At 38.9% G+C, this 72,089-nt stretch overlaps 1 protein-coding gene across 1 annotated transcript; it reads left to right on the forward strand.

Annotated features, from left to right (window-relative positions):
• Positions 1-14,589: 14,589 nt before the first annotated feature.
• Positions 14,590-53,155, forward strand: BPNT2 (3'(2'), 5'-bisphosphate nucleotidase 2). Its single transcript, XM_004435722.2, has 5 exons — positions 14,590-15,203; positions 33,153-33,315; positions 34,649-34,744; positions 44,756-44,917; positions 46,953-53,155. The coding sequence occupies exons 1-5, from the start codon at positions 14,817-14,819 to the stop codon at positions 47,222-47,224; spliced, it is 1,080 nt and encodes a 359-aa protein (XP_004435779.1). The 5' UTR covers positions 14,590-14,816; the 3' UTR covers positions 47,225-53,155.
• The last annotated feature ends 18,934 nt before the right edge of the window (positions 53,156-72,089 follow it).

The raw sequence follows: 72,089 nt of genomic DNA on the forward strand, positions 1-72,089 counted from the left end.
ATTGTGAGGAAATAGACTCCTATATACCTTGGTGGGTAGAATGCAAAACGGCCCAACTCCAGTGGAGAAGAATTTATCAGTATCTGGAAAAATTATACATGCATTTACTCTTTGACACAATTCCAATTTTAGAAATCTATCTTAAGACACTTAAATAGAAATATGAAAAGATATATGTACTGTGTTTTTTTGTTAGGAGACTGTTTGTAAAATATTGGAAACAATCTTAATATCCATCCTCAGGGAACTGGGTGAAGAAATTATGGTATGTTCACCCCATCACAGAATGGAGTATTTCTCAAAGGATTGAGGAGGACTATGCTGTGAAGTAATCTCCAAGATATACTTCTAAATGAAAAGGCAAGATGCACAGCCGTGTGTATAGTATGCTTCCTTTTATCTAAGAAATGGAATACATTTTGGCTTATATTTTTAAAAATCGATTTTTAAAAACTAATATAAATTGTTACTTGTTTGTAGGCTGATTGAATCAGAGATGGGACTTACGCGTCTTAACTCTTCCTTGTTTTATATTTTTAGCTTTGGAACCATGTGAATGTAAATAGAAAATTAAATAAAAATGGGGGAAAATTCCTAAAAATTGAAAACAAAAATAAACAAATGCCCCTAACTGTATATCAGATTGGTAGTTTAATGACACAGGGAAAAATTATATATATGATTTTTTTTTTTGTGAGGAAGATCAGCCCTGAGCTAACATCTGTCGCCAATCCTCCTCTTGTTGCTGAGGAAGATTGGCCCTGGGCTAACATCTGTGCCCATCTTCCTCTACTCTAAATGGGACGCCACCACAGCATGGCTTGACAAGCAGTGCATCAGCATGCGCCCAGGATCCGAACCTGCAAACCCCAGGCCGCTGAAGCAGAGCGTGCACACTTAACGACTGCGCCACTGGGCGGGCCCTATATGTGACTTTAAAACACAGTAATTTGACGATACAGTCCTAGTGGGATATATTCTAAGAACAAAAAGAACTGCAAAGAAATCTTAAACTGTGTTCAGCATTCCTACTGTTAGTGGTAATAAGACACTCAGGTTCTTTTATCATCTTTCTGCCATACTTAAGGTATTGGTTTTCATCCTCATGTTTGTCCCGCAGCGACCTCTTCTTCAGTAACATTGGCCAGAATTGGGTTATATGGCCACACTCTAGCTTTACAGAAGCCTGAAGCAATAGAGAACAGTATTATCTCAACTATTTAGATGAATCATGAAGCACCACTTGGGGCTAGACACATCTGTTATCTCCCACAAAAATTGGGGTCTGTTAACAAGGAAGAAGGAGAGAATGTGCTGGAGAGAGGTAATTTAGTGTCGGCCACTGGGGGGAAAGGGTGAGGGAAGAGGGTCAGATGAATGCTTCCGAGGCCATTGAGGTGGCTGCCTGAGGGGCGCTGGAGGGAAAAACACACAGGCAGACCATTCATGGGGCAAATTAACCAAAGCAGAGATTTTACTTCTAATCTCTACCACTCCTTTCAAGAGTAGGATTGTTATCTCTCTCTCTGAAGCATTCTCTGAAGATTTTTTAGTGTCCCTAACTAGACAAGAAAGGTTAAGTACCTTGCCCAAGATCATATAGCCCAGTAAGTGGTAGAACCTGGATTCCAACCCACACAGCCCAGCGACAGAACCAAGCTCTTAATTACTCTACTAGAGACTGGTTTTACTGACTCCAAGAATAAGTACCTGGGATCCATTTTGCAACAGCAGCGAACAACTAACAGGCAAGCACTGTGTAAGTACTTTATACAGATAATCTCTCAATGCTAGAGAAAACTCCACCAGTATTACTTTGGGATTCCAGACGAGAATGTTGAAGTTCCCAGAGACTGAGCAATTTGTCAGGTTCTCAGGAGCAGTAATTAGCAGAGCTGGAATGTGTGCCTAATTCTGTCTGCCCCTAGCATCTCTCCATTTACCTGCCTTGGGAAACTATCTCTTCCTGGAAAGAAGTTTTAAAAAAAGCTTTTTATTTCTGAGACGTCCTTTTCAGTTCTTAAACTTACATTGTATGTTTTTTGTCTCATTAAGTGGACAGAGAGATTTTAATAAAATATTTTAAAATATAAATTTCCTTCAGTAGATAATATACAAATTACAAGAAATCTTCTTAATGAAATATTAATGAAAATTGAGAGTTAAGAATTCTGAATCTCAGAATTGGTAGTCTAGATCATAACACACTTAAGCATTAAGAAGTCAGTAAGTTGTACTGGGAGTAAAAAGCCTACGGTGGGTCACGGGTGAAGGTATATGGTTCCTAGTACAGGTGCCAAGACGGAGATGTAGGAATCTACAGGGCATGACGGGATCTGAGTGTCCAAAGTGTAATACCACAGAACTTCCCAAGGCCAGCTCTTGTAGTAGTAGCCAAGAAGATACACGGAAGTAGCTTCCATCACTGATAACACAAGGGCTCCTGCATAAAGCAACTCTGGTCTCCTAGCCTGACAGTGGTAAGCTGTCCAGCAATGTGTTTTGTTTAAACCACACTCTGGACACCAGCTTCCCTTTCTGCATCAGTGACTCTGAAAGAAATAACTCTCTGGGTTTAGGAGTTCCCGATCTCTGGGCTCCTTCTCATTAGTGTTATCCTCTGAGGATTGTCCTTCCCACCTAAAGCCTGACAAGTACCAACATTGTTAGAAGCCAATTTACCAGAGCAAATATGGCATCAAGAAAATGTTCCTATGTTAAAAATACATTCTAAAAATAGGTGAAGCTATCTTAAAATTTTAGAAGTTTATTTATGAGAAATGCGTACATACCCCCAATAAGTAAAAAGATGATGACAGAGACCTTGAAACGGCATGTCTCTCAGCCATGAAGAAAACAAAACCATTTGCCACATAGGAGGTTTCTGTGCTAATTAGGTGTTTTATGTTAGTCATTATTATCCTCTCACCATTATTTTTCTTTTGTGTTTATTAGTCTTGTGATTAGTAGTGGACCATCCAGAAGAAAAAGGCCCTGAACTTCTGATATAATTTTAAAAAATCAAAATAATTTTACTTTTCCCTCCTCACCTGGACCTGTCCTGTTCACCTGGCCTCTTTTTTCCTTCACTATTTCATCTCACAGCCACGGGACATCATGTTTCTTTCATGGAGTTCTGGTGTTATAAATTAAGACTTAGTATGCCTCTAAAAAGTCTGCCATTGAGGAGAGATATTTAGATTCACTGAAGCAGTTATGGTTAAAAATTGCAAGACCAGGTCCATAAGGTAATAACAAACTTTGGTAAAGATTTCAATTAGGGGCCTGCCTGGCGGCGTAGTGGTTAAGTTCACGCGCTCCGCTTTGGCGGCCTGGGGTTCGAGATTTGGATCCTGGGTGTGGACCTGCGCACTACTTATCAAGCCATGCTGTGGCGGGTGCCCCACATATAAAGTAGAGGAAGATGGGCCCAGATGTTAGCCCAGGGCCAATCTTCCTCAGCAAAAAGAGGAGGATTGGCAACAGATGTTAGCTCAGGGCTAATCTTCCTCACATACACACACAAAAAGATTCCAATGAAATCCTGCCCGTCTTCAGTTACAAGTGTGTTAAATCAGCCTACTGGAAGTATCACTATGATAAATAGTGAGGCTCAAGCCATCAGTGGAACCCACTACCATAGATGTAACTCTCGCTTTCCTACCCATTTCAGTGTCCCTTTCTTCTTCTTTCTCCCTCAATTTTGCCTTTCTTCCTTTTCTCCATATAGTCTATGTATATATTTTATATACATGTATACATTTTATATAAATGTAAATAAAATTTAGTGTACATGTAAACTTATATATTTTAAAATTTAAAAATATGTTTGAAATATGTGCCTGCCACATATCTACTGGTATGTGGATGACCTAGAAAATGTATATCAAAAAAAGCACTTCTTGCATTTAATTTCTCTACTGCCCACCTTTCAGGCAGCCTCATGCCCAGACCCCTACAAGGAGAAGGCAGAGGCTCTGGTGGTCTTCATTCTCCTACCACTTGCTCTGGGCAGAGTGAAGAAAGGCAGTGGCACGCAGAGGGATTTATATGGTGGTGTCCTAATCTGGTACTGCTGCCCTCTGGGTTTTGAAAGCCCAAATTCTGGCTCTTTCTCTTCTGGGACACTTTTGTAGGTTTTCTGAAGCCTCCCAACCCCACTCGCCTGCTGGGGACCTTTGACCCACTTCCCTGGGTGTTCCCTGGTGGGGTGACATGCTCTCTAGGCCCTGCCTTGGAAGCCTCATCTCCCAGAGGCCCTCTGTCACAGTCACCTTGGCCTGGCAAGCCAGCCGGCCTCATGGACAGTATCATCTCAAGCTAGCCCTAGTCTGGCTACTTTCTGGGCAACCACTTTTTCTAGGGCAGTAAACGCTGCCCCTTGCCCTGCCTGACTCCATGAGCCCAGGCGGCTCCATCAGGCCCCTCTTGGCTTTGCTCTCCCAGGTAGCACCCATCAGCCTCTCACCTTTAAACTTTTCTGCCCCCTGTGCCCTCACACTCTAGGGCACAGGGGTTTTTTCTCCAAGTGGTTCCATCCAAACCCCTCTCATTTGCAAAATGAGAGGAGTTTCAATTCAAATTCAAAAATACCTGTTTGAGGTAGATATGGGGGGATGGTGGTGGTAACAACAGCATCCAGCAACTAGCTTTAAAGGAATCCTCTCATTCCTCTCCTCTGATCATGCTCCTGGTCTACGTGTAGGTGGAAGAAAGGGATTGGTCCACTTCCCTGGGGATCTTGACAGTAGGTCTGGGGAGGTAAGCTGGCAAGCATCTCTCTGGAGAACGTATGGGCTCTTCATTCCCATTGTTCTCAGCTTTTGAATCTCAGCCAAACCTCCAAGACAAGGAGAAAACTTACAGCTAACATCCTGTTGTACATGGGTAATGCAATTGGGCACTGCCCTCTTCTTTTTTTCCCAGGCACAAGGCATCATGTAATCAATCAACAATTATATCTGACCTGGTCTATGCCAGGTACTGAGGAAGTTATAAAGAAAGAGTAGATTATAAGCCTTTGAGATAATCATCCTGATAAATAAAACAAATGGCTTTAATTTAAAACACACTTAGTCAACAGTAGACCTGTGCCAGCTGGCACAGCCCAGTTAGGCTGGTCAGAGCAGGCACATGAAAACAGGGATGTGGGAGCTGCCTCTGAGGCCAAAGCACCTAGCGGGGAGTGGTGGGAAGTGATGTCATTCCTGGTCACCAAGTATTTCTCAACAACCCCAGGACTGTGGCCCAGAGGCAGAGGCAAGAGCCTTGGAAAGGGAGAGGGCATGAGGAAGGAAGCAGAGAGCAGCCTGCCCCGCCCTGCAGGATAACCTGGAGTGTGCAAATACAGGAAGTATTTCTGTATACTCCCTGTGTCAGCCAGTCCAGGGGCCGATGGGTCACAGCAGCCTGACCCAGAGTTCCCCAGGGCCTTCCTCAGCCAGAAACAGCCAAGGGAAACCCATGTGTACCAAGTGTCTGAGGAAAGTGGATGGAAAAGAAAAGTGTGGCCTTCGCAGTGTATGAGAAATGCAAGTAAAGAATGAGAATTTGAGGGAAATGATCTTTTGCTTGTTGGACTGTGTTTCTTTGATTGCATGAGACTAGATCATGTTGGTGGAGTGTTATGAATATTATGCATAAATAATTAGGAAGACAATGCAGTGATAAACTGAACAGTAAAGGTTAGGAGCACAATAGAAATTCAGAGAATGGACTGATGAGAGGAGGCTGGAGTGGGAAGAGGGCCAAATCCATGGGGCTCAGAGGACTGCTTAGACTTGGCTGGGCAAAGAAGGGCAGGAGAGTGTGTAGCAGAAGGGAAAACAGCTTCAGCGACCGAAAGAAACACCCATTGTTAAAACTCTCATACAGTTATTAAGGGAAAACAAAACACTGCTTTTCTTTTGTATCTTTGTTCTCTCTTTAGTCTCAGCCTCAGGAGCCCTTTCCTGAACATCGCAGCTTTGGCTGAAGTCTGCCTTAAGGACTCTAGTTAGGAAGCAAGCAGAGCACCTTTCTAAATTCTTTAGTGTGCATTTATCCCCTCCCTCTATTTGGCTGTAGCCTTGCTGTGATTGATGTGGGTAGGTGACTTCACTTTTAAATGTTGCCCTAGTTTTTTTTATCCAGGTCAACCTTTGAAGGACCTTAGGCCACAAATCCAGCTGGACTGGAAATTTATTTACCCTCATGATTTATATTTATTTGCCATGTGCGCCTTTGAAGGGAATATCAGTTCCCCCATTCCCTAATCATCTGCGCAATAGTTTGACTAGTGGAAGAGTTGTGTTTTCTCCCTCATTTATTTTGTGTTTATTTTTACCTTCACAAGTCAGTGGGGAGAGTGAGCTTGCAGATTGTGCTAGGCAGGAAGAGAAGACATTTCTTACCTTCTTAAAACATGACACTGGGACAGTCTTGTTGGAACATGCAGTTATAGCATGATGGTGGCAGAAATGCAGATGTCAACTCCATCCCTCCACCCCATTTTGTTTCCAAAGAGTTACATTAACATTACACCCAGGATCTGTTTCTTGACTTGGTTTGTTCTTCTTCCCTCCTTCCTTCTTTCTAAAAAATCAGTTTTTTGAGTTATAATTTATATACAATAAAATTCACCAATTTTAAGTATTTGATTTGCTGAATTTTGATAAAGGCATAGAGCCAGGTAACCACTCCCACAATAATATAGAACACTTCTGTCACTCCAGATGTTCCATCAGGGCCTCTTGCAGTCAACTCCCTCCTCCCAGCCCTGCCCCTGGCACACTTGGTCCCTCTCTTCAATATGAAGAGGGATGTGAGCGCTCTAAAATGAGCATGGTCACATAAATATCCCCTAGGGCTTCTTGTTCTTAATCTGCAACAACAGCACTGTTGGTCATTTCCTAATAGGTATCCTATAGAGTCAGAAATCATCAAAATCCATCTTCGTTTTGCCCACTTATTAGGAGATACCAGCTGGACTCAGCTTCATTGACTTGCTCCATGTGTATCAAATATATGTTTGCTCCATGTTTCCAAAGATATGTCACTATAACTGACATCTCTTCAGAGGCTGAAAGAGAGCAGTCTGAGCTTAGAGAGAAAGAGACGCACAATTGAAACTAACTGTAGTGAACTCTACCTCCTGCCTCTCTTCCTGTTACCTTTCAGCTAGATTTTGATAAGGCTTTGTGTTTGAGGGATTGTTAGCTTTATTATATTAACCTATGGAAATAGGAAGAGATAAGAAGTAATGAATGAGGCTCAGAGAGGAATCTGGGCAATGACAGTGTAAATGTGGCGGGGGGGACGGGGTAAACAAAGTGCATTATAAACCATTTGCTGAGCACGCATCAAGCATAGTACTGGCTTCCGTGATACCAAACCAGAATGAGCTGTGGGTCTTGCCCACAGGGAGCTCACAGTCCAGTACGTGAGGCAGCCAGGTAATCAGGCAGTGATGATATGATGGGATGCACGCAATGACAGAGGCAACACTGTTTGCTATGGGGACATATACAGAGAGCACGAAGACCACTCTTTGGTCAGGGAAGCCTCCTGGAGATTGATATCTGAGAACAGGCTTGAAAAACCTGCAGAATATAAAACCTGAGAATTTGTTTCTCAGGGTTGTTCATGTTAATAAATGATTCATAAAGTAGAAATAGGAGAATATTTAAAATTAAGTGGTATCACTCAAAAACACTCAAAAAGTGAGAAAAATTAAAAATGCAATCTGAATCAGATCGTATGCAAATCTAAAGTGACTGAAATGAATTTGACAAGAGAGAGAGAGAATGTGCCACATTGTGGAGCAGGCACTGTGGCAGGGGCTGAAAACCCAGGCTCTGCATTTGAGGGGCTAATGCTCGTGCTGCCTTGCCAAGGAGGGTTATGTTGCCCACATCTGGGCATTCGATGGAAATCATGTTGACTAGGAAGTAGGAGACCAGGGTTCTCACCTAGCTTTGTGGGAACTCAGTTTACTCACCTGAGTAAAGTGAGAGATGGAGCTAAAAGTCAAGAGATGGAGCTAAATCTCTCTCTAATGCTTTCACCTCCAGAATTTTTTATCTGATGCCCACGTGGCAGGTGTCTGTAACTTTGTCATTAGCTATAAGGATGTTAACATGTTACTTGAGGGACTAAAACAGATGGGCAATGATGGCTGTATCTGCCCTGGCCCTCTGCAAAAGAAAGCAACATCAGGCTATTCTTCAAGCAGCTATGGCTTTTGCCATGTGTACGGATGTCAAATGAAAGTAACCCTGCCACCTTGGCTGAAATGACTCGACCAGAGCCAAAGACGCTGACGTAGATGTATTTGAAAACTACAGCATGAAAGTAACTTTCCGTGAAACACTGCCAGCATGAGTGACCCAATCAGAGCTCTCTTCATGCACGGAAGGAAAAGTGTGTCACTGGAGCCGCTTTTGTTTTCTACATGACTATGAGTCATTCTTGAAGCACTTTATGATCTGCTGAACATTACAGTTTTAGAAGCACTGAGACAGAACAACTCTAATGTGCTGAATGCGCTCATGGGGTTCCTCATTACTGCAGATATTCTCATCACCTTCAGCAATTGGGGTGTGTCTTGTCTTTTCTAACCACAAAACCTCAAGGACTGGCAGAAGGCTCTCTCTGAATGAGGCTCCTGGGTGAAGACAGATGAGTAAGAAACTTAGTTCTGCTAAAAGAATATGGGCTTCTCGAAGACACCTTGAGGCGTAATACAGTATTAGTCAGTTGATACTACAGAAAAATATATTTTCTATTTGCTTTGGGACTAAGATGAAATAAAGTGGGAAAATTGGCTTTACAACTTAATTGATGATGTGGGAATTGTGACTGTCAAGAGCTGTGAAGGGTCTGAGATTTCACCCTTCTTGCAGCTAACAAGTTAGCCTGCCAGTTTCACGGATGCTGGCAGAAGACATGAGACTTGTGGCTCAGACACAAAGCATTTGTGGCATTCAGAGTGTCAGCGCTTGCACTTGTTTCTCAAGCCCCAATCTGCATAAGACGACACTAAGAGGGTCAAGACTCCTACATGCACAGTGGGTTGCATTACAGGAGAGGAACTTTGAGCTTAGGGACGCTGAATCTTTTATAATTGGCAGTAAGCCTGCCCGCCATTATCTTTATTATAGTGTACAGGAAACAAACTTACAGTTTTCTCTGGCAGGAGATACCATCTCTGTCATTCAAGGCCATCTGCTGTGCAAACATCCTTGAAAAGATAACATCCTTGAAAACAGAGTGAGTGCCCTGCTGCAAAGACAAGCAGACACCCAGAGACTCAGAGAACTGTCTCCCAACAGTGATGCATTAATAGAATCATGAAATCAATTTAGAGGGTTTGAAAACATAAAAGAATATTTCATGTAGTAATGGTAAGCATTGTTTAGTGAAGCTTTCTTTTGTTACATCTACATGTAAATTTTTTTTTTTTTACCTTTTCTCATTGCCAAAAAATTTGAGACACATTGGCTAAGATATTATTAAATATATTGAGTTCTTACATTCTAGGTAACGTGAGTTGGCTTGGATTATATGCAAATCTCTGCAATAGCAATGTGTATTATGTTGGGGTTCTTCTGTAACATAAATTATGAACACAATTCCATAGACTATATATTCTAATCATGATTGATGAACCCATTCAAATGCTATTTTTTGCAGACTAGAAAATTTTAGTACTACATTGTATTTTTTTTTAACTAAATGGAGTTTTAAGAAGATAGTTTAACCTCAGGTTTCAGGTAGATAGTGGGTAAAATATGTAATATGAGTTCAGATCACTTAGAGAATAAAATTTAATGTGGGGTAATTTATATTACTAACTGAGTTGATGCTCTGCCAAGCATTGGATTTAATGAACACACACACAAATTAACAAATATTTAACATCCGAACAGCTCCAAAGCAAATACTTATTTCAGCTGATGTGTACGCTTGTGAAATAAAAGTTTTAAACAGACAAAATGAATGTTGAGTCCTTAACGTATTTGTTAAATTCAATATTTAAAAAAATCCTTTACATGTTAGGCAAAATTTCATTAAAACTAGTTTTTAAAAGTCCAGTTTCATAAATATTTCCTGAGTTCATATATGCAAAGGATCCGAGTTAGGTCAGAGGATATAAAGATATGTAAAATACCTACCTGACTTCATGTTGTCCATATGGATTAGAGCGACTATAATTTCAAAGGGCAGCAACTATATCCCGTTTTCTATCGCATATACACACAACATTGCCTCTATTTAATAAGTAGTCACTATTACTGTTGCTACCAGGGCCACAGTAGAAGGTCATAATGCCAACATAAGTATTTTATATTAATTGAAAAAGTTGCACATTTAGTTGAGTATTTCTAAATCTTGGGGGAAAACAATATTAAGTATGGATATAGATCAGGTATTAGAAACAGACTGTCCACAATCTTAACTTACAAAAGCCATGTGCCAAGAACTGTGTGATCTGCCCAAGAGAGAATTTTAATGGCAGAACCAAACACCATATCACTGGATCTATTAAAAAACATAATTATTGTTTCTATAGGATTGAATCACTTAAGGGAAGAATATATAAATAATACTCTTCTTGGAAGTTTAATATTTTAAACATGAAGAAATGCTATCAGTTCACTGTTTTGTTTTGCTTTCTCAGGAACATAGTAAAAACACTTTTACCTAGGATCCAACAAGCCTGAATCTTTAATTTATTGTCCCCCTAAAGTGCACTGTTAAAAGAAAAAAGAAAAATATAAGGAAACTAACTGGCAGAGATGTATCACACACACACACATACACACACACACACAGTTTCTCAAAAGTAAATTTTTGGGGTCAGAAGTTATTCAGACAAACCCTCATCATTTAAGATGTTAATAATGTTTCATAAATGGGTATTATTTATTTCACACATAATGGACAGCCTAAGGAAAGGTGGTATTTGTAGGAAGGTAGCAACACCCAGACATTTAGGAGAAGTCCTTTGTCTGGTGTAGTCAAGACTGGAATGGGTCAGTTAATTGAGAAAATTCAATTAAAGTGGGGAATTAGGGGCTGGCCTGGTGGCATAGTGGTTAAGTTCGAGCGCTCTGCTTCTGCGGCTATCCTGGGGGTGGACCTATGCACCCCTCATCAAACCATGCTGAGGTAGGGTCCCAAACAGAGCAACTAGAAGGAGGTACAACCATGACATACAACTATCTACTGGGGCTTTGGGGAGAAAAAAGAAAAAAAGGGGAAAGATTGGCCACAGATGTTAGCTCAGGGCCAATCCTCCTCCTCCTCCTCAAAAAAAGTGGGGAATTATAGAAAAAACTAGATACCCTAAACACTTAAGACATGTAACTATATATTCATTTGTCTGTCTTTTAATATAAGGCGAGGGCTTTTCTTGGAGTATATTTATCAGTTGCAGTTTCAACTCTAGGAGTAATGCATTATCTCGGACGACCAGGTTGGTTTCTTTAAAGTCAAGCAATCTGAGGGGCCCTGGAAGGGCTGCCCCATGGCATAGCAGTTAAGTGCGCGTGCTCTGCTGCTGGCAGCCCGGAGTTCGGATCCTGGGCGCACACCGATGCACTGCTCGTCAGGCCATGCTGTGGCGGCGTCCCATATAACGCTGAGGAAGATGGGCACAGAGGTTAGCCCAGGGCCAGTCTTCCTCAGCAAAAAGAGGAGGATTGGCATGGATGTTAGCTCAGGGCTGATCTTCCCCACACACACACAAAATAACGTCAAGCAATCTGATTTCAGCATCTGTTTGAACTTTTATGATTCTTTTTCTTCACAATCAGCTACAGTTTTTGCTCCAATACTTAATTTTATGGCAATTTTTGTTTTTAGTGACTCACCTTTATCAAGTCATCCAAAGCTTTCAGCTTCACATTCATACTTATATTTGATTGTCTTACATAATATTTAATTTATATGCATTTATAATAATAACCACAATGACAAAATGGGTTGAAATAAACAAAACTAACTCTTAGGAAGTATATAAATTCTACTAGTAGGCGTGAAAGGGGACAGGTGCCTCAAGAAAACTTCACCTTATGAGATGTGAGCACACAGATGGTGGGGAGCGGGGTCTGGCAAGCCAGTTAAGTGGAAGGTGGTTAGAGAACTTTCTACTGTATGTCAATTCTTGTATTTATACAGAAGAAATATTAGGCAGTCCTCATCTTCTTCAACATCCAGAGAAAAAATTATTTTTGAAAGACCAGTTTCACAAACCTATTATTTTACATTTACTTTCATATAATTTTCATTAGTATGGATGCATTTTTTGAAGCTTCTAACAACTTGTTACTGAAAAAGCAAGTTTCTTTTATTCTTTCATTAAGTAGTAGATAATAACAACAATAAACAAACACATAGGGACAGAGATTGGATTGGTGGTTGCCGGGGGGAGGGGGCTGAAGGGGATGGTTCGGTACATGTGTGTGGTGATGGGTTGTAGTTGGTGTTTTGCTGGTGAACGTGATGTAATCTGTGCAGAAGTGGAGGTGTAGTGATGTACACCTGAAACTTTTACAATGTTGTAAACCAATGTTACTGCAATAAACAAAAAATTAAAAAAAGAAAAAAGCAAGTTTCTTTTAATCTAATTCCTATGAAGGTTCTAAGACAACATCACTGTCTCATATGTAATTGATAAATGTTTTCTTCTTGTCACAAAGTTTCTCTTAACAATTACCTGTTATCTTGTATCAGTACCTATCACCTATTATCAATTGTCACCTCTAGTGTACTAGAGCACCTCTTGGAACTATGCTCTTTAAATTCACTCTCGTTCTTTTCACATGCCTTTGCATCTTATCCCGCAATTCTTAAATCCCTTTCTTGAGGTATAAATGCTCCAGAGCCTTTAGTATCTCTCTCGGTGTCTCACTGATGCTTTGTATAGTGCCACAGTGAACATAGCCCGATGTTCCTTTCCAATATCCTTGGAAAGTATTACTCAGTTTATTTTACAAACCTCAGCCAGATGATGCTTTTAATATTTTCATAACCACTACCTGACTCATATCTTTTGTTGATTTCATAGTGCAGTTTGAAGCGGTTCTGTTGAGCTTAAGCCTTTATATTTCAACTCTGATCTTTATATTTATCCCTGAATTTGGTAACCATAATTCCTCTGTGACCCTCACTTTCAGATTTCTTTTGAAAGGAGCTTTGCTTAATTTCAAAGTTTTTCCCAAAAGCTGACAAGGGCAGTGCCCAGTTCCTTAAGATCTGGTGCTGTTAACACTCCAGGGACTGTTCTTTCATTGATTTGTATTTATACTTGATTTTGCGGTGTGATTATTTTTAAACTAGTTACAGATTGCTGGCAGGGAAAACCAAGCAATCAATAGTCTTTGTTTATTGTATCTGTATAACCATATGCAAATTCTACAGATGCCCTGAACTCTAAGGAAGTGGTTAAGGTCAGGCTGCCTCTAATAACTTGATTATCAATGGATGTTCAGAATCCATTCTGCATACTTGCATTTTTAAGGTCGTTAATATTAAAGCCCACTTAAAACCAATGACTTTTGGCTATGAACAGTAAAACAGGCTGCATTTTAAGTTGATTTTATATAAATATTCTAACATTTAAGAATGATACTGCACACCTTAATACTCACTTTTAAGATGGAAGATAAACTTATCAATACTTATAACACTTATTAAAATTTATTAAGTATTCACTATTATTGCTAAGATCAGTGGCATAGTAGAAAGTAGTTATTTCTGTTAATACTTCTGTAAGGACATTTGGAGGGCTAATATTGACTCAAAGATTACATATCCCAGATTGACTGACCATCCTGGGACAACCTTCCTATCAAATGGACTTTCTCAGGCAATTCCTCTTCCCGCTCAACCTCTGGGAAGAAGGTATGGGTAAAGTATCTTTGCAAGTGAGAGAAGCCTGGAGTGTTTTTTCATTATGAAAACCCAGGATCAAGGCCTGGTTTTCAGCTGCATAGAGGATGGTTTATTCTAGCAGGTAGAGGTAACGTGAGAAATCTATAAATACATACAGATATAAATGTATACACATTTAGATCACCACAGGAGATGCCAACAGAATAAAGAGCCAAGTAAAATTCCTCCGGTCACCGTCCACCTCCCGCTCTGCCTTGAAGAGCGCGGAGAGGCGATTTAAAGCTACAGGATCCGTTTACACAAGAGCTGGCAAAAAAAAGCATACAGATCTCACTTAAAATGTCTTGTATTTTCCTCCATTCGTCAACAATGTGAGAGTGACGGGAAGTCCAGACGATCACTATGGCTTTATTTCAGCCATACACTGTCGTTCGAAAGGAGATTTAATTTAAATTTTCGCAAAGCACTCAGTATCCTTCCCTGCGTGGAGAGTAGCTTCTCCACATCCAGGAGTGATCTGAGAACCCGACCCCAAGCACAGGTCCAGCACCTCCCGCAGCCCGAAGCCGGCCGCCCCGCCCCCAAGGCCGCCCGCCCCGAGGGAGGAGCCTTCCGGCCCCGCCCCTCGCGCCGCCCCCTTGCGTAACCCGGACACACACCGACGCTCCCCTTTCACCTCACGGCCGTTGGCCAACGTGGAAGTGAGCCCCGCCGGCCGGCCGAGCTGGGACCGCGCGGCCGGGGGGAGCTGGAGGCGCCGGACGGCGGCGGCGGGCTTGGCGGCGCGGCTCGGCCTTTCCGGGACAGGGCGATGGGGCGCGCGGGCGCCGGGGAGCGGGCGCCGGTGTAGTCCGCGCGGCGCCCGGCCCAGGAGCGCGCGGCGGCGGGCGCGGGGAGGCCTGTGAGGGCCGCTCCCCGAGCGCCCGGCCTCCGGCGCCATGGCCCCCATGGGCATCCGCCTGTCCCCGCTGGGGGTGGCCGTGTTCTGCTTGCTGGGGCTCGGCGTGCTCTACCACCTCTACTCGGGCTTCCTGGCCGGCCGCTTCAGCCTCTTCAGCCTGGGCGGCGAGCCGGGCGGCGGCCCGGCGGGGCCCGCGAGCGCGGCCGACGGGGGCACCGTGGACCTGCGCGAGATGCTGGCCGTGTCGGTGCTGGCGGCCGTCCGCGGCGGCGCGGAGGTGAGGCGCGTCCGCGAGAGCAACGTCCTCCACGAGAAGTCCAAGGGGAAGACGCGCGAGGGAGCCGAGGACAAGATGACCAGCGGGGACGTGCTGTCCAACCGCAAGATGTTCTACCTGCTCAAGACCGCCTTCCCTGCGGTGCAGGTGGGTGCCCGAGCGCCGGGCCGGGGCAGCGGACGGGCGGCAGCGCCCCCTCGGAGCTGGAGCCTGGGAGCCGTGGGACGCGGCCCAGCGCCCGACTCCCCCCAGCAGCCCCAGGTTGTGGGGCTCTGGTTCCGCTTTTACAGACCTGGAGATCGAGACGCAGAAGTTGGGGTGCTCGAGGTCATACAAAGAGTTCTTGGAAGAGCGGGTTGAGGTTGCGTGCAGTCTGACTCAGGGCCCTTGCCCTCTGGCCCCTCCCCGGGTGTGCGCGCACTTCGTGCCTGGGATCGGGAGCTCGGGGGTGTGCTTTGATCAAAAGGCTGAGCAAGTGAGCTTGCCTCCCTGCCTCAGGCCCTCCTGTAAAATGAAGGGGTTGGACTAGAACCCCCAAGGCCCTCTAGCTTTCTTTGATTTAATTACCGGGAGGGTCGTGACTGTAGAATACACGATTATGGCTGACCTGCTGGGAGCCAACTGAAGGCTAAGAACTGGAGAAGTCTTGCTGTAGAGCTGTAATTATGCAGGGCATTTGTGGGGGGGTTGCTTATGAACTACTTTAACTGTGGTGTTATCGGTATCCTATTAATGGCATATATTTTGAGGGCCCTTCTAGGAAGTGTTTGGAAGTATATTTCCCAGCAACTTCATTTCGGTCGTCTATCCCATATTTACTCCCGAAAATAAGGATTGAAGAACATTTGTCTTTTCTTTGGTTAGGTTTATGGGGAAGGAATTGACATTTTCTTAGGGAAATCTAGACATCTTGGATTTGTTATTAATACTTTTGAATTCATCACTTCAGTGGAGCTACTGTTGAATGAATAAAGCTTTTAAAAATGGATTACAGTTCCAGAGGATGAGCTCAACATAGTGTAACAATGCTTTATAAATGTATGTCTTAACACACCTAACAGTAGATTTTGGATCCTGGGAAGAAAAATTGTTTCCAGTGGAATTTTACTAATTAGATAAGCAGTGAAATCTAAACCCTGGCCTCTTTGGAAGGTATTTGACCTTTTACTGTTGTTCTTGGAAGAGTTAGGAGAGTATTGTCATTGTAGAATTACGGATCTTGTGTGACCTTCCCTCTAGTCTATCATATTGTTGTTTCGGTTTTCTTTCTTCCTCTTTGTTTCTTTCTGTCTTTTTTTCCTTTCCTTTTTAAAAAATTTTTTGCAGCAGGAAGGAACATTGGCTTTCATATCATAAGCTGCTGGATACCAGATGTAATTGACACAAGAATTCTCAAACAAAACACAGAATATTTCCACTTTTTCTTTTGCCCTACCCTGTTTTATCATCACAAATAATACCTTATATTTGCATCTAGATGTAAGATGTGCTTGTAAAATATCTTTCTCTCTTTTCTAAAACACACGTTTTTCCCTAAGAGTTTGTGGAAGAAATGGGAGTTTCATAGAAGTTGATGTATAATAGTGATAACAGTAATAAAAGTAACTATTTACTGAGTGTATTATGGATGTCCAGATGCTGGCCACACAGGACTTCATTTGATCCTCACAGCAACTTTAAGAAGTAAATTTTATTTATGCCCGCTTTACAGATGGGAAATCTGAGGCTCGTGAGACTTCACTCTACAGTTTATATCAACTGTCTCACTCTTCATTTGAGCTAGATCTTTAGGAGACTATTTAAAACAAAACTTAGAGTATGATTTCCTAGGGGAAACATAAAATTGTAGAAGCTTAAAAGCAATAATAGTCTAATATAGCAAGGGGAATTGAAGTTTTTTTTAAAAAAGGTAAAGACAAAAATATTCTTATATTGCAAACGTATCTATGTATGCCTGTGTGTTCACATGCAAACTCCTCCCCACCAAACCTTTAGCCTTGGGTAACTTCCACAGAACTCTGCATTTGTTGTCTCGCTTATTAGCAAACTCTAAGGGAATAGCTGCCAAGGGTAATGAGCTGCGTTTTATTAAACACAAAAGCTAAGCTTTCAGAATTGCAGATGTTGAAGTCTCTGCCTTTATATAAAATAACTTTTTGTTTCTTGTGACTGTTTGAGTGTTTGCATGTACATCTCTGGTGTTCAGTTGGATGGTGATTGGTGGAATAGAGGAGGTTATGTTCATTTATACAATGTCACAGTAGAACGGTATCATGTTGAGCTATCTCCTTTTGTCTCTATGTTGTCAGACTAGAGGCCTAACGTTGTAGCCATCTAAGTAGAGAGACAGTCCCAGAGTCTTTTCGTTCTTCCCTTCCCTCCCCCAGTACCCAGAAGTACAGTTTTAAAAGTCTAGTTGTTTTTGAAGCCTCACCTGAAATTTTTTGGTAAGGAGTTAAGTGAGATCCCACTCAGTTTACTTCCTTATGGAAAATTAGCGTTGAGAAGGCACAGATACTCTTTTCTTTTATGTTGGTGCCTGTGCAAATGGAGGGAAGTCTCTTTTCTCCCATGTCTTTTCTCTCTGGAGTCAGAGGCTTGAGCCCTCCTGTCTAACATTCACTCCTCAGTAAAAGGATATACCAGGGGTCATTCTGGGGTACTCAGCTGGGAACAGTTTTGTCCCCAGGGGACATTCGGCAATGCCTGGAGATTTTTGATTGTCACAGCTAGTGGTGAAATGCTATTGGCTCAAGTAGGTAGAGGGTAAACAACCCACAACGTACAGGACAGCCCTCCATAACAAAGAATTATCTGGCCTAATTTTTCAATTGGGGCCCAGGTTGAGAAACCCTATTCTAGAGAAGTGAGTGTTGTCCTAAGAAAACTCAAGTTTGGCCTAGGATGCCTGAATTTCCTTTTGTTTTCAGCCTTTCTCTAGGGAGAGTCCTCAGGCCAGCCATTCTTCCTAAACACATTAGCGATGCTTAATTTCATTGTGTGAAAGTAATAGTAACTGCAGCCATTTGTATGACACTGTCTCATTATATCGTTGTGGGTAATGGTAAAAATGAAGGCCGAAGATAGTTTTTTGGAGTGGATTTGCAGGCGCAGAACAGACAAACTTAGATTTATAGTTTTGATTTAAAGTACGCACTATTTGAGGGGCTCTTGTGCTCAACTTGATTTGTTCAAAGTTTTTGACAGTGATTTATTTGAAGATAAAGCATGATACTCCAAGCTAGTAGGAGCAGCTTGGGTCTGTGCCTCTCTTGACCTCTAGGATGGGAGTTAAACTCTTCTCTCTCAACAGGAGTACTCAACTGGAAAAGTTTGAGAAGTACTAATAAAGTGCAAAGAATGCGTGCGTTCACATCTTGCCCAGTCACCAGCCTAGGTGATCCTGGCCAGTCATTTAACTTCTTTGAGCTACAGTTTCCTCTTTTGTAAAATCAAGATAACTAGTAATTTGATAATTAGTGCAGACGTAAGCATTGCAGGCAGAGAAAAAAACAAGTTCAAAGGAGCAGGCCCAATAATAAACAAACATTTATTTAGTCCTCAGTAAGTGGGAAGCACTGAATTGAGCTTTTTATTGCCGTTATTAATTTACTCTTGACGAAAACGTAGACTCTTGACAAAAACGTAGGAGGTTAAATACTGTTGCCTCCATTTTGCAGATAAAGAAATTGAGGCTTGGAAAGGCTAAATAATTTGCCAAAGGTTACACAGCTAGGAAATAATCTAAGACTTGCAAAGATTCATTTCATGGTTTGATAATCATCTCAGGTCTGTCTAATTCTGTATATAAGGCAATGTAGCAGGTATAACTAAAGTGTACTCTTAAGTATAGTGTTTTGAATTGGAAGGGCTCAGGATAGATGCTTGGAGAATAGTTTGGAAGGGGTAGACCAGTTAGGAGGCTTTTTCAAGTGAGAGATGATACCTTTTGAGTTGGGATTATGTTTGTAGAGAAGATAGATGTGGAAGGATATGAGAGAATTTCTGGGGACATGTCAAAAATGACTCCTCTGTGGTTTTCACAGTTGGTGTTTTGCTGGTGGTATGAAGGGGAGTGGAGGATGACAAGTACAAGGAGGCGGATTATGAGTACGGTCTTAGACTTGTTAAATTAGAGGTGCCTTTGATAATGTCCAAGGGGACATGTTAAGGAGGTAGTTGAATATATGGGTCTGCAGCTCTGAAGAGTTGTGTCAACTGGAAATACAAATCTGGGAGTCATCAGTGTTGTGATATTAATTTAAACCAGTTGTGGCCAGGATTGCTTAGGGAGAGAATATAGTGTGACAGGGGAAGATCAGGGCTTAGGACCAAGGATAACAAAGACTAACAATAATAATGTAACAAGAATAATAACAGCCGACTTTTATTAAGTGCTTACTCTGTGCTAAGCACTGTAATAAGTTTGTTTCACGTTTTCTATTTCATTGATTCATCCATAGAACCCTGTAGGGAGATATATTTATCACCTGCTTTTACCAACAGGTAACTGCAGCTCAGAAAGATTAGGTGACTAGCCTAGGAAAGTCACATACTCAGTGAATTGAGAAGCTGGAATTTAACTCAGGCCGTCTGATAGTAGAATACATACTCTTAATAATGGTTCTGTATGTAGATTGTTGGCGAACTTTGTGAGAGCTTGCTTAGTGGCTTAATGGGAAGGACACAAAATTGAAAAAGGGTCGGAGGTAAAGAAATGGAGACAGTGAGTGAAGGCAAGTCTTTGAAGAAACGTGTAAGGAACTTGGCTAGGTTGTTATGTGGGACTAAGAGAAGGTTCTGCGGGGTTTTTTTTTTTTTTGATATGTTTGTTTTTAAGATACGAGACACTAGAGTACATTTAATTATTTATGGGGATACACTTGAGAGATAGTAGTTGATAGTAAAAGGCTTCTGAAAATTGGAAGGAGAATAAGACAGGTAGAGCAATGTTTATCCATTTAGAAAATAGTTATTGAATGCCAACTCTGTGAAAGACACAGTGTGAGGCATTGTATCCCAAAACTTATTAGGATGTAATGATTTATGGAGAAATGCAGTAAATGGTACCTTCTTAAGGCGTTAACCGAAAGCCTCTTTAACCCCAAAGCAAGTGAACTGTCATATGGCTAGCATTATAATCACCAGCACTTAACGAGGGTATCTTCTGAGAAATGCATCATTAGGCAATTTTGTCGTCATGTGAACATCATAGAGTGTACTTAGACAAACCTGGGTGGTATGACCTACTACAATGTAGGCTATGTGGTACCAATCTTATGGGACCACTTTCATATATGCAGTCATTTGTTGACCGAAATGTCGTTATGAGGTGCATGACTGTAATTGTGTTTTGAGGTCTTGAGTTCTTATTCTTCAATTTCCTGTTGAGGACTGGAATAGATAGGCAGTACCCATGAGGGAGGGAGAGTAGATTGAGTGGAAAAGGATTACGGGGAAGAAATGAAACTAAATTAGCAAAGAATAATGTTGTCAATCAAGAAGTATTTATTTAGCACCTACTGTGCCGGGTACTGGTTTAAGCAGTGGGGGTGGAGCCACAGTAATGAAGGAACTGTGTTCTTGAATTCGCAGAACTTAGGTTCTAGTGGGTCAAGATAGATAGTAAACGTAAAGAAATAAGTTGATTTCAGATACTGATAAGGGCTTTGAAAAAGAAAAAGTAAGATCATTTGGGAAGAGTGAGTGAGAGTTCCTGCTTTTGGCCATGGTAGTCAGGGAAGTCTTCTCTGAGGCACTGTCATTTGAGCAGAGAGCTGAATGATACGAAGCAGACCATCAGGGCTGGCCCGGTGGTGTGGTGGTTAAGTTTGTGCACCCCACTTTGGCAGCCTGGGGTTCGCGGGTTCGGATCCTGGGCGCAGACCTATACACGGCTCGTCAAGCCATGCTCTGGTGGCGTCCCAGGTACTAAAATAGAGGAAGATTGGCACAGATGTTAGCTCAGGGCCAATCTTCCTCACCGAAAAAAAAGAAAGAAGCAGACCATCTGCAGAGATTTGGGAAAAGTGTATATGAGCAGAAGAGTACAAGGGCAAGGGACCAGAAGACAAGTAAGTCTCGTGGGCATTGAATAAGGGTGAAGACAGAGAGAGTTTACTGGGGCCAGATCATCCAGGACTTACCTTGTAGATAACAGTAAGGGGTCTGGATTTTATCCCTGTGTAATGAGAAACCATTGGAAAGTTTTAAGCAGGAGTGACATGATCTGCTTTAGGAAGATGGCAGGTTACTGGGTTGAGAAGAGAAGCTCCATATAGGCAGTGATTTCATCTGTTTTGTTCATTATTATCTTCCAGTGTCCAAAACAGTTTAGAATATGTAGTCGTGAAATAGTTGTTGAATAAATGAATGAATCAGTGAAGGCACCATAGGAGACAAGAGCAATTGAAGGCTATTGTAGGAATCCAAATGAGAGACAGATTTTAGGTATGCGTAGTGACGTGTATTTAGAATTGGGAGGTAGAATTTCCGGGACCTACTGCCTGATTGAATGTGGAATGTGGAAAAGAATTGAGGAAGACTTAGTGGTTTTAACTTTAGCAACTGTTGGTAAGGCCATTTACAATGGTGGATAGTGGATTTATTAAACTTGTAGATGTGTTGTGGTAGGTAGCAGGTTACAGATGCAGTTGTGCAAAAGCAGATCAGGTAATTGTGGTGATGTTCTTGTTCTCTTGCTCGGTTTGTTTCTCCCTAACCTGACTCTCATGTTAGCTCATACTCATTTGAAAGGATATGGAGAAGCTGACTTGAATTCTAGGCAAAAATCTTAATCATAAGGTGCAGTCGTTTCTGCTTGTAAACTATAGGGATCAAGGCCCAGGATCTACTTTATATTTTCTGGGAGTCACATTTGTGTGTTTTAAGTTTATTCTGTGGTTTTTGCGTGGTGTTATTCTTACATTCATTCATCTAAGGTAGCATAGCATTGTTGTTAAGAATGTGGGGTCTAAAGCCAAAATACTTTAGAGTGATGTCTGCAAGATGCCAGAATAGGCGTTCTCTACTGTCATTCCCTCACAGAACATCAGTTTTGACAGTCACCCACGGAAGAGACTACCTTTGTGGGAATCTGGGAGTCCAGCAGAGAAATTCCAGCCTAGCATTGGGGCAAAAAAATCCAAGAATAGATGCATTGAAGAGAGTAGAGGAATATTTTCATTTTGCTTGCATCAATCTTCCCTCAAGGTGGTACAGCTTGGTGCCAGAAGAGACCCCCTCAGCCTGTGATTTCACCCACGGGAGCACGTGAGCGAGTGCCCGGCTTCCCAAGCTGTGCAGGACACTGCTCAAGAGGCCCACTTCTTTCTCACCTCATCTAGTTTACTGAGGTGATCATAAGGCTGAGGGGTTGGGAGAGGCTGTGGGAGCACAGCAACCAGGGCTCAGAACTCATCAAAGGGATGCTACTAAGCACCTCACAGACTCCGTCAGAAGCCCGCCCACAAGCTGCTGGGGACTCCTCTCCTGTATACCCTGCCCCACTGGCCCACGGGCACCCCCAACACTCCACACACCTCACTCACACCCACCCCACTGCACCCACCAACCTTGCCCTGATTTCAGTGTGTGCTTCTGCAGACCACGAGAGGGAGCCTTTACAGATGGCTAGCGGGCAAGTGGAGAAAGCCAGCACGACTGGAGGACTGGGAAAAGACTAACAGCCTTGAGAATTTCAGGGCACCGCCCTGGAGAAAACAAATGGGAGGCTCTCAGCACCTTGCCTGGCTTTGTGGGATTCAGATAAGGCATACAATTTTAAGAATTACCCTACAAGAGGGAACAAGAAGTGTGGAGAAGCCATGTCCATAGAAAAGATCTAAGAAAACTTCAGAATCCCTAGTCGAACTTGGTGGTGAAGGTAGCTCTCTCCCAAAGCCAGTCAGTAAATACTGGAGGAGGTGACTGCTTCTTCAGATGCAAAGACAACAGTGAAAGACTTGAAGGAACACAAAAAATCAAGGAAACACGTCACCACCAAAGGAACACGATAATTTTCTAGTAACCGACCCAAAAGAAATTGCCTGACAAAGAATTCAAAATAAGGGCATATCTCAGAGATATTGCAGGTTTGGTTCTAGTCCCCTGCAATAAAGCAAATATTGCAATAAAGCAAGTCACGTGAATTTTTCGGTTTCCCAGTGTGTATAAAAGTTACGTTTACACTATACTGTAGTCTCTTAAGTGCAGTAGCATTATGTCTAAAAAAGTACATACGTTAATTAAAAAATATTTTTTTGCTAAAAATGCTAACCACATTCTCAGCCTTCAGCAAATCATAATCTTTTTGCTGGTGGAGGGTCTTTGTTCAGTGTTATTGGCTGCTGACTGATCAGGGTGATGGTTGCTGAAGGTTAAGGTGGCTGTGTTGATTTCTTACAACAAGACAAAAATGAAGGTTGCTGCATCAATTGATTCTTTCACGAACAATTTCTTTGTAGCATGCAATACCATTTGATAGCATTTTACCTACAATAGAGCTTCCTTCAAAATTGGAGTCAATCCTGTCAAACCCTGCCACTGCTTTATTAATTAAGTTTATGTAAAATTCTAAATCCTTTGTTGTCATTTCAACAGTCTTCACAGCATCTTCACCAGGAGTAGATTCCATTTCGAGAAACCATTTACTTTGCTCATTCATAAGAAGCAACTGCTCATCTGTTAAAGTTTTATAGTGAGATTGCTGCAATTCAGTCACATCTTCAGGCTCTGCTTCTAATTTTAGTTGTCTTGCTATTTCTACCACATTTGCAGTTACTTCCTCCACCGAGGTCTTGAACCCCTCAAAGTTATCCATGAAGGCTGTAATCCACTTTTTCCAAACTCCTATTACTGTTAATATTTTGACCTCTTTCCATGAATCACAAATGTTCTTAGGGGCATCTATAATGGTGAATTGTTTCCAGAAGCTTTGCAATTTACTTTGCCCAGATCCATCAGAAGAATCACTATCTATGGCAACTATAGCCTTATGAAATGTATTTCTTAAATAATAAGACTTGAAAGTCAAAGTTACTCCTTGATTCATGGGCTGCAGAATGGATGTTGTGTTAGCAGGCGTTAAAACACATGAATCTCTTACATTTCCATCAGAGCACTTGGGTGACCAGGTGCATTATCAGTGAGCAGTAATATTTTGAAAAGAATCTTTTTCTGAGCAGTAGGTTTCCACAGTAGGCTTAAAATATTCAGTAAACTATGTTGTAAACAGATCTGCTGTTATCCAGCCTTTGTTTTTCCATATATAGAGCACAGGCAGAGTAGGTTTAGCATAATTTTTAAGGGCTGTAGGATTTTCAGAATAGTATATGAGCATTGCCTTCAACTTAAAGTCACCAGCTGCATTAGCCCCTAACAAGAGAGTCAGCCTGTCCTTTGCAGCTTTGAAGCCAGGCATTGACTTCTCCTCTCTAGCTATGAAAGTCCCAGATGGCATTGTCTTTCAAAATAAAGCTGTTTTGTCTGCACTGAATATCTGTTGTTTAGTGTAGCCACCTTCATTAATTATCTTAGCTAGATCTTCTGGATAACCTGCTGCAACTTCTACATCAGCACTTGCTGCTTCTCCTTGCACTTTTGTGTTATGGAGATGGTTTCTTTCCTTAAATGTCATGAACCAACCTCTGCTAGCTTCAAACTTTTTTCTGCAGCTTCCTCATCACCTTTCTCAGCCTTCATAGAATTGAAGAGAGTTATGGCTTTGCTCTGAATAGGCTTTGGCTTAAGGGAATGTTGTGGCTGGTTTGATCTTTGGTTCAGACCACTAAAACTTTTTTCATAATAGCAATAAGGCTGTTTTGCTTTCTTATTATTAGTATGTTCACTGGAATAGCACTTTTAATTTCTTTCAAGAACTTTTCCTTTGCATTCACAACCTGATTAACTGGTGGAAGAGGCCTAGCTTTTGGTTTATCTCAGCTTTTGACATGCCTTTCTTACTATGCTTAATCGTTTCTAACTTTTGATTTAAAGTGAACGACTTGCGACTCTTCCTTTCACTTGAACACTTAGAGGCAATTGTAGGGTTATTAATTGGTCTAATTTCAATATAATTGTCTTTCAGGGAATAGGGAGGCCCGAGGAGAGGGAGAGACGCTGGGGAATGGCCAGTTGGTGGAGCAGTCAGAAGACACACAACATTTATTAAGTTTGCTGTCTTATAGGGGCGTGGTTCATGGTGCCTCAAGACAATTATAGTAACATCAAAGATCATTGATCACAGATCACCATATCAAATACAATCATAATGCAAAAGTTTGAAATGCTGTGCGAGTTACCAAAATGTGACTCAGAGACACCAAATGAGCAAATGTTATTGGAAAAATGGTGCTGATAGACTTGCTTGATGCAGGGTTGCCACCTTCAATTTGTAAAAAACGCAGTATGTGTGGAGCACAATAAAGCAAAATGCCATAAGATGAGGTTTGCCTGTAATTGGTTTAAGGAAGCTTATTAGCAAGCCGTAAGAGAACACAGATAGCCCCAAAATTCAGGAAAACAATACATGAACAAAATGAGAGGTTCTACAGGGATTAGAAATCATTAAAAAAACCACATAAATTTTAGAGCTGAAGAATACAGTGAATAAAATGAAAAATGGAATAGAGAGAATCAGCAGAACACTTGATCAAGCAGAAGAAAATCTATAAACTCGAAAACAGATCATTTGAAATTACCCAGTCAGAGGAGAAAAAAGACTTAAAAAGAGTGAAGAAAGCCTATATGAATTATGGGCAACATCAAGTAGAACTATTCATATTTTGGAAGTCCCAGAAGGAAAAGAGAGAAAGGGGCAGAAAGTTTATTTAAAGGACTAATGGCTGCAAATTTCCCAAATCTGGGGAGAGGCATAGACATCCAAGTACATAAAAGTCCACAAACAGATTCAACTCAAAGAGGACTTTATTGAGACGCATTATTATAATACTGTCAACAGGAGTTGTGAAAGCAGCTAGAGAAAAGAAACTCTCTTGATACAAAGGAACTCCCATAAGGCTATCATCTAATATTTCAGCAGGAACCTTGCAGGCCAGGAGAGAGTGGGGTGATATATGCAAAGTACTTAAAGAAAAAAAACTACCAACAATGAATTCTTTACCCAGCAGTGTAGTCTTTCAGAAATGAAGGATAGATGAAGACTTTCCCAGACAAACAAAAGCTGAGGGAGTTCCTCACCACTAGACCTGCCTTACAATAAATATTAAAGGGAGTTCTTCAAACTAAAATGAAAGGATGCTAATTAGTAATGTGAAAACATATGAAACTAAAACTCATTGGTAAAGTTAAGTATATAGTCAAATTCAGAATACTCTCATAATATAATGGTGGTGTGTAAATCACTTTAATATAAAAGTTAAAAGACAAAGGTATTTTTAAAAACTACAGCTGCAAAAATTTGTTAATGCTTACACAGTGTAAAGAGATGTAAATTATAACATCAAAAACAAAATGAGGGGAATTAAAAGAGGATAGAGTTTTTATATGCAATTGAAGTTATCAGCTAAAAATAGACTGTTATAAGTATAAGATGTTTTATGTAAGTCTCATGGTAACCACAAAGGAAAAACCCCTAGTAGGCACACAAAGGATAAGGAGGAAGAAATCAAAGCATACTATGAAAAATCATCAAATCAGAAAGGAAGACAGCAAGAAAGGAAGAAAGGAACAAAGGAATTACAGAAAGTGAGAAAACAATGAACAAGATGGCAATAGTAAGTCTGTACCTATCAGTAACTTTTTTTAATGTAGATGGACTAAATTCTCCAAACAAAGACACAGGGTAGCTGAATGGATAAAAAAGAAGACTCAACTATATGCTGCCTACAACAGACTCACTTCAACTTTAAGGACAACACATAGGATCAGAATGTAGGGATGGAAAAAGATTCCATGCAAATGAAAACCCAAAGAGAACAGGGTAGTTATACTTATATCAGACAAAATAGGCTTTAAAAAACTATAATGAGGAACAAAGAAGATCATTATATAGTGATAAAAGTCTCAATTCATCAAGAGGATATAATAATTGTAAATACCTATGCACTCAACATTGGAACACCTAAACATATTAAGCAATTATTATAGATCTGAATGCAGAAACAGACAGCAATGCAATAATAGGAGGGACTTCATTACCCACTTTTACCAATGGCTAGATCATTCAGACAGATCATCAATAAGGAAATAATGGACTTGCACTACACTTTAGACTGAATGGACCTATCAGACATATACAGAACGTTACATCCAACAGCAGCAGAATACACAGTCTTCTCAAGCTCACACAAGATAGTTTCCAGGATAGACCATGTGTTAGGCCAGAAAACAAGTCTTAACAAATTGAAGAAGATTGAAACCATATCAAGCACTTTTCCAGTTTTACACAGTGGTGTAAAACTAGAAGTCAATAACGAGGAAAGCTGGAAAATTCACAAATATGTGAAAATTAAACAACACACCCCTGAACAACCAATGGGTCAAAGAAGAAATAAAAAAGGAAATGAGAAAAGTCTTGAAATAAAAATAGAAGCACAACATGCCAAAACTTATGGGATGCAGCAAAAGCAGTCCTAAGAGGGAAATTTATAGTGATGAATGCCTGCATTAAGAAAAAAGAAAGATCTCAAGTAAACAATTGAACTTACACCTCAAGGAACTAGAAAAAGAACAACAAAGTAAGCCCAAAGTTAGCAGAAGGAAGGAAATAACAAAGATCAGAGCAGAAATAAATGAAATAAAGACTAGAAAAGCAATAGACAATATCAACTAAGAGAAATAGACAAACCTTTAGCTAGACTAAGATAAAAAGAGAGAAAACTCAAATATGTACATTCAGAAATGAAAGCATTCAGAAGTGAAAACATTACGCCTGATACTGCAAAATACAAGGGATCATAAGAGACTACTGTGGACAATTATACAGGAACAAATTGGGTAACCTAGAAGAAATGAATAAATTCCTAGAAACTTACAACCTACCAAGACTGAATTATGAAGAAATAGAATAGCTGAACAGGCTTGTAATTAGTAAGGAGATTGAACCATCAATCAAAAATACCGGGAACAACAAAGAAAATCCCAGGACCAGATGGCTTCACAGATGAATTCCCCCAAACATTTAAAGAAGAATTAATATCAGTCATTACCAGATTCTTCCAAAAAATTGAAGAGGATGGAACACTTCAAAACTCACTTTATGAGGCCAGTATTACCCTGACAGCAAAGCATACAAGGACACTGCAAGAAAAGGAAATTATAGACCAATATCCCTGATGATCATACATGCAAAAATCCTCAACAGAATACTAGAAAACTGAATTTAACAGCATATTGAAAGGATCAGACACCAGGATCAAGTGGGATTTATCTCTGAGATGTGAGGATGGTTTAGTATATGTAAATCAATGAATGTGATATACCACATTAACAGAATGAAAGATAAAAATCATGTGATCCTCTCAAGAGATGCAGAAAATAACTTGACAAAATTCAGTGTCTTTTCATGATAAAAGCCCTCAAATTAGGTATCGATGGAATATACCTCTACATAATAAAGGCCATATATGACAACCCCACAGCTAACATTATACTCAATGGTGAAAAGCTAAATCTTTTCCTCTAAGATCAGGAACAAGACAAGGATGCCCACTCTCACCACTTCCATTCCTCCATTCAATGTAGTACTGGAAGTCCTAGCCAGAACAATTAGGACAGTAAAAGTAATAAAATGGGTCCAAATTGGAAAGGAAGAAGTAAAATTGTCTCTCTTTGCAGATGATATAATCTTGCATATAGAAAATCCTAAAGACTTCCCTAAAATACTGTTAGAACTAGTAAATGAATTAGTCAAGGTTGCAGGATACAAAAGCAACATGCAAAAATCGGTTGTGTTTCTATACACTGACAACAGACTACCCAAAAGAGAAATTAAGAAAACAGTTGCATTTACAATAGCATCACAAACAGTAAAATATTTAGGAATAAATTTAACCAAGCAGGTGAAAGACCTTTTTACTGAAAACTGTAAGACATTGATGAAAGAAATTGAAGAGGACACAAATAAAAGGAAATATATCACATGTCCTTGGATTGGAAGAATTAATACTTTAAAAATATCCGTAATGTCCAAAGCAATCTACAGATTCAGTGCAATCCCTATCAAAGAAGATGTGATATATATATGTACAATGGAATGTTATTCATCAAAAACGAAGGAAATCTTGCCATTTGAGACAACACGGATGAACCTGGAGGTCATTATGCTAAGTGAAATAAGCCAGACACAGAAGGACAAATACTGCACGGTATCACTTATATGTAGAATCTTAAAAAAAAAAAAATTGAGCTCATAGAAACAGTAGAATGGTGCTTGCCAGAGTCTAGGGGGTAGGAGAAATGGGGAGGGGTTGGTCAATGGTACAAACTTCTAGTTATAGCTAAGATGAATAAGTTCTGAGGATCTAATGTACAGCAAGATGACTATGGTTAATAATACTGTATTGTATACTGGAAATTTGCTTCAAGAGTAGATCTTAAGCGTTCTCACCACAAAAGAGAAAAGTAAATATGTGAGGTGATGGATGCATTAATTAACTTAATTGTGGTAATCATTTCACAACATGTACTTATATCAAATCATCACATTGGACACTTTAAATGTGTACAACTTTATTTGTCCATTATATTTCAGTGAAGCTAGGGGGAAAAAAGCCAAAATGCATCCCCAGTGCCAGAGTCTTAATTATTCCAGCATTAAAATAAGTCTTGAGGGTCCCGCCCAGTGGCGTAGTGGTTGGGTTCATGCCCTCTGCTTCGGTGGCCCAGGGTTCGCAGGTTTGGATCCCGGGCCCAGACCTGCACACTGCTCATCAGGCCATGCTGTGGCAGGTGTCCCACAGATAAAGTAGAGGAAGATGGGCATGATTGTTAGCCCAGGGCCAATCTTCCTCAGCAAAAACGAGGATGATTGGCAGCAGATGTTAGCTCAGGGCTAATATTCCTCATCAAAAAAAAAAAAAAAAAAAAAGTCTTGATATCGTTAAGGAAAGTCACCCCCCAATGATATTCCTTTTTTTGCTTGTCTCCAAAATGTCATGGCTCTTCCTGGCTGTTTACTCTTCCATATAAATGTTTTTAAAATGGCTTGTCGCATTTCCAAGAAGGGGTAAAAAAAATCCTTTATGGATTTTGATTGGAGTTGCATTAAATATATAGTTTACTGATGGGAGAAATGACATCTTTATCATTTTTTAAAGTGATTAATATTTTTAATATAGTTTAGTTTTCTCCATGGTGTTTTTGCACAACTTGAATACATTTATTTCCAGGTAATTTATTTCTGTTGTTAGTTTAAATGGTTTCCTTAATTTATCCACAAGTTCTTTTGGTATTTCTCAATGATCAGTCATAATTGCATATTATGATTTTGTTTCTTTCTAATCCTTGTACCTCCCCACACACCCCCACCTTCCTTTAGCTTTCTGCAACGTCTGGGCCCCTCTACACGTTGTTAATAGAGGTTACGTGTGGTGGAGGGCAACTGACTGTCGTGCCTGGAGGGTCCTTCACCATCTGGCTCCCTTTACTTTCTGACCTTGGACCTGATCTCCAGCTCCTTCTTGGCTCTCTCTGCTCTCACCGTGCTTGCCTCCTTGCTGTGCTCTCAATACACGAGGCAGACTCCCACCTCAGGGCCTTTGCGTTTGTTACTTCATGGGCTGGAATATGCTTCCTTTAGATGCCTGCTAGGCTCACTTCTTTTAGATTTTCACTCTGATACCACCTTACCACCTTTTCAGTGAGGCCTTCCTTAGCTACTCTTTTTTTTTAAAAAAACAAACATATTTTACATATCATATAATTCGTGCATTTCAAATGTCCAATTCAGTAGTTTTTAGTAGATTTGCTGAGTTATGCAATCATCATCATTAATCAGTTTTAAAACATTTTCATCACCCTACTAATATCCCTGTGTTCATTTACTGCTAATCCCGGTTCCACCCCCTGCCCCAGGCAACTACTAATCTATTGTCTCCATAGATTTGCCTGTTCTAGACATTTTGCGTAAATGGAATCATAATATTCCAGTGTATGGATCTAGCACATTTTGTTTATCCATTCAACAGTTGATGGACATTTGGTAGTTTCTAGTTTTGGGCTATTATGAATAATCTTAGCCACCCTATCTTAAAGAACATTTTTCCTTTACATGTTTTACTTATTTATCTTGTTTATTGTTTATCTCCTTCATTAGAATCTAAGATCCACAAGGCCAGAGATTTTTGGCTCACGTTGGTCACCATTGTGCATTATGCTCCGGAACTGTCTTGCATGTAGTAAGCAGTCAGTAAACATTACTGAATCAATAAAGGAATAAGTGAATGGATAAATTAGATGTTTACTGTACACTGTACTAAAATTATTTTATGATTTAAGCAACTCGATGTTTCTGGAATATTACTATTTTAACCTCTGTGACAATTTGGGATATTTCAGGGTACTTTCAGGAGATTGCTGATAGTTGTAAGGTTTTCATCCTGTGTGACTTTTTACTCATGTATTGTGAGTGTTACAGTCATTCTGAGACTGTGCATGGCATCATATGCAGTATAAACACAGTGATCTACTCTGGAAACAGAGCTTGTCAGAAAGCACAGTACCCAAAAGCCTGTCCTGTTTAGGTGTTAGTCCCTACTTGAAATTCACGTTTTGAGGACATTTTTCTTGCGTGTGTATATTATGATCTGATAGAGAAGTCTTCTGCTAAAGCAGTATTTGAGTAAAATTGACAGTTTGTTATTAACTTAATTCTTAAAGTGCAATCAATTCTTAAATTTGCTTCATTGGCATGTCCTAATTTGTAAATGTATTTTAAATACAGTTCTAACACATTATCTTTATTTTATTTCTTTATTTTTTTGTGAGGAAGATCAGCCCTGAGCTAACATCCATGCCAATCCTCCTCTTTTTGCTGAGGAAGACCGGCCCTGAGCTAACATCTATTGTCAATCCTTCTCCTTTTTTTTTTTTCCGTTTTTCTCCCCAAAGCCCTCGTAGATAGTTGTATGTCATAGTTGCCCATCCTTCTAGCTGCTGTATGTGGGATGCCGCCTCAGCATGGCCGGACAAGCGGTGCGTCAGTGCGTGCCCAGGATCCGAACCCGGGCCACCAGTAGCAGAGTGCACGCACTCAACCGCTAAGCCACGGGGCCGGCCCGTAACACATTATCTTTAAATCATCTTTTTGTTAATCAGAATATATTTTAAGTTTGCATTAAAAAACTCACTGTTGAAAGCAGTGGTTCTCTGCTCGCCCACACCATTACATATCTGTATGGTAAGTGAGATTTATTTTATATTTTAATTTTGTTTTCTAGTAAATAAAAAATAAAAAATTTGACTTTACCTCCTTATCCTGTGACACATCTTTGGTGTATAATGAAGAGAAGATTGATCTTTTTTTGTCTCTTTTGATTACTCTTTTCAGCTTTGTTTATATTTTATAATATACTAGTTTATTATCTGTTTCATCATTTCCAGGTTTCCTTTTTCCTATTGATCACAGGTATATTTTAGGTGATTACTTTTCTAGGATGTTACATCTCTTAGCATTCATAAATTCCCTGTTTTTAAGGCTTAATACTTTTTAAGTCCATTATTACTTTTCTCCTTCTAACTCTTACTAGTTGCTTGTGTTCAGTTCAGTTGCTTGTGTTTCAGGATATTGTCAGTCTATTTTTACACTTTAGATCTGTTATTTTTCGTAAATATCATTAAGCTTTAAATAACTGTTTCTTTGATGCTTAGTTTCTCTATATTTGGCTTCTGTGTCTTGCTTAGACAACAAGCTAAGCTTGAATATTAGATTGGAAAGTACTCGAAGACAAGATGTCCCTGGAATTTCTTTTACAATATATTTTCATTTTGTAATGAAATGCCTCGAAATAAAAATACTGATTTACCTACTTTCAATTTATGTGATTTTGTCTGAAATGTTTCTCTTTTCTGTTTTCTCAGGTAGTGATTTTTTTCTTAGTTTTTAAATTTTTTAACTGTCAACTATTTTTGATGCAGATAAATACTGAGGAACATGTGGATGCAGCTGATCAGGAGGTTATCTTATGGGATCGTAAGATTCCTGAGGACATCCTGAAGGAAATAGCCACCCCTAAAGAGGTACCAGCAGAAAGTGTTACTGTCTGGATCGACCCACTTGATGCTACACAGGAGTATACGGGTAATTTTAAAATTAAAATTGATCTCAAACTTTAGATTGCCGTTATTTATTAGAGAACCAGAACTAGGGCAGGTGGTATATACATGTTGGTAGATATTTTCCCAGTCCAAGACAGCTCTTATGATTAGATTTTAAGACAGAGAGCTGCATTAATGCAGTATGGTGTGAAACATCTGGACTGGATCAGTTCCTGTTAACCCCTGCCCCCGCCCCTACTGTATTATGGCATATTCCTATTGGTGACAGTGGCTCAGTATGTCACTGATTCTTCAGTGAAGGGAAGTTTTTAGCAGTCACAACGACAAAATGGTTCCTACTGCACGCCTTTTTATTGAGGTGTTTATATATTGAGGTGTGTATTATTGAGGTCTTTCTTTATATAGCTAGAATACAATATTTACCTGTGATATTGGGAATTTGGGTTTTGTTGCATATACATCTATCCTTGGAATTCAAAATAGTAATCCTAGGCACCCAGAAAGCAAGTAGCAAATCAGAGAATTACGCCCCGCCCCCCATTTTCATTCTTTTTACCTAGTTCTCGCTTAGATTTCATTTCTGTGGATCCTCTCCCATGCTTTGTTTCTTACCCAGAGAGACCTAATTCCTGCTTTTTCTCTGTTCTCTTGGTATATATGTTAAAGTTGGTTGCTTATATATTTGTCCTTCTAGATGGTAAGTTCTCTGAATGTGGGAGCTTTTGCTTCCTTACCTTTGTATTCAAATGCTTAAGCACTGAACTTGACCCATAATAGACACTCAATAGTTAACTATTTGGAGAACAGGGAGAAGACACTAGGTGTGTATATGTAATAGTAACTGAAATTATAAAACAGTATTTTGCAGGAGTGGATAATAGAAATATGGAATATTGAGGGGTTTTTTAATTTAAAAAGTTTTCTAAACTGAGATTGGCTTGATTGTATAGTAGTGATAATATTTAGTGAGTGCATCCCTTGTGCAGGGACTATTTAAGTACTTAACTTGATTTTTAAATTTAACCCTAAAATTAAAAATAAATTTAATTTATACCTAAAATGGGTATTTAATTAGTATTTATATTTTACAGATGAGGAAACTGAATTTAAGTAATTCACACAGAGACAGGCAGCTAATAAAATGGTAGGCTGGGAAAATAACCCAGGTAATCTGCGTATGAAACCAAAACTCAAGTACTCCCTTACACTGGCTCTCATTGCTAGACTGTCTGAGGGGATTGTTGACGAAGAAAGACATTTCATGTACATAAATTTTTAGTGAAATAAAGTGTAACATTGTATCCTGAATTTATTTGTTACTTTGACAATTGTGTTTTTGGTTTTTTTTCTCATAGAGGATCTTCGAAAGTATGTCACTACTATGGTGTGTGTGGCTGTAAATGGTAAACCTGTGCTAGGAGTAATACATAAGCCATTTTCTGACTATACAGGTAAGAAGTATGCTAGAGCAAGAGTTAATATTATTAAATCTTTTGTCTATAGTACTTACCATCCTGTCAGAATCTCAGCTGAGCTCAGTAGTTATTAAATAAGTCAATCCCCTACCCTACGTCACCCCTTCACTGGATACAGTGAGGATTTTATCATTGGTACTGATAATACATGACAAAGCAGAGCTTTCTAAACTTTCTTTAGAGGACAGAAGCTGTGTTGGATGAAGAGGAGAGATTCTTAGTGTGTTGGGCAATACAGTTGGGCACAGACTCCCGGGCAGCTGAGGTCCTCTCTGTTTTACTCATGCTGTTGCTGGGGAAAAGGTCTAGAGCTCTTACACATTCTGGGTGGATTCTGAAGTCCACCATGAAGTGGCATTAGCCAAATCTGTTGTCATATCAGGAAATGAGCTTAATATTGTGGTGGTTAAGGGCATATTGTTATGGTTAAGGGCAATGCCAACCTTAGCATCAAAAATGGATGGTGTCACTGTGAAAGTCTCAATAATCAGGCTAATCCCTCTGTAGCCCTGGATGCCCTTCAGAGTTCCCTTGGACCCTTGCTTCCCTACCTTCTTAATGCAGACATGTTCCTTAGCTTCCTGCACATGGCAGGTCAGATGTATGATGGTCGTGTTGGGAGTGAGAGTGTGGAAGACCATGCCAAAGAGCTTCCCATTCAGCTCAGGAATGACCTTACCCAAAGCCTTGCCAGTGCTAATGGATACTGGGGTGACATTTTGGTATCACTGCAGCCATTATGCTGCAGTTTGCCAAAGAGGCTAGCCATGGTCTTCCAGATAGCAGTGATGGGTGTGGACTGTGTCACAAGTCCACAATGACACCATAAGCTGTCACGGTGGAAAAGTTGAGGGAAACAATTAATGGTGTAAGCAATGTTGCTGACAGTCTGAAGGGAATCGTCATCCTTTGTGCTAACTCCCGTCAAAAACACGGGGCAAGGATTAAGGCCTTTTTGGCTCCACTATCCTCTTAAGATGGTGTGGTTCTTGATGGTGACAGTATCCACTTTGTCACTGTTGAAAGCAGCCCTAATGACCTGGTACAGTGAATTGAGTAATGTCCCCCTCAAAGTCACGTGCACCCCTGTATTAGTTTCCTAGTTCTGCCATAAAAAAAAAACTCACAAACTATGTGTCTTTAACAATAGAAATGTAGTTTTTCACAGTTGTGGAAGCTAGAAGTCCAAAATCAAGGTGTCGGTAGTGCCATACTCTCTCTGAAACCTGTAGGGGAGAATCCTTCCTTGTTTTTCTCTTACCTTTGGTAGTTTGGCAGCAATCCGTGGTGTTCCTTGACTTGTAAACATATCACTCCAATCTCTGCCTCCATCATCTTGTGGCATTCTCCCTATGTCTCTGGGTCTGTGTCTCTTCTCTTCTTGTAAAGACAACAGTCATATTGGATTAAGAGCCCAGCCTACTCCAGCATGACCTCATTTTAACTAGTTACATCTGCAATGATCCTATTTCCAAATAAGGTCAGATCTGAGGTACTGGGGGTTAGCACTTCAACATACCTTTTGAGGGAACACAGTTCAACCCATAACAACCTGGGACTTGAGAATGTGACCTTATGTGGAAATAAGGTCTTTGCAGATGTAATTAAGGTAAGTGTCAAGATTACCTCATCCTGGAGTAGGGTGGGCCCTTAAACCAATGAGAGTCTCCTTAGAAGAAACAGGGAGTATACAGACACTCAGGGGATAAGACAATGTGAAGGTGGAGGCAGAGATTGGAGTGATACAGTATAAGGCAAGGAATACCAAAGATTGCCAGTAGCCACAGAGGCTAGCAGAGAAACATGGAGCAGATTCTCCCTTAGAGCTTCCAGAAGGCACAATCCTGCCAATTTCTTGATTTTGGACCTCTGGCCTGCAGGCTGTGAGAAAATAAATTTTGCTTACCATAAGCCCTTGAGTTTGTGGTAATTTGTTACGGCAGCCCTGGGAAGCTAATACGCCAGGCATCCATACAGTTCTATCGTTTACTCCAGCCTTCTCCATTGTGTCTCAGTGATGTGGTTGACAGTGCATTAGAAGGCTCTCTGTCAAGTGGAGAGAAAGAGAGACAAGGTTAATTTTTGATTACTCTAAAATTATTTCCTTTGACAATAACCTTGTATCCCAAATTCTGGCTGCTCTGAGATAGGCTAAACATATATTTCTATGAGTGTTGGTTCTACATTTCAAAACGAAATCTGCTTTGTACTATCTGACCTTTAATCTCATTTCATAATTCAGATAGTTTTTAAAGTCTACAATTTGATGAGCTACAAAAGGTTTATGCCATTACTGTGATAATGTGCCTTAATATTAATTATATAATTGCTTTATGGTTTACGGATTGCTTTCACATATTTCTTTGAGTTCTTGCTGAATTAGTTAGGATACAGGTTAGGCTGCTGTAATAATATGCATCAAAACATGGGAGATTGAACAAAATAGTTTATTTCTCTCCCTTCTCTAACAGCCTATATGTAAGCAGACCAGCGCTACCATGGCAGCTCCCTGGTACCAGGCGTGGAGTCCATTCCCTCCTGCTGCTTTGCTGTGCTAAAATTTGTTGCCCTCCTCTGCATGACTGAGGATGGCTCACTGCTTTAGCCACATTCCACCAGTGGAGAGGGTAAAAAGGGAGACATGGAGGACATTTCCCACTACGGGTTTGACCCATAAGTTGCATGCATCACTTCAGCTCACATCCACTGATCAAAACATAGCTAGAACTCAGCCATAAGGGAGGCTAGAAATGTAGTCTTTATTTCAGTGATGGTGACCATCTAAGGTAAAATTCAGGAATTCTGTCACTCAGGGGAAATAGGGAAAGTGTATATTGGAGTCTACTCTAGCAGTACTGTTTCACCTAGTATAGCTCATGAGAGAGGGACACAATTACTGTTAGTGCTCCCTCTTACAGGTGAGGAAATGAGACTCAGAAATTTGATACATTCCTCAAGGTCATCTAGCTAAGTTAGAGAAGGAATCAACCCCAGGAATTTTATGCAAATCAGTATATCACACCACTTTTGTAATAATACTTAATATTTAATTTAATGTTATCTCATTGAGCCTTTCAATAGATAACTCTGTGTGACAAAGGAAAACGTCGTCTTTTTATAGAGGAGAAAAGGGGCTTAGCAGCTCTTGTCATGAAAACCATATAGTTCAAAATGTTACTGCAAGAGCTAATCATTCCCTACTAATACCTCACATTTGTTGAGTATTCTCACAGTTTATGAAGTGTATTGACATAAGTTGACTCAGCCTCAAAATAACTCAGGAAAGAATATAAAACAGTAATTACAATGACTTTTTTTTAATTAAAAAAAAGGCACATAAAAGTACGGAGTTTAAGTCTTTGAGGCCCATTCTTATTCTTTTGACAACGTCCCTTATTGCCTCTTCTATATCAGTTAGGATTGCGTTTCGCTGTATATTAAGTAAATCTGATTACAGTGGTTAAACAAGTAAGGGCTTTATTTTTCTCAGCTAATAGGACCGCCAAAGAGTAGTTGTGGTTCAGTGGCTTTATGATACTGTTAAGGACCTGACTCCTCTCTTTTTGCCTTTTTTCTTAGAAGGTGACTTTGTTTGCGTGCTTAGAAAGTGGGTGTTTCCAGTTACCGTGGCTCTATTCTAGACAGGAAGAAAGGGGAAAGAAGAGGGACAAAAGATCCATCCCAGATATTCTTTGTATCAGGAAAGAATAACTTGAAGCCCTCTGCTTCATCTCATTGGCCAAATGTCACGTGGCACCCTTAGCTGCCAACAGAGCCTGCAACTCCAAAGAAAGTTAGAACCATAATAAAGAAAATGCAGAGTAAATTGATATTGGATAGGTAAATAGATTCACATTCTTTGGGCCCTGTTTCCAGGTCTGTTCATTTTGGAGGGGAGAATAGAGATAATAAAATGCCCATTTAAAAAAATCTTTATTCCATAAGAATTATTTCCCCCCATAGGCTTACCTCCCATAAAATAAAAAAGCCAAAAGTCTCTAACTTAGGAGCAAGTTATGTTCCACAGATGTCTTTTTAAGTTAGTAATAAAATGCCCTATTCTATGATGGAGCTGACTGCCCAGTCTGCTGGAACATAGGTACTTGCTAGTTGGCAAACATTCGAAAAGAATCAGTGAGTCCTTAATTAGGGGTGGTTTGACCTTCCATTCCTGGATCAAAGGTTTGTTTGGCTTGTACCCTCTTTTTAGACTGTTATTTTCAGATCCAGACTGTATATTGCTGTTGGCAGAGTACCAACTGTCAAGTATTGTATGTTCACCAGAATTTAGCTATACTTGACTATCGTGGGAGCTAGATATTGTTGTTGACAGCAGTTAGAGCAAAGCTGATCAAAATTCTCATCAGACTTAATTCATTGAGTTTGAAATTCTAAGAGGCAAGAGATACTTGAATAGTATTTTAATGAAGTTATGTATAAATGTGTAAGTGTAGTATATCCACTCATTGGACATTTGTAGCTATTAAAAATAAGTTATAATGTTTGAAGTCTGTGTAGCAAAGTACCAGCTACTTATTTCCTACTGGACTTTTTTTAGCATATCTTGCAGACAGAATAAACACATTCTGTTAACTGCTATTTTACCTTTTACCTTATCACTGTTAACCTCATTATCATTATCAATCATTTACATTTATTTAAGCACCTACTGTATTTTTTAAGGTGGTTGAAGTAATTTTGTCCATATAAGCGTTATGGCTGAATGTATTGAGTTTATGTAACATAAAATATATTTTTTAAAAATATTGAATTAGTAACTATCTAAAAGTATTCTGGTACTATCTACTGAGATGTGCTGTCTTTATTCTCTTACTCAATACTGACCTCTAGAGATACAGCATCGTAAATTTACTTCTTAGTAAAACCATGTTTTTTGATCATTTCTAAAAAGAATTTAGAGGTTTTTTGTGTTTTTTCCTCTCATTACTTTTTTTTTACTTTTATTATGAATAATCTCAAACAAACATAAAATTATAATGAATATATATTCCTTCATCTAGATTTAACAGTTGATAACATTTTTATATATTTGCTTTTTTTTGCATATTTGCTTTTTTTTGCTTATATACTTTAAAGAAAATTATAAAGATCATTACATTTTACCCCTGTATACTTCAGTATGCATCTCTTAAAAGAATGTGTTTCTACACAAGAACCATGCTATTGATATAATAATAAAATTAACAGTTATTCCCTAATTGATCCAATGTGAATGTAAATATATTTCCCCCAATTGTTCCTAAAGTGAATTTTACAACCAGTTACTTCAAACCAAGATCCAGTCAAGTGACAAGCATTTCTTTTGGTTGTTGGGTTGCTATGTTAAATTCTCTTAAACTAGAACAATCTCCAGCCCCCTTTTTCCCCATGACATTGACTTGTTGAGGAGACCAGGTCAGTTGTCATAGAATGTCCTGCCTTTTGGATTCTTCTGATATTTCCTCAGGGTATCATTTGACTTGTATATTTTTACATCTTCTTTTTCTTATAAAGTGCAAATTAGATCTGAAGCCTTGACTGGATTAAGGTTAAGCATTTTTGTCAAGAGTCCATTGTAGATAGTCTTCATGTACTTCCTATTGCATCATATACATGACATATAATATCTCATCTCATTATTAATGATGCTTAAGATGGTCATGACCAGATCTCTCAGTTACGAAATTATTTTGATTCTCTTGTTACCAGCAGGTAATCTGGAGAGAGATTGTGGCACCATTTGAGATCGAGATTCTATTAAACCTTTTACATAATAGTTTTAAGATCTATTAAAGATGTAAAATGGGATTTTCTAATTCTGTTGTTTTTTTCTATGTATGTTAGTTGGAATTCTTCTATAGAGAAATTTCTCCATCAGCTGGAGTTACTTATCCTAAAATGTAGTTCCTACTAGAAAGACAGGATAAATGTTTAACTCTTCCTTTACCAATTTTCAAATAAGGAATTAGGGTAAAAACTCCCTCCAGTGGGAACAGCTGTTATTTTTTCAGGGGTAATATTAACCTTTTAATAGCCTTATGATCTCATGGATTTTTGTATATTCAGTGTGATTCAAACTGCAGTTATTATTTTTAAGTTAAATTTGTTCTTTTTGTTGCTCACTTTTACCCACACCTTAATGTATAGTGTTTTCTTTAGGTATCGTTATATGGTCCTTTTCCTTAGGTATTGTCTGTTGGTTCTCTCCTATGAGCAACAATTAAATGAGCTTATTTTAACCTTCTTCTTGACTACTTGTCCCGTTTTAGTCAATCATATCTTTTTTGATGTTCGTCTTTCTACTCTGCTATTCAGCTCTTCAGATTTAGGTGGAATCCTTTGACTGTCATCAGTCAGCTATGAGATAACATTTACATAGCTTTCTTCTTCCGCCTTTATTCCTGTTTTTGATTTCCTCTTGAATCCACAGTTAAATTTATCCAGTGCTAACCAACAGTGCTTTTGCTGAGATTTCTTCAGTCATCCCTTGGTTGGATAAAGCTTGTCCTCTAATGGATTACTTCAGAAAAGCTTGCTCATGGATGTGGTATTACCTGAGTCCTTACATGTTAAAAGCTTTTTCTATAACCTTGATACATGAAAGACCTCTTGGCTAGTGATAAAATCTTCGGTTTTATATTCATTTCCTATATTCATTTCCTAGGGCTGCTATAACAAATGACCACAGATGGGGCAGCTTATTTTCTTGTAGTTCTGGAGGCCAGAAGTCTGATATCAAGGTGTCAGCAGTGTCATGCTCCCTCTGAAGGCTCAAGGGAAGAATCCCTCCTTGCCTCTTCCAGCTTCTGGTGTCTCCAGGCGTTCTTTCCTTTCTGCTCCTTGGTTTGTAGACACATCACTCCAATCCATGCCTCTGTCTTCACATCCCTTTGTCTCTGTATTTCTGTGTCTCCTCTTCTTATAGGGACACCAGTCATTGAATTTAGGGCCCGCTCTAATCCAGAATGACCTCAACTTTAATTACATCTGCAAAGACGCTGTTTCCAAATAGGGTCACATTCTGAAGGTTCTGGGTAGACATGAATTTTGGTAAGGCGCTATTCAACCCACTGTACCCCTTTTTTTCTTAGTTAACTGGTAGAAACTGTTGAACTGGTGCAATACGTGTGTAGGCATGTGTTGAATCTTGTTGGCAATAGTAATAAGACTGATAACCAGTTTTTCTTTCCTTTGTAAGTGGCTTGGTCTTTTTGCCTATAGTGCCAATGAACTTTATATTTAAAGTCTAATAATAGAACTATATCTCAGATTCAGAGTTGGCATTCTGGGCAGATATCTACATAATATGTCTCTCAGTGTGGACATTTGGGTCTTCTTTTATTTCAGGGACATTTTCTTGAGTCATAATTTTAAAGATTAGTTCTATTTCATTAGTTTGCTTTTCTTTTTCAGAGACTCCTGATAATATATATATGTTGACTCTTCTTTCACTGGCTTCTGTGCCTCTTGCTCTCTGGTCCCTTTTATCTGTTTACTTACTTCACTTATTTTCTGCTTTTCTCATCGCTTACTGTGTTTTTGTACATACCTGTTGTCCTTTGGACATCCTGTGGTTTAGTGCTAAGTCTTCAGTGATTTTGTCCTTTTTTTTTCCAGTTTCTTTCCTGTGTTATGTGAGTTCCCATTTTATATCTTCCTATTCCATCTTTTCTGAGTTGTTGGGGTCTTTTTTTCATAGCGTTCTTTTTCATTTTTTTGTTGCTGATTTGTTTTTAATCATGTTGGAATGTTGTATTATAGTTTTCCTCTGCTTTGAAGTACCTGAAATGTTTTAATCTTCATTCTCTGTGTTTTCTTCCTATATTTTTCAATGGACATTGCAGTTTTATATTTCTTATTCATATTTGGGTCGGCTACTGTGGCATCGGTGGGAGGGTGGTGGCAGAAAACGAGTTTGGATGAGTCTCAGTTCAGGAGCTTTCTTTTCTGTTAGCGTGAGGAAGGCATTATCTTTATTATCAGGCATCTTTTTTTGTTTTCACATTTCTCCTTTCTTGTTTGATCCTGTGTTGTTTCAGTAGGGCCCTTATCTTCAAACCCCTTCCTTCTCTTTAGTTCTATTTGCTGTCTTCCAAATTGTTTCTCTTTTGGAGAGACGTCCTAAAAGATGTAGTATGTCGTCCAGTATGTTCTCAAGACTGCACTTTTGATTCCATGTGTTCTGCGAGCCTCCTCTCCTCTGTGCTCTGCTGCCCAGTTTCAGGCCTACTTTCAGTAGTTCTTGTTGTAGATGGGATCTTTTCCTTCTGGTAGGAAATCCTGGCTGATGTTTTCTGAGTTCTGCCACCACTGAGCATCCTCTGACCTCTTGGCACTTCTGTGAAGCTCCTGCCGTATTCCCCACACTCGGGTTGGCTGCAGCACTTATTCTAATGATCTTCCGTATTTACTCCCTTTCTTGCTCATAAGTTTGTGTTTATGGCTATCCTGTGTCTCCTACTTATTCTTTAGGTATTGATTAAGCGTGTTTGTATTTGTTCTCCTTGTTGCTATGTGTGGTTTTTAGAAAGAAGTGTGAGAAGAGTCCAAGAGACTTCCACCATCATCCTTGAACTCAGAAACCCAGATTCTGTTGGTGTTTTTCTGCAGCCAGGACTAAGTAGTAATGCAGTTGCTTTCCTTGCTAGCCATGGTGGACTGCATTTTACCCCATAGTGAGTGACTGCCAGAACAACTATCTAATTGGGATAATTCTGTAAGTTTGTTTTCTTATAAAGTTTAGTAGTCAGTGAAGAAAACTTCCGAACCAGGAAAAACATTTCAAGCTATCTTTGGGGTCTTCTCACCCACTTAAAAATTTCTGTTCTGGGGCCGGCCTGGTGGCGTAGAGGTTATGTTTGCGAGCTCTGCTTTGTGGCCTGGGATTCACAGGTTCAGATCCCAGGTGTGGACCTACACACCACTCATCAAGCTATGCTGTGGCAGCGTCCCATATACAAAATAGAGGAAGTTGGGCACAAATGTTAGCTCAGGGACCATCTTCCTCATGCAAAAAGAGGAGCATTGGCAACAGATGTTAGCTCAGGGCCAATCTTCCTCACCAAAAAGAAAAAATTCTGTTTATTTTAAAATCTAGAGCTTTTTCTTTTTATACTCTGTGATAAAGCAGATATGTAACCTAACTCACTCACCTCTTTGTCTCATGTTTGTAAAACTCCTTAGGAGATTGAGCCAATATGCAAATAATTGAAACCTCTATCAGAAGTAGAGGTAGTATAGGAGAAAAATAAAATTTAAAATTTGAGTTATCCAGGGTAATTAGTTGTGTTTATGTCATAGGTTGTCACAGATTGGGTTCCCCGGGAATCAGACTTCAAGATGGAGATTAGCGTGCAGAATGTTTATTAGGGAGTATACTCTTGGGATCAAATCTGTGGAACGGAGGAGGGAAGTGATATTAGGTCCAAGGAGAAGTTTAGTTGCAATTGGATTCCAGTGAAGACTCAGCCACCACCCAACAGGGAGCCCTGGAGCCTGGGAGATCTTAAGCCAAGTAGTTAATAGTCATTATCTCTGGCTGGTCAGGAGTAAATGGCCTTTTTTAGCTTTGTCTTAATATATGCCTATGTTAGTGTAAAAAAAATAAACATGTTACTCTTGTATTCAGGAAAAAAATAAAGCTCTTTGTTTTGGAAAAAAATGCAAGTAATTCTGTGGAAGAAGGTATTTTTTCAGTTACTCTTGGTACTTCCAGTTCTACTTTTAAAAGTGCTATTAATGGGGCCGGCCCCGTGGCTTAGCGGTTAAGTGTGTGCGCTCCGTTGCTGGCGGCCCGGGTTCGGATCCCGGGTGCGCACCGACGCACCGCTTCTCCGGCCATGCTGAGACCGCGTCCCACATACAACAACTAGAAGGATGTGCGGCTATGACATACAACTATCTACTGGGGCTTTGGGGGAAAAATAATAAATAAAATTATTAAAAAAAAAAAAAGTGCTATTAATGGATATTATATTTGCTTTTCAGCTTGGGCAATGGTAGATGGTGGGTCAAATGTGAAAGCCCGCACTTCCTACAATGAGAAGACCCCAAGGATTGTTGTGTCCCGCTCCCATTCAGGAATGGTCAAACAGGTTGCTCTTCAGACGTTTGGAAACCAGACAACAATTATCCCCGCTGGTGGTGCTGGTATGTTTCTACTCCCCTGTGGTGCCTATCAAGTGTTCCCAGCATAGTCAGGGCTGGGTCAAGAGACAGATTTGGTTGTGCCATGCTCGAGAAGAAAGTGAGAACAGACGGTGTACTTTTGAGACAGGCATGTCTCCTCCTCGGTTATCTCCAGGGTGGGATTTGAGTCGCACGTGCCTTCTTGTTAGAAACAATCTCACAACAGTGATTTCTGTTCCTCGAGTACTACAAAAGCATCTTCCTGTCAGTGATGTTATCAATGGTTGTTTTATATGTGATCTGATTTTAAAATAATTGTCCTATTAGTTTAACTGTGGGCATATCAAGGAAGGAAGAAAAGATCAAGCACATTACGATGCCTTGTATGGCAGAAGGATGCTGGGAGTCATCGTAGGTGTTATTAGAATGGCTAATCCCTGAGTCATGTTTAACACACCTAGACTCCTCAGCTTGCCTGTCTGGGATGAGCCCGAGAGTCTGTGCCCATTCAGCTTAATGTATATTCTGTACTATGGTGTTACCTCTGTTATAGATCGAGGGTCAGCTGACTTTTTCTGAAAGGTCAGATAGTAAATATTTTAGGCTTTGTGAGCCACATATGGTTTCTGTTACATAATATTCTTTGATTTTTTTTTTTTAACCACCCTTTAAAAGTTTAAAAACCATTCATAGCTTGAAGGCTGTACAAAAACAGGCTGTGTCCTGGATTTGGCTCGTGGGCCATTTGCCCACCTTTGTTTTGAGTGCTGTTTAATATGACACAAGTGTTTTTTTTTTTTTTTTTTTTTTGTGAGGAGATCAGCCCTGTGCTAACATCCGCCAATCCTCCTTTTTTTTGCTGAGGAAGATGGCCCTGGGCTAACATCTGTGCCCATCTTCCTCCACTTTATATGGGACGCCACCACAGCATGGCTTGCCAAGCAGTGCGTCGGTGCGCGCCCGGGATCCGAACCAGCGAATCCCGGGCCGCCGCAGCGGAGCGCGCGCACTTAACCGCTTGCGCCACCGGGCCGGCCCCGACACAAGTGTTTTAATTCAAATAAATAGCAGATTATGGTCAGAAACATTTGTGCTTGAAAAACCCTTTCAGCACAGTAATAAAGGGAAAAGTAATACTTATTAATTGTTTTTGTGTGTGTGAGGAATATCAGCCCTGAGCTAACATCTGATGTCAATCCTCCTCTTTTTTTTTTTTTTTTTTTTCTGCTGAGGAAGATTGACCCGGACCTAACATCTGTGCCCATCTTCCTCCACTTTATATGGGATGCCGCCACAGCATGGCCTGGCAAGCGGTGCATTGGTGCGCGCCCGGGATCCGAACCCGAGAGCCCCGGGCCACCGAAGTGAAGTGCGCGCACCCAACCGCTTGTGCCACTGGGCGGCCCCGATACTTATTAACTTTTAAGCCTAATAGTTTTAATTTACTGATTACGTGTATTTGCCTTCCTTAATATGGCTTTATTTTTCTTACAGGCTCTCTGTTAAGTTGATTAGGAGAGGTAATGTGCAAAATACCCAGTAGGAGGTGATAAACCAGAGGTCTAGACTTAGTTTCTTCTGTATTTATTTAATGGTTTTTTAAATTATGCCTCATTTAAAAAAAGACTTAAGATAGTAGTGTTATTTTGTGTCTCATCTTTCAGATCCAGCCTTCCTAGATCCTCAAGTCAAACCTGTGGGTGTTTAGCTTCAGTATAATGTTCCATAGGAAATGATTCATACTGAATGCGTCATTCCATAGAAAACAGCCACAAAGTAGATTTAAATTTAAAAAATTATAGGCATATATTTGGTTATGCTTGAGAATAGCTTAATAAGTTACTTTGCAGTATATTTTTTGCTCATTTGGGTTTAATGTCTGTGCTATTACTTTAAAAAAAGCTATTTTAAAATAATTTTAGACTTAGCAGTTGCAAAGATAGTACGAAAGCTCCTGCACACTCTGTGCTGTTATTTTTAACAATGTACTCAAGAAAGTCAGCTGCTGTCTTTAAATCTTTCCATTAGTGACTTACGTTCTGTGTTTATCTTTTAGGTTATAAAGTTTTAGCGCTCTTGGATGTGCCTGATAAGAGTCAAGAAAAAGCTGATCTATATATCCATGTGACATACATCAAAAAGTGGGATATATGTGCTGGCAATGCCATCTTAAAAGCCCTTGGGGGGCATATGACCACCCTGAGTGGTGAAGAAATCAGTTACACTGGTTCCGACGGCATTGAAGGAGGGCTCCTTGCTAGCATCAGAATGAACCACCAGGCTCTGGTCAGAAAACTCCCAGATCTAGAGAAGACTGGGCATAAATAAGCAAGGCTAATTACAGGTCACAGCTCTTCCAGAGTTGAACAGTCAGCCTGAAACGTTGGAGGCTTCAGAGCATCAGTGAAGACTATGCATGGTGAAGGCGATCCCGAACTTTTTAAAGTATTTATGAAGCATCAGAGATTTATTTTCCCTGTGATAGGATGCAAGATCAGGGAAAATGGGTTGCTTCGTGTCTCAAGTATTGTCTTTATTTTTGAGACTATTTTCGTACAGTTGTCATACACAAGGCGCGTATATATATATATATATATTTGTGAATTAAAAATCTATAGCTAAGTCTACATTGTTATGAGTCAGCATTTTGACACAATATCATGAATCTTCACTATTTGTTACTACTTTTCGTATAGAATTGGGCTGAAGAAAGGATTGATTTTGTGTAGATGTTTAGTATTACTTTACAATTATATCTCATTGAAAATAAAGTAATTGGGGGTTTTTACTCCTAATTCAGATGGAAAGCACAAGAAGCCACACATTCATTAATATGCAACAAATGCTCTATTTATCTGTTACTGATTATTTCTTATAGATTAAAATAGAAAAAACTTAAATTGTTTTTTTCTTTCAAATTTTAATAACAGATTCACCAGCTAGTAGAGAATACAGATGGTTGTGTTGTAATTGTAATTTCTGTGTGTGTTTTGTTTGTTTATAAAGAAAAGTTTGTTTGTACCCATGGGTTCAACATTTCTGCCATCTTGCTGTCGATTTTCCTTTGCCCTTTAGACAGTGCATGGTTCCATCCTTTCCCTCTTGACCAACGATTAGTCTTTAACTCGTACGGTTTGGATTAAGGTTTCAGGGTTAGCACTAGGATTTTGGTGCATTTTCTCATTAGGGTTAAAATATGCTATAAAGCATTATAAGAATATAATTGATGCTATTATTAATTGAAAGTTATTTGACATTACATGAATTGAGCTAGCTTTATTTTCAAAAGCTTTGTTTTAGTAGTTTTTAAAAAATTTGCCAGGTTTGTATACAGAGATTCTCTCAGTATCAAGAATGAGTTATGGGGCCGGCCCCCTGGCTTAGCGGTTAAGTGCATGCGCACCGCTGCTGGCGGCCCGGGTTCGGATCTCGGGCGCGCACCAACGCACCACTTCTCTGGCCATGCTGAGGCCGCGTCCCACATACAGCAACTAGAAGGATGTGCAGCTATGACATACAACTGTCTACTGGGGCTTGGGGGGAAAATAAATAAATAAAATTATTAAAAAAAAAAAAAAAAAAGAATGAGTTATGGCTGCTTTTGCCATGGTTGCTTTTACCATTAATAAATGGATCTAACCTAACCAGACTCTCAAAGTAGTAACTCTTGAGATACTTTATAGTTTCCTCTCAGATTGAAATAATGAAGGTTAAAGTTACTTTCTGATGCGTTTTTTCTCTATTCAAAATGTAGAATCTGGTTGGAAGAAAGGTCGTGGCATAGTCACTGTGTCACTGTAATTAGAACCTTTGTGAACTTTCATTGGGATATCTGATTTCTCTCAATGTGATATCTAGAAACTTTATGTAAACTACCATTATTTCATGTGACTTTGATGTCCTCATATTCTGTAACACACTGATAAGGAGAGAGATTTCTCATAATTTCTTTTCTTTCTTTTTTGAAAAAATTTTTAACCTGAAAACAACTTTCCATTTATTTTCGTATCTTGGAGGTAAAATTGACCAAAGAATGGACTTCCTCACCTGGTAGAATGTGCATACAACTTTAGGTTTGCATATTATACTGTCCAAAGCCCTTTAATTCCTCATTAGGGAATTGAATCTAGTATGATACACGTTTCCACCTAATCTCTAGCAACTGGTCATAGATCTTACGGGGTAGTGGGCCTTAATAGGTAGGCTTTGATTCAGTGAAAATTCGAAGTTTTGGTAGTTGGAACACTTGATATTTAAACAGGACTTAGGAATTCTAAACAAAATATTGAAGAACTCATCTTTTTACTTTGCAATGAGATGAGGAAATCCATCTTTCTCAGGTGAGATGGCAAAGGCATATGCAGTTTCCAGAGTCCTGTGGTATAAACATTGGTTTTAATTGTAATGTGTCAAACTTAGGGAAATAGGACTGGCATATATTAGGAAATAGAATTTAATCGAAGGGGTTTTTTTTCAATATTATATGGAAACTTTCTTATTTAATGGAAATGAAACTAGTTTGTGTTAGCAAGCATGATTTCTTTCATTTTATTTTTAATTTCATTAATCTGCATATAGATAATGACTTTGTGAAAGGCTTGTGTTTTGTGCAAAAATTAAGATATTGGCTGACATTTAAATATATTATTTTTATAATTTGTTGGATATAGTCTAGGTACTAATGATTTTTAAGTGCTTTTATAGAAAGTTCATTTAAAAAATCTTTTTGTTTCATTACAGAACTAATATAAGTACAAAGAACAGTATTTATATTTATTTATGTAAGACATTATTGTGCCACAACATACCGGTAAAACACCTTCATGAACAAGTGAGACATGTACTCTCTCCTAGAATTACAATAAATTATTTCTAAAATGTAGCAAAATAGCTAAAGTTTACTCTTAGTGACCCTCACCTCCCCAGCTCCTGGTCTTTCCTTTTCCTCATCTGTGCCCTTATATAGAGGATAATTTTCCGGTAAAATTGAGTTGTACATTTAGTAAAAGCAGCAACATCAATAACCTCAATATCCATGAGCTGTCCCCTTCCTCTGCCCATGTCATCTCTATCTTGTTCCCTATCTTCCTAGCCTGTTCACGTTCTCCTTTTGTTTCTGCTCCTCTTTCTTAACCAATATCCTGTTCCCCAACACTGACCCCAGATTTCTCTCACAGACCTCTCTCTCTCAAGATTGGCTGCTGAGATCTCACAGTAGAACTGAGACTTGAGGCTAAAGTTCCCAGCGAGAGAGCAACCCTGGCAGAGTCCTAGTGGACCATTACTTTTCAAAGACTCTCCTCAAAAAATAAAGGAAAATCACCTTCAAAACCACAAAGCTTTACACTATCAAGTGTAAACCAATGCCTCTGTCTTGACAGAGCATTCCTTGTGACCTGTCCTTCAAACAGTGAGAATGCAGAAGATACAGGACAGTTGGGTATATAAGCCTGCTTGATAAAACTTGCTTTGTCTATTAGTTGTCCTACTTGTATCCCTATTTCAGCTGAGATTACAAGGGCCTACAAGATGGGACTTATTTGTCTTTGGTGTTCAATTGTTTCCCCCAATTTTAGTGTTTTTTTTCCTTGATTTTAAATCAATGTTCAAATGAATTATTTGTTGCTGTATAATGAAAAGTTTTGGTTTATGTGTTTTAAGTAACAATTGTGCAAATTCTTGCTGTTTGCTAAGTGCTCCCTTTGAGTCTTGTGCAAATTAGGTCAGAAGAAGTGGGAGAGGGCAGAGCTAAGAAGAGTGTGGGAAAGAAGAAAGACAGCTCTGGGGCAGGGTAGCAGAGGGACGATGCAAAGCAAACACCTGCCCTAACCCCTGTGATCTGGAACCCCACTCTAGTCTCAGATGCTTAATTCAAAAATTGGATTTCACTCAGGCCTTGAAGGTGACAACTGTCTCTAATAGCACAAGCATACGTAAAGAAAGCTGGAGTGCTACCCCCTAATTCTTCAGAAAAAATATCCAGCTTGCCTCCTCTTGATAACACCTTGAAAACAGCCTTATGGAGTCAATCTTGGACAGGTTAAAAACAAACTATTTGGATGATTCTAGCTGCAACTACTTATCTTGGCTATGTGTTGATTGGTCCTGGATAGAAACAATGATTTTTCATTTTAGATCTTGGTTGAATTTAAGACATATTTAATTATTTTCAGTATATGCCTACAAAAAGTCTGTCTTTTAACTGTTATGTAAAATAAACCTAATCTCTGGTTTCATTTTTATCCTTAAAAAAGTTGTGCCTTAACAATAGGGCATTGTATGTTAATAAGGAAAAACAAAATCATTTTTTAATAGATGGGGAAAATAGGAATTTTTTGCCATTTTAAAATTTAAGTTGTAATGTTTTTAATACTAGAGTTGGGGAAAATTCATGAAAGGTAAATAAAATTGATATAAAGTTATTTTTGCATAATCTAGCATTTACAACTAAAACATTTTTATAAGAACTGGCATCTTGATGTATATAGGTCTGAAGTGATACTTCATCTTTTGGTTTTTAATTTAAGTTAATAATATAAGACCAGGATAGATTACTTTTTTTAAAAATTTCATTTTCAAATCATTTCACTGTGCCATTACGTGTTCTCCTAGTCTTCTGAGTCACTTTGGTTTTAGAAAATAGCTATTTATTCATGGTACCGTATCAACAACTTATTAATGTTAAAAAATACTGTATGTTGTATGACATAACAAACCAGAACAGTTCCTAGATGGGGGAGCATTCTGATTAGCAGTTAATAAGAGGGCAAGAAGAGTTGAACTTTGTACTTCAAAAGGAGGTTTTGGTTTTATGAGGTGCTGGTTATGTAGGTGGTTTATTTTTATTTCATCGAAGCCTGGCAGGTGTTTGCATTCCAATTTACCGTTGGTAAAGGCTTACAAGAAAGCTTTTTCTTTTATTTTTAATTATTTTTAAAGTTGAGTGGTGAATTAATTCTGTGGGAAAATGAAATTTATAAGTAGTTTTCCTTTGAGATAAAAATAAGTCAAACTTTCAGAAGTCAAGGATGATGAATAATATTAAAACAACTTGTTATATGTTGTGTTTTGTAAGGGTTCCCTACAGTATTATGATTAAGGTAATTTGTGTAAATTGCAAAAACAGAAACTGATGTTTGATTAGTAGTATGTTCCTTTAAGATTCTTTTTGAGGTGTATGTTATACACAGTAAGTTATTATTCAAGAAAGACTTGTTCATCTGGTATTTTTTTAAATAGGAAATACAGCATACTAAGTCATCATTAGATCAATTAGCCTACAAAGACTTCTCTCTCCCCAGATTGTCTCTTCTAAACCCTCTTCATCATTTATGTTAAGGAGGGAACGTTTACGGACTTTAATTTATGTGTAAAATACAGACTTCAATTTCCACGTACTCTTACATCCACCGTTGGCAGTAGCCAAAGCTAGCTTAATAGTCTAACAGGAGAGACCGTGTTTTGCCATCATGAACTGTGATGCTGCCAGTGCGTTTTTTCCCATTTGGTGGTGTTACTTAAGCTACCAGATGTGTATGCACTACACAAGGGGTTGAGTTTACACGAAAACTATGAAATGGTGTTTCCTGCCTCTTGAAACTTTGTTTTTTGTCATCCTCACTTCCTGTCAATCTCTTTCTTATAATGGGCTAACGATGATGGGAGGGTTAAAATAAAAATAAGTACCTTCGAATTCCCCTTCCCCTTTGACACATTTAAAGCTGTAGAGGAACTAGACCATTTCTTGTTGCCAAGACATGCTTAGACACCAGAGTTTTCTTGACTTGGCATGCTATACCCTGCCTCACCCACACCACCAAATTTAAGAGTCCTGACTTCAAGCCCTCTGGGAAGTAAACTCTCCTCCCTCCATGTTTGTAGAGCAGTTTTTTTGTACCTCACTTGTAATGCTCATTTTATATGTGCTGTTGTAAACTCCTCAAGGTCAGGGATTGCGTCTTGGTGATTTTTGTATTTCCACCTCAACCCCAGCAGCTAGCCCAGTGTCTTGAAAAAATAAGGTGCTTAATGCTTAAGTTGTTTAAGCTGGTTATTTGTTTTGTTTCCTCTGCAAATAATTATGATTATCACCCCAGACACACTAAATTATTTTTAAAAGTTTTGCCGCCTTTACTTCAGATGCTACCCCATGGCCAATTAGCTCTAGAAAATGTGATTGCCACCAATGAAATGATTATCTCAAACTTGCTGCCAAGCCGAAATTTGAATTTTCTGAATAAATTGGTCGTGTCTGAAAGAGATGGTGAGCCGCGTCTGCTTTTTTTTTCTTTTTTTCTTAAGCTATGGTAAAATATATATGACATAAATTTAACATTTTAACCATTTTTAAGTGTATAATTCAGTGGCATTAAATACATTCACAGTGTTGTGCAACCGTCACCACCATCCATTTGAAGAACTTGTTCATCATCCCCCATGGAAACTCTGTACCCATTAACAGTCACCCCACTCACCCCTCCCCTCAGCCCCTGGTAACTATCCTGTTTTCTGTCTCTGAATGCATCTGCTTTTGAACTCTTAATTTTGTGGAATTCTCTGTCTTCTCTCTCACCAGGTATGCAAAAGTCATCTGTTTGAGGATGGGTGTACATGACAAACATAGCTATGACAAAACTATAACTTGAATCCTTTAGTAGATTTTTTTAAAGTAACTAAGATGGAGGATAGAAAAAGTGCAAAAGACGAAAAGAACAAAATTGTAGACGGGTAATAATAGAAAAAGTGTGACGAGAAAAATATCCAAGGCTTTTGTTTTCCTCAAGGCTGGTAGATGATAAAAAGATGCCATCCAGCCCCTTTAAGATGTTTTAGTTTTTAATTTGTTTTCTTCTGAGGATGAATAAAGCAAGCTTCAGAAAACCAAGACCTTTCATTCTATCCATGACAAACTATTTGTCTCTCTCTACCTCTACTGATAGCTTCTTTTTGTTACATTATTTTAATTTCTTTAAATACACTTTTTTTTTTTTTTTTTGGTGAGGAAGATTGGCCCTGAGCTAACATCTGTGCCAATCTTCCTCCATTTTGGAAGTGGGGCGCTACCACTGCATGGCTTGGTAAGTGGTGTGTAAGTCCGTGCCCAGGATCCAAACCTGCGAACCCCAGGCCACCGAAGCGAAGCGCATGAACTTAATCACTATGCCACCGGGCTGGCCCCATTCTTTACACTTTTAAAATATAAATTGAGATTTTTTTTCAAATGCTTTTTCTGAAAAGCATGATTTTTCTGAAATTTTGCTTGTTAAATTTACTGAAGATTTCTTGAAAAAGAATTTATCACACTTACAGATTAGCATTTCCTACTTAACAACAACACGAGTATAAAAATGGCAGTGTCGGGAAGATGTACAGGCTTGCTCTCAAAGCCAGTGAGCCCTATCCTGGCTGTGAATTTCTAGGTGATTGCTATTCTGGAACACTCTGCCACTGCTTCCACACCCACTTGCTCTCTCTCGGCTACAAGTACATACAAGAGGCAGAAAATACCTGTTTGAATACTGAAAGAAGCAGATGACTTCTTGACACTTTTTTAAAACTGAGATACATAATTTTACGTTGAGACCTTTGCAGTTTTGGGTTCGTATTAGATATTCCATAAATATATCTTGATAATGGTACTTTTTAAGTGCTTAGCTCAGGAAAGGGCAGGGAGTGAGTGGGTACTTTGTTTATCTAGCTCCCCTTTTTTTAGTTTTAACCACTGGTGAGATGGAGGAAATTTAAACTCCTGGCATCTACTGCAAATCCAAGCCATCTAGCAAAAATATCAGGAGTTTCTATGGTTGCTGGTGAGCTTTCTTCATAGTACATTTTAATTCCATAGAATGTTATAGATCACCTCTATGGCCCTCTGTTGGTATTTCTGTTGCTATGCCTAACATATATCCTGACACGAGAAAAAGATTTTCTGTTCCTTGAAAGCCAGCATAAGCTATCAGCATCATTTTCTATAGCCCTCTTCTCCTACCAAAGTAGGAGAGACTCCTCAGAGTCTAGCATCTTGCTGGTTTTGTCATGGATTGTGTGAAAACACATGGTATCTGGAAAAGTCAACATCAAGCAAGGTAAGGTGATAAAAACAGTGAATGTTCAGCAGTATCCTGTGAAAGGTGAGTGTGATGTGTACACATACGGGGTGGAGAATCAGATCATGTATATCTGAAGGTGGTTAGATAACTTGGTATGGTATTTTGACATTTCTTATTTCAAACCTCACTAAAAGCTCATGAAGAAGAAAGCAAATATGCCCCTTTTAGAGATGGTCTTCTATAGGTGGCCAGCAGTGACCTCCCAAACTGCCAGGTGCCAATGCCTATCTCGCTTGAGTTTTGCTGTGGTTGATTACCTCTTCCTGGAAGCTGTCTCTCCCCTTTTGATTTCAGTGACCTCATTTTCTTCTGGTTTTCCCTCTGCCTCTTGGACTACTTCTTTTCAGTTTCTTTCCTGGGTCCTCTGCTACTATCCATTCCTAATTTATCCCTAATTAATTTATCATTAAATTAGTTTAAGAGATTTTAAAATTTATTTTACAGGTGGGGCTAGAAACAGTTTAAGTTTTTTTCTTAATTATAAACATAACACCTGCTCAAAAAGAACATGAGTAAAACATACATAAGCACAAAGTAAAAAATTAATGCCACCGTAATTCTACCACTCAAAGGTAACCAAGATTCTCACTTATGTGTATGTGTTTTCCCTGTGGAAATATATACGCATACCTTAACAGAAATATACTTACATATTTTTACTCCACTTTGTCCACTTAGCAATATAGCTTTGACAGTTTTTTATCTTAGTGCTCTTTTACAGTGTAAATTTTTTTTTTTGGTGAGAAAGATTAACCCTGAGCTAACATCCATTGCCAATCCTCCTCTTTTTGCTGAGGAAGATTGGCCCTGGCTAACATCCGTGCCCATCTTCCTCTATTTTATATGTGGGATGCCTGCCACAGCATGGCTTGATAAGCGGTACGTATGTCCGCGCCTGGGATCCGAACCTGCGGACCCCAGGTCGCCAAAGCAGAGTGCGTGAACTTAACCACTATGCCACTGGGCCGGCCCCTAGAGCATAAATTTTAATAGTTATCATGCTCAATAGTACAGATGCACATGATTTACTTATTGTATCCTCTGTTGTATATTTAAACTATTTCCCACTTTAGTTATTACAAATAAGACTACAATGATCACCCATGTGATTACTTCCTTAAACTACTTCTATATCAAATGATACACATGTTTAAAGGATATAAGAAACGGATGCATTCGTATGAAATTAGCAATATGTTTATTGTAGAAAAATTATGGTTCAGCAAAAATTGTAGAATCCCACACTCACATTCAAACATAATTACGTACTGTTTGCAAGTTTGAAGGTCCCTAAGACCACTCTGTTTCAATAATTCACTAGAAGGACTCAGAACTCAGTAAAGCTGTTATACTCATGGTTATTTTTTTTTTTATAGCAAAAGGATACAGATTAAGATCAACAATAAGAAATGGCACATAGGGTAGAGTCCAAAAGTCGTGTAGACAGTGCTTGCTTCTCCCATCAACCATGTGGGGCAACATGCATGGAATATCGCCAACAGGGAAGCTCACCCAAGCCTTGGTGTCCAGGACTTTTATTAGGGGTTGGGCATGTAAAGATAACTGGCCACTTCATGGTTGACTTTAGTCTTCAGCCCCTCTAGAGGTTAAGTTGATACTGTAGGGGAGGAAGAGAATTCCTCTACTCATTTCTAGGTCCTTCTGGCTGGCCTAAGAATTAAATTGGCATGAGTCAGAATAATAGGAAAAAATCAAATAAAGTTTTATAACATGTATACATGGGAGAAACCCAAGAAAGCTGAATAACTCACCAGAATGGCTAAAGCTGTCACCTTAAATATCACCTTCAGCTAAAAACAAAGGAGGATGTTGCGGGTAGTGGTTTGGGGCTTCAAGGGCGAGGAACGCAATTCACATGGAAATAGAAAAGCAAATGTTTGGTAAACAGAACTTTGATAAGAATGGGCTTAGCAAGGACCCACACAGTCTACCATACCCAGAGTTATCTGTGGTGATGGCCTGTCCTGGGGGCAGGCCTTTTATCTTAAATTCTTTTAGGCAGTTAGGGAGGAGGTCAAAGTTTCTTTCTGAGTCTTTTGTTCTTAAAAATAATCAAGGCAAGGCAAAGAAATACATTATGGGGTGGCCAATTCTGATCCCCTACAATACCATGTGGCCCAAAGGCCCCTCCATACATCACATTGTTAACATAGAAGATCCAGTATGGCCTAAGGCCACCAGGTAAACAAAGACAATGTTACCAGGCAGAGCATTTCAAGTCAAGGTTAATCCTTTACTGCATACTGGTGTATGTTCTTCTAACCTAGAGCTCTTTGTATATACATGTGTTCCTATTATATTTGTATCTTATTCCTTTACTGCTATTAGTACCAATAGTATTAGTACTAACATTAATATATTAGTATTATTCTATTATTACTTAGCCTATCCATGTCTATGAACACTCAACTAAAATATTGTTTATAATTGTTGAATAGTATTCTATCCTATAAATGTAACATTGTTATTTCTAATTTTTATTTTTGCTATTATGAATAGCAGTACAATGATCATCCTAATTAAATCTTTTTACACATTCATCATTAGGATTCTTAGAAAAATTTCCTAGAAATGAAATTATTGGGTCAAAGGCTAATCACATTTTTCAACATTTTTTTTGTATATATAACCAGTGTGAAGACTCCAGAAACATTCTAATTTATGCTTCCACCAGGAGTGAATAAGTATATTTACTTCTACTTACAAATATTAGATATTTTTTTAAAGTCAATTTCATAGGTGAAAAATTACTTCAATTTGCTTTTTTGTGACTAAAGAAGTTTTACATTTATTATATGCTATTCATTCACTTGTATTTCATTTGTGAATTATGTGTGTTCTTTATCCGCTGTATTACTATTATGTATATGTTAATGAGAAGACTTTGCCAAGGGTGTCACAATTGTATAAGCCAGTTTGTTTTGCTTTTAAATTTCTCTTCTTTCCATTGGTTTCTGGCTTGCATTGCTTCTGATGAGAAGTCAGCAGTGATGCTTAGCTTTAATGGCCTCTATGTAACACGCCTTTTTCCTCTGACTGCTCGATGACGTTCTCTTTATCATGGAATTTCATCAGTTTAATTCTGCTCTGCCTTGGTGTGGTCTTTCTGTTTATCTTGTTTGTGGTTTGTTGACCTTCTTGGATAGGTGGTAGGATACTTCTGAACAAATACGAAAAATTTATGCTCATTATTTCTTCAAATAATATTCCGTCCTCCCTTCTCTTCTGTCCTTCTGAGATGGCAGTTACTTTTAAGTTAGACTGCTTACTATTGCCCTGGAGGCCATTGAGGTTCTGTTCACTATTGTTGCAGTCTTTTTCTCTTTGTACTTCAATTTGGACAGTTTTTATTGTCATGTTTTCCACTTCACTTCTATCATCCTTGCACTTATTGTTCTTGCAGTATCTAATCTATTGTTAAGTCTACCCAGGGAATTTTTTATTCTGAGTGACTTTTAGCTCTGAAGTTTCCCTTTGATTACGTTTTATAGTTTCTATCTGTCTCCTCATTTTATTTATGTTTTACTTTAAATCCTTGAACATATTTATAATATCTGTTTTAAAGTTTTGTCTGATAATTCCATCAACTCTGTCATTTATGAGTCTTTTCTATTGGTTTATTTTCTCTTCTAATTATGAGTATCATTTTCCTGATTCTTTGCATCTCTAGAAGCTTTGGATTTCAAGAAATAAGCATCTTGAGCAATGAAAGCTTCTTTTCAAAAAATTTTAAATTAGTGTAAGAAGACACACATCCTCTGGAAGACATAATATTTACTTTAACTTATTTTTAATTGTATTGTTGAATATCAATATTTCATCATTTGGTTGTTAAGAAACATCAGAAAGTTATGAGAAAATGAAACACAGTCTATAAATATAATAGTCTCCTCACTATTTTTTTTGCCTTTAAGACCATGAATGATAAAGAGAGTTATAATAAATCAAATATGATGATCACTGTTTTAAGAATTAATATGTACTTTTGAGATTAAATATATGTAGTCTAATCAAAATGTCAGGATTACTATAATGCACATAATTCAAACTATTTAGTTATTGGACTGTAAGAAATTTTATACTCTAGACTTTTGTTTCCTGAAGATAAGCCGCCTCTATTTTTAAAATTTGCATGAATTTGAGTAGCATATTGAATTTAAAAGCTATTTATATGGTAATAAGCAGAATAACAGTCAAGTTAGTGCTTGAGCTCTATCACTTGTGAAGGCAATAAAAAGTGTTTCTAGCCATAAAAGAATAAATTTATTTTTGCCCAGAAAGAATACCATTTTTCATCTTCAGTTCACTCAGAGACAATGTTTAATGACTCCAGCAGTTTGTTAAGTATTGCAGTCTTGGGGAAAAAAAAAAGAATCTCTGAGTAAGTCAAGAAGGTTTCAGGTCTACTTCTTGAGAAAAAAATCCCTAGATTGAATAAAGAGCTTAATAAAATGCACAGAACACAAGAAAGATGTTTAAGACAGCAAACATTAAAGTGGACACAAAGAATAGCACATGGCAACCACTTGCTACACCAGCCAAGTGTGCCGTGGCCTTTCCCTTCTGGGAGGGAGACTGCTTTCTCTCCCTACCCCTCTGAGCACTGGATCTGTTCCAAAATGTTCACATGAGGTACAACAATAACTAGAAGTGATTCTGTTTGGGACTTTACGAAAACAACAATATCTTTCCAAGGACTACCTCCCTACCCTATGAAACAAGAACTTCACAAGCTTTAGGTAATGGAGGTAAACCATGTACAACAACCATGAATGCTATTTGGTGGTATTCTAATTGTAATTTATTCCATCTCTCAAAGAACTATTAAAACAACAACAAACCCTTGTGTCAGGTACAGCAGCCCAGAGAGATTTTCTTCTTTGGGGAGACAGTGTGGTATAGTGGTGAACACAGGCCTAGGAATCAGATGGGGTAGATTCAGATCTAGTTGAGTGACCTTGGACAAATGACTAATTCTACATGTGCCTCAGCTTTCTTATCTGCAAAATGAGGATAATCATAATATTTCCCCATAGAGCTAATCATGAAAAATAAAGTCTCCTATAAGGAGTAGCTATTATTAATATTTCATTTTCTTAGCCCTGCAGTCTTCTGTTTCTCTTTGAGAGTTCACTTTGTGACCCTCCATTCTTTAGGATCCATTTTTAGCATTATATTGTCACAGAAGGGAAGGTTTTATTGCCTTGCTTTTGGAGAGCAAAGATCCTTTCACATTGGGTGCAAGCTGGCTGTCCACTTGGATGCTCTTATCCTTTCTGTAGAATGGGACTATATCCTCTTCTGGCCTACTCAGCTCAGCTCCAGGTTTGTTATCTAATCGTTTCACACATATCCTCACAGAAGCCACATACGTTTGTAAGAAAAGTATCAAGTGATTAATAGTTATCCAAAATCATAATCTATATGAATAACTGAGTAAAAAAATTAAAGAGTCTAACAGTTCGCTTATAGGTAGAATTACCTATGTCCCTCTTTGCTCAGAACAACCCTTCTTAATGCCTGTCGTCCGGGCGTCTCATTCAGTCAAGTATTTGTCCCAGGATTTTCTCTTTTATTTTCTAGTGAGGCATTGTCATAGTTGCATTAAGATAAGTCAGGATGGGGGCCGGCCCCATGGCGTAGTGGTTAAGTGCGCACGCTCCGCTGCTTGCAGCCTAGGTTTGGATCCAGGGTGCGCATGGAGGCGCCGCTTGTCCAGCCATGCTGTGGCGGCGTCCCATATAAAGTGGAGGAAGATGGGCACAGATGTTAGCCCAGGGCCAGTCTTCCCCAGCAAAAAGAGGAGGATTGGCATGGATGTTAGCTCAGGGCTGATCTTCCTCACCAAAAAAAAAAAAAAAAGAAAAACAAAACATGTCAGGAAGGCTTTGGCAGGCTTCCACCTTGTATTTCCAGCTTCTGCTTATCTTCTCTGGTAGCGGGTGAGACGAATGTTCAGTGAATAAGATACTCACTTTAACATGTGGTTAAATCTGAAAGACAAGTGATAACCCGTTTGTCTTTTCCAGATTCTTCCCAGGCACAACATAACCAATGTCCTCCTTCCAGAAAAGGGCAGCACATAGAGCACTCAATGATAGAACAAAGTGCCCGTAGACGGGAGTGGCTGGAGACAGCTCCCTTTCTGATCTTGAGTGGTGCTGGGAGTCTTCAGTTCTGGGCCCCTTCCAACCACTTGCTGTGCCCTCTAATTGTGCCCAGGCCCTGGATGCAACCTGTTAGATCACGAAGCTGCCAGGTCAGCAGGAAATGTGAGAAGCTATAAGTTATTTATATGTCAAATATTTGTGAGAAATAGAGGCTGGACACTTTTTACATCAAGAGAAGTCTGAATGCTCTTCCCATAGTGATTTCAGCATTTATTGTATAGGGAAAATCTACAGCTGTTATTTTATGATTTTTGATTTCTAAATTATGTAATAAGCCCTTTCAATAGCAATGAGATCAAAAAGTACATATTTAATGAATAATTAAGAACTAAATTTCCATTTCTCAAGAAAGTTGAGGATGAATAGTGTTCTCTGCAGAAAATAACAATATAAAAACCAGAAGACACATCTGTCAAAGAAACATCAGCATGGGGGCCGGCCTGGTGGTATAGCGGTTAAGTGTGCACGCTCCGCTTGGGAGGCCTGGGGTTCGCAGGTTTGGATCCCGAGTGCAGACCTATGCACGGCTTATCAAGACATGCTGTGGCAGGTCCCATATGAAGTAGAGGAAGATGAGCACGGATGTTAGCCCAGGGCCAGTCTCCTTCACCAAAAAAGAGGAGGATTGGCAAGAGATGTTAGCTCAGGGCTAATCTCCCTCAAAAAAAAAAAAAAAGAAAAAGAGTTAGAAACATCAGCATCTACTTCAAAAGTTAGTAGTTACTTTAAGAAAACTGAGCCTAAAGATGACAATTCCACACATGTAACACAGACGGTGCACTTGTATTTCAGTCTGAGAAGCCTGACTTCTCATTTAGATGAAGTGACTGTTCATTAAAATTAATTTTACTTGTTTTTTATTTCAAAATGTCTTTGGCATGTATAATAAGTGGAATAGTGCACTTAACACACTGGTTTCACTGATGGAAGGAGAATTTTGCAGACAGTTAAATGATATCAGTTCTATATCAGTGTCATCAGAGATTTAAAATAGAAAATTAATTATTTTCAATAATGATTATTTTCTTTTTCTAAATCCATCCAATCAAAGTAAAGCTGTTGGAAGTTTATCCTGTAAAAGGTGAAACATCTAAAACCAGTTTTAATGAGTCTTTGAAGAACTTATTTGTAAACCAATCTAAATGTCTTCCAGTATTAGACTTTCATAAACAAATCCTCTAAATTTTGGTTACTTTTTGTTCAAAATCATTTGAAAACGTTTAATCTCAATATTCAATAAATGGAGCATCAAAAACTTGAGTTTTTGGTGCTTTTAGCAAATTGCAATTATTGAAACTGATGGAAAATGGGAAAATATTGAATTTTATTCCTACAAAAACAATGGAGAAACTGAATAAATAATGAGAGCACAAGCAGTGTATAAGATTTAGTTTTGAAATTCTATAAATATGCATTGGGATATCTTGTACTTGAGGTAAAAAAATATTTTGATGGAGCTTCTCTTTTAAATTAGATGACTTTATGTTTTGTGCCAGAATGGAATGAAACTGAGAATGCATGTAATTTTGCAGCCTCTAAATTTGGAGAGACATTCAAAAGAATTATAAATAGTGACAGCTTATTTGATGAGTTTTCTCTCATAAAAATATTTGTTGAAGAAAGGTATTTTGTTTTATTTCATTTATTTATTTTTGTGGGGAAGATCAGCCCTGAGCTAACATCTATGCCAATCCTCCTCTTTTTGCTGAGGAAGACTGGCGCTGAGCTAACATCCGTGCTCATCTTCCTCCACTTTATGTAGGACGCCACCACAGCATGGCCTGACAAGCGGTGCATCGGTGCGCGCCCAGGATCTGAACCCGGGCCGCCAGCAGCAGAGCGTGCGCACTTACCCGCTATGCCATGGGGCCAGCCCCAAGAAAGGTATTTTAAATGAAGAACAGAAGATAGTATCTGTGTAAATATTTGGGCCACATTACTTACTCATTTCAATATGAATAAAGTTGGAATTGACAGTTTCTTCTATTTGCTTGAACTTGCACTGAGCATACCAGGTACTTCAGCAGCTGTATGGAGAGTACTTTCTCAATAAAAATATAATTTTAATTTAGAAAAGTCAATATTTCTCTACAGAAAAGAACCATTAGCTTATGCAGTGTAACAAACCACCCTAAAATACAGTGACTTAAAATAACATATATTAGCTTGTGATTCTGTGGATGGGCCATCTGGGCTGGGCTCAGCTGGGTGGTTCTTCTGCTGGTCTTGGATAGACTCACTCATGTGACTGCAATCTTCCAGCAAATGGGCTGGGGATCCTCTGGTCTGGGGTGGCCTCTACCATACGATGGATGATTGGTGCTGGCTGTTAGTTAGTGAGGGCTATTTTTGATAGGATAAAAGGAGTGACTGCACTACACACCCAAGCAGACTACCCTGGGCTCATGTATATGGTGATGGACACAGGGTTCCAAGAGCAAGAAAAGGACAAGGCTGATGTTGAAGTGTTTTTCAGTCCCCTGCATATGTCACATTTGCTATTGTCCTATTGGCCAAAGCAAGTTACTTGTGCAACCCTAGATTTGGGAGGTGACACAATTACACTACAAAGGGACATGCAAATAAGGATGAGAGCAATGTGTGGCCATTTTTGCAATCTACCACTGTCTTAGTCTGTTTGGGCTGCTGTAACAAAATACCACAGACTGGGTAGCTTATAAACAACAGAAATTGATTTCTTACAGTTCTGGAGGCTGGCAAGTCACATTCTGGAGAGGGCCCTCTTCCTGGTTCATAGCCGGCACCTTCCTGCTGTGTCCTCACATAGTGGAAGGAGTGAGGGATCTCTGTGGGGTCTCTTTTATAAGAACACTAATCGCATTCATGAAGGCTCCACCCTCATGGCCTAAACACTTCCCCAAGGCTCCACCTCCTAATACCATCATTTGGGGGGTTAGGATTTCAACATATGAATTTTGGGGAACACAAACATTCAGACCATAACAACCACAAAGGTTGTCAACAATTTCTAATATAGTAATACACAGATTTCAATGTTATGAGAAAATAAAAATAGGATCATATTGAAGAAAAATACTCTATTCAGAAAAATACCAGTGACATAATATTAGAAACAGAGATGGCTATGAAACTGATTCAAGAATGTGAAATTATAACAAGAATAATTATTAGTATGTTATCTTCAAATGTTTTTTTAAAAAACAAAATTCAATTGAATAAATTTTAAAGATCTTATTGGCTTTATTCATCGATTTATGAATGGGCAGCATCTAATCTAGCAGATAGAAAGGAGCTCTGAGGAGCTGTACAAAATGAAAGACTTTCATAGGCAGAAGGAAGCAGGAACAAGGAAGTTATAATAGGCAAAAAAGTGAATTGGTTATTGCAGGTTACTTTCCTTTAGGAGATTCCAGAGGTGTATCAGGCAGATGACCTAGTTAGTGCTGATCAGATGATTTCTGATTGATTGGTGTAAGATTCCATTTCTGAGACAGCTAAAACTGTAAGTTTTAGCTTTAGTAAGTTAAAAGTCTCAGTTTAATGAGATGGGGCTTAGCATAAGCAAATCCATTTTGCACATGTCGTCTTATATTTAACAGTTTACATATCAATATAAATGTTTCCTTTTTGCTTTAATGTATCCAGACATGTTACTTTTTGTTTAAAAAATTTTTTTGTAAATAATTTTGAATAACATTTTTATAAGTGCAATTTATAATGAAATCAATTTGTTGGTCAATAAATAAATATATTTTAAAATTTATTATTGTAACTATTTTAGCATCCTTTTTCTCTCTCAAAATTATCTGCGTTTGGATGATAAATTTTGTGGTCACTCTATAGATATGTGTCTGTGAGCTCAGGTGGTTAACTCAGGTAGTTGCAGAACCCTACTGTAGGAATAAATTAGGAAAATCATATCGTCAAGTTGGAAGTGAAAATAAGGAGACAAAATTAATCTGGAAGTCTTCTGAATTATGAAAGTTAATTAGTCCACTATCATTCTATTTTTCTGGGAGAAGATTCTAAGACCAACTGCAGTCCTATAGCATACTGACTGAAGAAATTTTCTTTCAATTTGATTGTTTTAGAATCATGGAGGCCTGAAGTTGAAAGGGAGTATAAATTTTATCCAGTCCTGAGTTTGCAAATGTAAATGCTTGGAGGCTAAGGAGATAAATATACACACTGGGCAATAGGATAGTAGGGATTGGTGGGGACTATGACACACTGAAGAGAACACGTCTTGTCTAAAGGGGCAGCCACTCCTCAACTTCAGCTGTTCCTTGCCATATGGAAGTATCACTCTTGTATTGTGAGGTCTTCTGAATTTTGAAGAGAAGCTAGGGATGTGGAGTGTATGTTTGATTGCATCTTTTTTTTTTTTATGAGGTAACATTGGTTTATAACATTATATAAAGTTCAGGTGTACACCCTTATAATTCAACTTCTGTATATACTACATCTTGTTCACCATCAAAAGTCTAGATCCCATCTGTCACTGTACAAATGTGCTTCTTTACCCCTTTTGCCCTCCTCCCACCCCCTTTCCCTCTGGTAACCAACAATCTGTTTTCTGTATCCATGTGTTCATTTGTTATTGTTATTTTTTTAATCTTCCACATATGAGTGAGATCATAGGGTATTTGTCTTTCTCCATTTGACTTATTTCACTTAGCTTACTACCCTCAAGGTCCATCCGTGATGGCACAAATGGCAAGATTTCATTTTTTTTATGGCTGAGTAGTATTCCATTGTGTGTGTATATCACATCTTCTTTATCTGTTCATCCCTTGATGGGCACTTAAGTTGCTTCCAAGTCTTGTCTACTGTAAGTAATGCTGCAATATACATAGGGGTGCATATGTCTTTTTGAATTAGTGTTTCTGTGTTTTTTGGAGAAATACCCAGAAATGGAATAGCTGGATCATATGGTATTTCTATTCAATTTTTTGGGAAATCTCCCTACTGTTTTCCATAGTGACTGCACCAATTTACATATCCACCAGCAGTGTACAAGGGTTCCCTTTTCTCTACATCCTCTCCAACACTTATTTCTTGTCTTTTTAATAATAGCCATTCTGATGGTCTGAGGTGATATCTCATTGTGGTTTTGATTTGCGTTTCCCTAATAATTAGTGATGCTAAAAATCTTTTCATGTGCCTGTTGTCCATCTATATATCTTCTTTGGAAAAATATCTGTTCAGATGCTCTGCCCATTTTTTAATTGGGTTGTTTGTTTTTTGTTGTTGAGTTGTATACGTTCTTTATATATTTTGGATGTTAACCTCCTATCAGATAAATGATTTGCAAATATCTTCTCCCAATTGGTAAGTTGTATTTTCATTTTATTGATGATTTCCTTTGCTATGCAGAAGCTTTTTAGTTTGATGTAGTCCTATTTATTTATTTTTTCTTTTGTTTCCCTTGCCTGAGGAGACAAATCCAAAAAGAAATTGCTAAGACCAATGTCAAAAAGCATACTGCCTATGTTTTCTTCTAGGAGCTTTAAGGTTTCAGATCTTACATTCAATTCTTTAATTTATTTTGAGTTAATTTATGTGTATGGTATAAGACAGTGGTCTACTTTCATTCTTTTGCGTGTGGCTGTCCAATTTTCCCAACACCCTTTATTGAAGAGACTTTTCTTTCTCCATTGTATGTTCTTGGCTTCTGTATCAAAAATTAGCTGTTCTTAAACGTGTGGGTTTATTTCTGGGCCCTCAATTCTGTTCCTTTGATCCGTATGTCTGTTTTTCTGCCAGTACCATGCTGTTTTGATTACTACAACTTTATAATATACTTTGAAATCAGGGAGTGTGATATCTCCAGCTTTGTTCTTATTTCTCAGATTTGCTTTGGCTTTTTGGAGTCTTTTGTGGTTCCTTATACATTTAAGGATTCTTTGTTATATTTCCACGAAAAATCTCGTTGGGATTTTGATAGGGATGGCATTGAATCTGCATATTGTTTTAGGTAATATGGACATTTTAACTATGTTAATTCTTCTAATCTGTGAGCATGGAATATCTTTTCATTTCTTTGTGTCTTCTTTGATTTCTCTCTACGATGTCTTATAGTTTTCATTGTGCAGGTCATTCACCTCCTTGATTAAATTTATCCCTTGGTATTTTATTCTTTTTGTTGCAATTGTAAATGGGATTGTATTCTTGATTTCTCTTTCTGCTAGATACTTGCTAGTGTATAGAAATGCAACTGACTTTTGTATGCTTATTTTGTATCCTGTTACTTTACTGTAGTCATTTATTATTTCTAATAGTTTTTTTGGTGGATTCTTTACCATTTTCTATATATAAAATCATGTCTTCCACAAATAGTGACAGTTCTACTTCTTCCCTTCCAATCTGAATCTGTTTTACTTCTTTTTCTTTTCTAATTGCTCTGGCTACGACTCCCAATACTATGTTGAATAAGAGTGCTTTTGGTTTTTTACTGTTGAGTATAATGTTAGCTGAGGATTTGCTGTATACAGCATTTATTATGTTGAGGTATTTTCCTTCCATACCCATTACTGAGAATTTTTATCATAAATAAGTGCTTAATCTTGTCAAATGCTTTCTTTGTATCTATTGAGATGATCATGTGATTTTTATTCTTCATTTTGTTAATGTGGTATATCACTTTGATTGGTTTGCAGTTGTTGAACCATCCCTGCATCCCTGGAATAAATCCCACTTGATTGTGGTGTATGATCCTTTTAATGTATTGTTGTATTTGATTTGCTAATATTTTGTTGAGGATTTTTACATCTATGTTCATCAGTGATATTGGCCTGTATTTTCTTTTTTTGTGTTGTCCTTTTCTGCTTTTGGTATCAGGGTATTGTTGGCCTTGTAAAATGAGTTAGGAAGCATCCCCTCCTCTTCAATTTTTTGGAAGATTTTGAGAAGGATAGGTATTAAATCTTCTTTGAATGTTTGGTAGAATTCACCAGAGAAGCTGTCTGGTCCTGGACTTTTGTTTTTTGGGAGGTCTTTGATTACTATTTCAATATCCTTACTAATAATCAGTCTATTCAGATTCTCCATTTCTTCCTGATTCAGTTTTAAAAAGTTGTACGATTCTGAGACTTTATCCACTTCTTCTAGGTTATCCAATTTTTTGGCATATAGTTTATTATAGCATTCTCTTATAATGCTTTGTATTTCTGTGATATTCATTGTAATTTCTCCTCTTTTGTTTCTGATTTTACTTATTTGAGCCTTCTCTCTTTTTTCTTAGTGAGTTTAGCTAAAGGTTTGTCAATTTTATCTTTTCAAAGAGCCAGTTCTAAGTTTCATTGATTTTTTTTCTTTTTAGTCACTATTTCATGTAATTCCTCTCTGATTTTTATTATTTCTTTCCTTCTACTGGCTTTGTTTTTCTTTTTCTAGTTCCTTTAGTTATAGTGTTAGATTCTTTATTTGAGATTTTTCTTGTTTCTTGAGATAGGCCTGTATGGGGAATCAGAATTGGCCATCCCAAAATGTGTCTCTTTGCCTTGATTATTTTTAAGAACAAAAGACTCTGAAAGAAACTTTGACTTTCCCCCTAACTGCCTAAAAGAATTTAAGATAGAAGGCTTGTTCCAGGAGGGAGCTAATACCCTATGATAACCGTAATGTAAAATGTGTTTCTCAGGTCACATTGTCTAGAAGGTGCAGCAAACACTTGTTTAATAAACATTTGCATTTCTATTTCCATGTAAATTGTCTTCCTCCCCTTTGAATCCTCAAGCCACTACCCCCAACATCCTCCTTTGTCTTTAGCTGAAGATGGTATCTAAGGTGGTGACTTCTTCTATTCTGGTGAGTTACTCAGTTTTCCTGGGTTTCTCCCATGTATACATGTTAATAAACTTTGTTCAATTTTCTCCTGTGTTATTCTGCCTCATGTCAATTTAATTCCTAGACCAGCCAGACGGACCTAGAGGGTAGAGGAATTGTATTCCTCTCCTACACATGTATTGCTCTAAATTCCTCACTTAGTACTGCGTTTGCTGCATCCTGTAAGTTTTGGTGTGTTGGGTTTTCATTTTCATTTGTCTCCAGGTATTTTTTGATTTCTCCTTTGATTTCTTTGTTGATCCCAAAGTTGTTCAGTAGCATGTTGTTTAGTCTCCATATATTTGTGACTTTTCCAGCTTTCTTCTTGTAGTTGATTTCCAATTTCATGCCATTGTGTTCAGAAAAGATGCTTGATATGATTTCAATCTTCTTAAAATTATTGAGACTTGGGGCTGGCCTGGTGGCATAGTGGTTCAGTTTGTGCACTGCTCTATTCAGGGTGTTGTCGGTCCTCTCATCACCACCACCTGTGCCTCTAGGAGTCACTGATGCATTGCTGTTTCTGGTGTTGCTGCGGTCACTGGCTTCACAGTCAGAGGTACAGAGATGGCTGACGCCTCCACCACGTCCAGGATCACCTGGGTCAGAAGCTCCACTGTGGTGGCGGGGGAAAGGGGTGTGTCCATGAGGCACCACCTCTGCTGTTGCCTATTACCTTGTGGTCACAGGTGTCACTGTGGTTGCGATGTCATAGTCCTGTGCATGCCTCCACCACTGCTACCAGACTCTGAGCCATGGCTGGGGGCCCAGGACCACGGGACTCCACCTCTGCTGCTGCCCTACTTCCTGTGGCCACAGGTGGCACTGTGGCTGGCCAGAGTTGCACATGCCCCTCTACTGCTGCCCACCAAGTTCTCTGGGGCTAGGGAAGGCTGCCTCAGCTGCCCTAGCAGAGGATCTAGGATCCTAGGCTCTGCCTCTGCTGTTCTCCTGTTTAGCTTCCTCTATGTGCTCCAATCCACCCACCTTCATACATAGCAATGTGTGAATCTCTCCAGTGTCCTCGTATATTAGGCAATGTAGCCTTTGTTGGGTTTTGGATGTTTTACTTGCTGTAGATTGAAGGGGAGAGACAAAGGGATCCTCCCATGCCCCCATGATGATGATGTCTCTTGTATCATTTTTAAATATTGTCAACAAATTCAAATTCTGTTGAAACACTTTGCAACCTTTCACAGAGTGGGCCAAACCGAGAGAATTCTTGGGCCAGAATTCTTCCAGGATACAACTTTTGATTTGTCTCACCTCTCATTTTACAGATTAGGGACCTGACACCAAAGAATATAGGATTTGCCTAAAGCCGTATAGCTAATGAATGGCTGACTTGTACTCAGATCTCTTGAATTCTAGAAAAGTGCTGTTTCTACTACAAATTTCCAATTTCTGTCTCCCTGAATGAAATAAATAAGAGGTTTGATATTGTTCCAACCTATAGCAACCTATAACTATTCAAACTTTTCTGTCATTATCTCCACTATTGAAACCCTTGGCTCTGGTTGTCCACATTTAAAAACTGTATAAATGGGTTAGTCTTGGTTCAGCACCTAGTGGGTCACTCAGGACTTAATCACAGGCTTAATCACCATGGACCTGATGAACTAGCTGATTCAGCATTTAACTTTTTATACACAGGAAAAATTAAGGGTCACATAAATCAAAACTACCTTAGTTTATTTTTTTGAATGAGAGAAAATGTTTTATCCGCTTTCTTTTTAAAATTAATAGCAGGAAAAACAAGTTCAACAATAATGATAAATTCATATTATGATCAGTTAATTGAGAGAGATTAGGGTAGATGAGAGAGAATAAAATATACAGTGATAAATTCAGAAAGACCTGATTGGAAGTAGAGACAGAACAGGGGCACACACATAAAAACACTATGATAAAAAGATAAATGTGTGGTACCTCACTGAATTGGTCAAGGTTCGGAAAAGCAGAATCACTGAAATCCTGTGGGATTTTTATAGGAATTTGACTTTATGCAGTTGTGGGAACTGATTAAACAGTTTCATAAGGCTCTTGTCTCTGTGCCTGATGCTGGAGCTTGAAGTCTGCAGGACAAGAAAGTTACTATAGAGTAGAGAGAGCAAGTGCAAGCTGGAACCCATGAGCGAGAACCGGAATTCATGAGAAGATGCTGGAGCTCACGCAGCTGGGCTAGAACCCGTGTCACTTTTCACTACCACCAACTTTGAAGAGGTGGGCATCCTGTTAGAAATCGGTGCCTTTTGCAACAGAGCTAAACACACAGCTTGCCCAAGAGTCAAAGAATCTAAAGCAGACTCCAGGGAGGGTAGAGCAGTTGCAGGCCTGATTATTGGCCCACGACAATGGGGTGAGCCAGGAGATAAGCAACGGTATGTGTAAGCTACAAAAGTGCCCTCCCTGACCTTCTGGGAATAAAAACCAAAATGGCTTTTGATTCACTTCCACCCTCCAAATCTCATGCAAAAATCTCTTTTATAGCCCATCTGAACTGGAAACATACAAGGAAGAGAATTCTGGAAAACATACCTCAGTCTAGCCTTATTGACACATTACAAAGCCACCACAGTCCATTCCTTGTCAACTTGGCACCATACGTATCCCTTTAAATAACACTTTATTTTTGAACAAAGACAATGACAAAGTTGTGCTTTCACCTAAGGGCGCAGCTAGCCTTTGTACAACGAAAACAAGCTGACATTTTCCGCAAAAGAGGATACAACGTCCCTTTTCTACTTTTGAGTGATTGTTCATCGTTTTTCCAGCTGATTTGGGTGCTTGTCCCCACCTTTGATATCCTGTAACACAAATACTGAGAAACAAAGTCACTTGATATTAACACATTTTATATTCAATGGTAGGGAAATGGAAGAGGGGAAGTAAAAATTATTTGATATGTGTATACGGTAGTCCCCCCTTATCCACGATTTTGCTTTCCTTGGTTTCAGTTACCCACAGTCAGCTGCAGTCAGCCATGGTCTGGAAGAAGATGATCATCCTGCTGCTGTATCATCAGAGGGTCAGTAGTAGCCTGGCTACATCACAGTGCCTATGTCATTCACCTCGCTTCGTCTC

Source organism: Ceratotherium simum, chromosome 31 (genome assembly GCF_057802395.1).
Source record: "Ceratotherium simum simum isolate JZ-2026a chromosome 31, ASM5780239v1, whole genome shotgun sequence".
In the NCBI taxonomy this organism is placed as follows: Eukaryota; Metazoa; Chordata; class Mammalia; order Perissodactyla; family Rhinocerotidae; genus Ceratotherium; species Ceratotherium simum.

What these genes read in the sequence shown, in the direction of transcription:
- BPNT2 (XM_004435722.2), top strand. Translation starts at nt 14,817, where the DNA reads ATGGCCCCCATGGGCATCCGCCTGTCCCCGCTGGGGGTGGCCGTGTTC. An exon ending in CCGCCTTCCCTGCGGTGCAG is followed by an intron (nt 15,204 to 33,152) that starts GTGGGTGCCCGA and finishes TTTTTGATGCAG; the next exon opens with ATAAATACTGAGGAACATGT. An exon ending in TATCCCCGCTGGTGGTGCTG is followed by an intron (nt 44,918 to 46,952) that starts GTATGTTTCTAC and finishes TTTATCTTTTAG; the next exon opens with GTTATAAAGTTTTAGCGCTC.